The following is a 51857-nucleotide window of genomic DNA, read 5'->3' as shown; positions in this document are numbered from 1 at the left end:
CAAAAAAATAAAGAAATATTATCATAAATGTATGGAATTGTAGCATGATTAGTAGTAATAAATTTATATTGAATTATCGTTGACTACATCTTGAAACGCAAGTTCTACAAAAATTAGTACAATTTTATTCACGCTAAACGCAATTTTCATCAACCATATAATAGAATAAAAATGCTATATTTTATAACTGCTATTCATATTTTTCATTTGAATAGGATAAAATATGTTTTAACTTAATTATTTCAAATAAAGTCAGAAAAATAGTTGCCCATATACAATTGTGGATGGTTACAAATTTTTAATAAGTGGTCGTTACAAATATGCATGCCTGAATTATAAATGCAATAACAGTTTCAAAAAATACTTATAATAGAGGCTTTGAATCCTAATAGGAGATGAATGATTATTACAACCGTAGAGAGTGGATAATTATGACAATTAATTCATAATCAATTTTTATATTTGAAGATAGAAACTGCCGGGTGAATTTCAAATTGTGCTTCCGAAATTTAATGAGTTTCCAAAGTGGAAGATATAATATTTTAAATTGCATTTACATCCATTGCATAAAATGACTATTCAAAACGGCCAAAAACTCGCCTTTTATATTAGTATAGACTAGTATAACGTCTGTGCTATGCACAGATTAATACTATATTTTTAAAATATTAATTTTCAACTTTAAATTAATTAAACAAAATTAGAATCAATTTTAATAAATAACAATATGAGTAATAATTTTAATTATATGCGAATCATAAATTAATAATGAACAATATAACTAACAATTTTAGTTACATGAGAATTAAAAATCTATATAAAAAACTAGAAGCATAATAAATCGCCTTAACAAATTGAATATTTTTAATAAAATTAAAGACAAATTAAATTATATTAAAGTTACCCATAACCCTTACGTTTGACTGAACCTACTTATAGATATGTATATCAAAATTAGCTAATTATAATTTCAACATAAAATTTTTAATATGGATCAACTATAAAGTAATATAAATGAACTAATCATTACTATTAAAAAAAAATTATAATTACTAAAACAAAAAAGAAAGAAAATGAATATAGTAATGGATAAAAATGAACGGAAAGAAACGAAAAATATAACTAAAAAATACCAATAAGTCATATAATATTAAAAATAAATACGATGTTGTATCAAAATTGATATATAAAAACGAATAAGAAAATGTTAAGAAAAGAAAAATATAATTAATAAAATGAAATGGAACGAAAACATAATTAAAAAGAACAAAATTAGTCAATCAAAGAAATTGAGGAAGTCTCGAGCCCACTGAGCATGGTGTGAAATAGTTCCATTGTGTCAAACTTTCCTCCTCCTATGATAACAACAAAAATGGTATACTTGAATTCTATAAGGTAGGTAGGTATGCGTGGATATCTAGACATATTTATAGGCTAAACCCAACGTCGGTTCACTTTTCACACTAAGCAAAAAATGTCAATTCATATGGATTGAGGTGATATTGGTGTGTTGGTGGCCGGGCAAAGAACTCGCCGTGACCAACGAGTACGTTTGGGACCGACTCGGAGTGGTGACCCACGGAGTGGTGGCCGGGCAAAGAATCCGCCGTGACCAACGTGGCCGTGACCAACGAGAACTCGGAGTGGTGGCCCACGGAGTGGTGGCCTGGCAAAGAACCAGCCGTGACCAACGTGGCCGTGACCAACGAGGACGTTGGCCCTTAAAGGAGGGTCGAATGTTACGGACTCAATTCCCACATCGGTTGTGAGAACAACTGGTGTGGGGTATATAAACTAAATGGGCTCTCTCTCCTAACAAGCTAGTATTTTGGGATGAATTCTCCTGTTTGGTCTGTATCAAGGATAGACTTTGCCAGGGCAGTAGAAAGAGATGATCCCAGCAAGAAGTGGAAGAGTGAAGGTGCAACATCCGGTCAGCAGCAATGGCAATGGCAGAGGTTAGTGGAGAATCTGCAGTTAGCTCATCAAGAGCTCTCAGTCGTAAATGATCTCATTAATCCCCTTAATCACCCTTTAATTATACATGATCATTTTTTAACTCCCACACGTACGCGTACTTATAAAGTATACAAAGACATTTTAAAATATTTTCATTGTAACTACCCCACTAATTTTATTTTACAGTTTCTTTTTTAAACCTCCAAGGCTCCCACTAACTCCACTTTCATAATTCCTATAATTTTAGCTACTCTTTAATTATAAGTATATTTTTAATTTAATTTTTCTAAAACTTCCTCAAAACTCTTCTTTTATATATATATATATATATATATATATATAGGGGTGCACTATGGTGCCACCATAGATAGGATAACACCATACCACCAGTCCATTAGATCTCATTTCATGACAAGCACACGATTTGCAGATCCAATGACCTAAACTAGTGTCATAGTGTTACAATAAAGAGGGTTGTCATCTTAATACATCCATATATATATATAGTTAGATATTCCGTTCCTTGAGGATTTATTTATTGAACTCAATTCCATGTTGGATACAATAAACTAAATAAAATACAAGGGTTTGTTTTGAGTCCAAATTAATTAAATTAAATGTTACTCTTTTACCTTGTGCATCACGTGAAGAGAGGAGTAGCCGAGAAGAAACAAAGTCCAGCCCTTTCACTCTTTTGACGCTATGTTTGACTAAAGAGGCAGAGAGTTAGATCGTCTTTTTTCAAGCTACACTCAATTCGATCCTTTGCTTGTCTCGATTGGGTGTATTCTCGTTGAATATTTGTTTATATATTCATTCAAGTGTATTTCATTGTGAGGAGAACACACGCCTAAATAGGCTGAGGATTATTTACATATGGTATGATTTACCCTAGCTATAAATCAGGAAAGAATAATTTACAACTAATTTGAGATCATTCTAATTGATCCCCTAATCTTTGTGTATCTTCCTTGATTTCTTCCAACACTCCCCCTCAAGTTAAACAATGGGATCACCCATTTTTAACTTGCCCAATACTTCATGGAAGCTTCATGAATCCACAGCCTTTGTAAGAATATCCGCTAATTGGTCTTTTGAACGAACAAAGGGAAGGTCTACAATTCTTGCTTCTATATTCTCCTTGATGAAGTGTCGGTCTACTTCAACATGTTTCGTTCGATCGTATTGAACTGGATTTTCAGACATGCTTATTGCTGCTTTGTTGTCACAAAAGAGTTTGCACGGCTCCTTTGACATTAAGTCTAGTTCTGTCATTAACTTCTTCAACCATAGGATCTCTGTCAATCCACTCTTGATCCCACGAAACTCTGCTTCTGCACTTCATAGAGCTAATACCTTTTGTTTTTTACTTCGCCAAGTCACGAGATTTCCACCCACGGAGGTAAAATACCTTGCAGTCGATCTTCGACCATTTGGGTTCCCTGCCCAATCCGCATCTGTGAACCCACGCACCTCCAAGTTCCCATGATTTTCAAACAAAATTCAATGTCCTGGCTCACCCAAGATTCCCCGTTTTCACCAAGAGATCCAAAACATACTTCCATCAAGCCATAAATATCCCATACTGGATCGCATCACTAATGCCCGGAAATACTTCAAGAGACCCAAATCTCATCTCAAATTCAAATATAAGTTCTTCCTTAGGGCCGGCATATCTCCTCCTCATCATCCCCAAGTAGCGGATCATATCATCCACATAAACATAATCAAACATGTTCTTCCCTTCTTTCTTCTCGAGGAACAACAAAGATAATCCGAATTACTCGTTGGTATCCATATTTCTTCATTACTTTAGTGAATTCCCAAACCATGCCTCTACGATTGTTACAAACCATAAAGAGTTTTTTGGTTTACACACCTCTCCCGCCTCAATTCCCCCTCAAATCCCGTGGAGCTTCCATATAGATCGTTTAATGAGTTCACATGCAAGCAATAAGACACGCGAACCGATGTGCTGTGCCCAATTGTTCGTTGGGTAAGAATAGAGAATAAGCATACCTAATAAGACTCATCTGGGCCACCTATGAGGCGTCTGTGATAATCGATCCATAGTTCGAAAGATAACCTTTTGCCACTAACCTCGCTTCTCAGAGCCCAATCAACCGTCCCGGCTTCCTCGATCGTGAACACCTAGCCGACATCCCACTAGTCTAGACCCCCTCCGGTCTCGCACACACTTCCCATGTTTCGCTTTTCATTAAGGTTTTCATTTCTACCAAAGATTTCTCCTCCAACGCTCGGATTTTCACGCTTTCCTCCGCGCTCTAGGATCTCTCCTCTTCATCATAAAGTCATAATGTGGGGTGCCCTCGCCATCTCCGTCGATTTGCTTTAGCCGATTTTCCACTAAATATCTACTTTTCTTCGAGATACGCTCGGGCTATACCTCTCAAGGAACACCCCTTGTGCTCCGATAGCGAGTATCGAGACGCTACGTATCCCCATCAATTACAACACTTCTACCGGTTCGATCCGCGTAGTCACGGGAATATTTGTACTATTAATTCCGCATTCAAAGAATTACCCTATATCATCGGAGAAAGACTACTCCAGTGAAGGCGAATGGCAGTTCTACCGGTGACAAGACAGTTTCGTGCACAAGATTAACTGCCTCTCTGCTGTTTCACAGAAGTTTCTGGTGGCGATACAAACCAACTTAGGGTCCACTCGACCTATCAATAATTCCTAGATGATGGATCAAAGCACCTATAACCCTTTTGATTGATTTTATACCCAAAAAAACACATTTGATAAATGCTAAAAGTTAAAATCTGGGTTCTTTCGGTGTTCGGGAACATGGACATACAAGTAGAACACCCAAAAAATTTAAGTGGTAGGTAAATGTTCGTGTACTTTGGTTGCTGAGGATTTAAAGTTGTAAATGAAGTTTTCACATTTAAAATTTTTTACTGCAGACGGTTCACTAAATAAACCGATAAAGAATGTGGGGCCTTGTGCCGTAGAAATTCCTGAACATTATAATCAAAAACAAGGCACGAGTAATTTTAAGCACGATCCTAATTTCCTTCAAATTTACTCCATTTGTTCTGGGAGCATACGGGCGCAGGTTCGTGAACTAACCCTCTTTATCCACGAAAAATTCACATTTCCCGATCGACAAACTCCCTCCAAATAGCCGACCTAAAAATTTTAATGGTTGTTTGAAATCGAGCTCAACCAATTTGTAAAAGGACAAATTTTTCTCGTAAACTTCGCATTTTGTTTCTTCAAAAATATACCCACGTCATTCTCGCGAACAATCATCCACAAATAACAAAAATATTTAAAACCATGATTCTATGAATAAAATACGAACCCAAACAACAAATACGAACTAAAGAAAAAGACTCTTAACACGAGTTTCAAGAGATTTAAAAGATCGTTTGGCGGCTCTTCGCCAAAACACAAGATTCGCAATCAATATTCTTGAAATGAGAAAAATTAGGAAAAAGCAGTTTAAAATAACCACGGTAATAGCGGGACTGAAACGTCTATGCCACAACCAAGCTTCTCGAGTCGCAGATCCGTGAGCCAACATTGTGCCACTTCCTTGGTGAGCCATCTCGTCAACATAGTAGAGGCCTTGACGCTCTGTGTCACGCCCAATTATCCTTATCGTCCTGATATTCTGTAATACAATGCAATTGCACACAAGCAGGTAAAGCGACCTTCGTCACGTGACTAATAGACATCACCGTGTGTGATAATTTGGGAACACAGACAATTCGAAAATTTTGGTCATTGTGAAATCTCAATTGTTCCACTCCCCCACCGATGTTAATTCCCATCCAGCCTTTATCTCGACTTTTCATGCACTACAAAATCCACAAAATCCCCTCTATCACGAGTTACCATATCAGTCGCCCACAATAAAATCTACCCTTTATCTTTTCTAACACTTATGTCAGATGTGCAAGACATGCAATGTGCAATTTGTGCGTAATTTCAAATCTATTAGACCGACCAACATATTATCACACACATGGGTCAATTTTCATTACTCAAAGTGCACAAGTAAGAAATGGGAGTGTAATGGGTATATTATGTAATTTAAAAATTGGGGGACTGGGCATCAAATTATAGCCGAGTCGGGTTTGCAAAAACCTACCCCATTACCTCTGGCTGAGAATGCGCTCACTGCTCCCCTTTCTCCCCGACGCAGCGGCGAATCAGCCATCGCCTCTATCTCCTCACCTCGCCTCGCCGTCGCTGCGGGTGTCTCACCGCTTAACGCTCCCACTTCCGGGAGGTTGGCCTCTCGGGTTCCACCATTTTCCTCCACTCCGATGGCCGATTTCGCTTCCCTTTGAAGTTTCATCCCACCATTCCTAAATCCGACCACCTGCTTGTGCTCTCGGGTATGCTTGTTCATCCACAAGAAAGACCACAGCCTTGGTTTTATTTGGCTCGGTTCCACCGCGGCGGCCGCAGGCGCTGGCATGGGCTCCGCCGGATTGACGGTGGCTGCCGGTCAAATGCGGAAATCGTTGGTTGATTTATCCTAGCTACAAATTAAGAAAGAATAATTTACAATTAATTTGAGATCATTCTAATTGATCACCTAATCTTTGAGTATCTTCCTTGATTTCTTCCAACAATTCTATTTGAGGAATGAGAGTTTGGTTCTGTGAGAGAAATTGAGAGAGTGAATGAATTGAAGGACTGATTGTTGTACAAACTGTGAAAAAAATAAAACAAAAGAGGGAAAGGGGTATACCACTGGAATTGGGGATTTGTGTCTCTTTCTTTATTTATTCTAATTAGTATTACGGGGCATATGATTTTCAGTTAATGAATACTTCTACAAATTATAAATAATTCAATAGAAATAAAAACTTACTCTCTTTGTCCCATTAGAAATGAAGCGTTTTCCTTTTTCGATCGTCCCATTAAAAATGAAACGTTCTTAAAATGGAAACATCTCTATTTTTTTACTTTATTCTTTCTTCATTAACTTACAAAACAACACTACATAAAAACTCGTGCTGATTCCCAAATATTGCATATTTAATGGGACAGATGGAGTATATCTTATGTACACTTTAAAAAAAATGTACTTCTCCCTTCTCACTCTAAGTGAAATGCATTTTCTATTCGACATAGAATTTTATATTTTTATTTTGTGAGTTGAGTAGATAAGGAATAAAGTAAAACATGGAGTATAACTTAGAAATAATTATGTTTTTTAGTAAATATATTAATTGGAATAAGACATATCTCATTTATATACTAACACTTTATTAAAATCCATATTTATTTTTTAAAAAAATTAGTTATTTCTGATATACATAAGTAATTACTTTCAGTTTATACATAAAATTACAACTAATAAAATAATTACTTTTGTTATATAAAAAAGTAAAAAATTATCATTGAAATATTCAAGTACAGTATGATATACATTAATGTATTAAAAACTAATTGCAAATTATACATTCTATACTTGTGAACCATAAAATTATATAAAAATCAAAAATCAAAAAATATTGTCCCAAATGATTTTTTTCTATTTTATTACTGCAAATAAAATATTTTTATAGATGGAATAAATTTTGATATTTAAATTGAGATAGTTAATCGTGTAAAGTAATACTTTATGTGGACTAAAATGTATTTTTGTAGAATTAATTTTAATTAATAGTACTCGTATTGTTTAATCAAAATTTAGGGTAGATTAGGTAGAAATGATAACTACTTCATGAAATCATGTATTCCCTCCGTTCTGGCTAAGATGACACATTTCTTGATCGCCACGAGATTTTAGGAGTTATTGATTAATAAGTTCAATTGGAAAGAGAAAAGATTGGTGTAAGTATTAAAATAGAGAGAGAGAGAGAAAGATGAATATTTTAATAAGAATCAGGAAAAGTGGTTGGATGTATTAATTGGAAAGAGAAAGTTTCCAAAAGAGGAAATGTGTCATCTTAGATGGGACAAACTAAAATGGAAAACGTATCATCTTAAATGAGATGAGTAATTTCATTCAAGTAATAAGTTTATAGAATGTATATCAATATATATTCATATTAAGTTTATTGAGAAATAAAGGAAAAAAAGAAGTCCATTACCTTCATTTTTCTTCATTAAAACGTCAATATAACAATTTTGTCCTGTACATAAGTAAATAAATAGGCTTTCGTTATTTACTCTTATTTGGGCTTTGTTAGAAACACCAACTAGCCCATAACCGTAGCAAGTATATATACCAAGTTTGAGTTGTAATCAATGGAGAACTTTTAATCTAATTGAGAATTGAGATCTATTTTCAGCCATTCAGTTTTATTAAATGAGTGGTCCTAAATTTGCCACATAAAAAATATTTTTAGATTAATTAAGTAAAAAATGGCAGATTGGTAATTCACATCCCTTTCGTTCATCCTCTGGTTTTCTCCTTTCACTTTCCTTCTTTCTCTTTCTCTTTCTCTCCTCCTCCTTCTCTCATCGCCGCTGCAATTCGCCGCAGTCTCTGCCCGAACCACTGCAGCTTCAGCGCCGGCCATCGCCTGTTTGTTATGGATAATTTCTCCTCCATCAGCCATCTCATCGACGGAGAAATTGCGGCGACAAGAACTCCGACGGTCTGAGTTAACAGAACGAGCTTCGTCGACCATCCGTGGCTCGAATTCGTCGGATCTAGGATGTTGAGATTGAATTCCTTCGCCATTCTGAACTCTGATTCTAGCAAAACCAGAGCAATCATCAATGTCAAAAAATCAGAAGCGGTACAGGTGACTGACCTAGCCAGCACAAAATGGGGATTTCCGGTTTCTGCAATCATCTAGTGTTTTTTGATACATAATCTCAATTTATCAGCTGTAATCGCTCTCTCCGCCTCCAATTCGTCATCTCCGTGTCCATCGCCGTCGGGTGGCGGAGGAGCTTCAGCATCGCCCACTCGATCGTGTTGCTCGTCTTCTCCGATCCGGCGAGGAACACCTCCTGCGGTGAATTGAATCTCAAATTCGATGAATTAGGAATTTAGTTAATCGTTTAATTCGATCAATTACCATGATGATAATGTGTAGTTGATGATCTTCATGATTAGAAGCAATTAAATCCATCTAACAATATCTCAATTTCATCAGCAACAACTGCTCTCAATTTCAGATCTGTCTCGCTGATTTTAATTTTTGAAGGTATCCAATGTTTTCAATTGAATACTTCTACAGTAAAGAGATGTTTTGTTTCAGCATAAATTTCTTAAATCTGAGGCTTCTTTATACGAGTTGTTGACATTTGATAATCTGGCTATTGATATATGAATTATAAGTGTTATTTTTTAGTTGTTGACATTTTAATACGAGTTGTTGACATTTGATATTCTAGCTATTGATAGGTGAATTATAAGTGTTATTTTTTAGTTGTTGACATTTTAATACGAGTTGTTGATATGTGAATTATAAGTGTTGTTTTTTAGTTATTGATATTTTAATACGAGTTGTTGACATTTGATCATCTGGCTATTGATATGTGAATTATAAGTGTTTTTTTTAGTTGTTGACATTTTAATACGAGTTGTTGACATTCGATATTCACGGTTTTGATATGTGAATTATAGGGGTTATTTGTTAGTTGTTGACATTTTAATACGAGTTGTTGATATTCGATATTAACGGTATTGATATGTGAATTATAAGGGTTATTTGTTAGTTGTTGACATTTTAATACGAGTTGTTGACATTCGATATTAACGGTATTGATATGTGAATTATAAGGGTTATTTGTTAGTTGTTGACATTTTAATACGAGTTGTTCACATTCGATATTAACGGTATTGATATGTGAATTATAAGTGTTATTTGTTAGTTGTTGACATTTTAATATGAGTTGTTGACATTCAATATTCATGATATTGATATATTAATTATAAGTGTTATTTGATAGGTATTGACATTTTAATACGAGTTGTTGACATTCGATATTCTCGGTATTGATATGTGAATTATAAGTGTTATTTGTTAGTTGTTGACATTTTAATACGAGTTGTTGACATTCGTTATTCCTGGTATTAATATGTGAATTATAAGTGTTATTTTTTAGGTGTTAACATTTTAATATGAGCTGTTGACATTTGATATTCTAGCTATTGAAATGAAATGACTATAATACCCCTAGTTGACATAATCCACTTACACTTGACATTTGGAAATGAGTGACTGAAAATGATCTTATTTCTCAATTAATCTAAATAATCTCAACTTAACAAGACCCTACCAAACTTTATATATTAAGTTCTTATCAATTCTTACACATTTTTGGTTAAATTTTGCATTCGTCTTTTGTAAAACGAATTTGTAACCCTTCAAACTCTACGCCCAAAGTATATAATTTGTCGTATTACAATGCCCAGAAACATAGAGCTAAAAATTAATTACTTACTTATTGAATTGTTTTTCGTTTAATTAGGATATTATTTTTCATTTTATTGTATTTCATCTATTAGGGATTCGGGATTTCTACTGTATTTATATATTCCCTCCGTCCCGCTTTAGCAGTCCCATTGACTTTTCTGTCCTCTTTTTGTAAAAATGATAAAAAATAGTTAAATAGGAGAAATGGTAAATTAAGAGAGAGAATAATATAGAGAAAAGTCTTATCTACATTATTGTCTCTCTTACTTTACCATTTCTCCACTTTAACTATTTTTTATCATTTTTACAAAAAGATGGCAGAAAAGTCAATGGGACTGCTAAAGCGGGACTGAGGGAGTATTTGGAATCACTATCTACAAAAGAAATTATATTTTTATGGAACTTGGCAACTAATGCCGATTAAAAGTAGATCTATGGAGCCATCTCGATCATAAAATTAATTTTTAAATATACAATATAATTTGATCTGTATATCTATTGATTTTGTTTCATTCAACTCAAATCTTTAACTTATTATTTAGAGTTTCGATCAAGCCTTGCACTATAAATTGTGCTACAATTTTGCAGTGATTAGACTCAATTTTTTTTTTTTTTTCATATTTCTCTTTATTTTCATAGTTTTTTATATAATTTTTATGTTTCTACTGTTTTTTTATCAACAATTTATTTGTGCATGTCACTAAACTGTATATACCACGATTTACACTTCATTCGCAGTCGATCAGGACAAACAAATCTTGTCACTCTCAATAGCTCTTCCCTTTGTTCAAAGTTAAGTTTTTTATTTTATATTGTCATTTAATTTTCATTCAGATATACTGTATAGTTTTTCAATTTGAAAAATTCTTGTTTCATACTTGTTGAAAACTTCTTGTTTCATCCTTGTTCTCTTCCAAATAATCTTTTATTCTTGTGGGGTTATTGGTTTTTGAACTTACCTTACATGATGGATGATTTTATTCTAAAACCTGTCATGGTGGTAATTGTTTTAGCCATTCTTCCCGTTAGGAAAGAATTTCTTTTCATAGAATTGTAGTGGAAATATTCTTCCAGTTGGTAATGAATTTCTTTTCATAGAATTGTAGTGGAAATGAGATTATTATAAATACTCCATTCGTTTCTTAAAACTAGCAACTCTTTTCATTTTAGTATGTTTCTTAAAAATAGTCATTTTTAAATTTTTTATTTTAGAAAATCTTTACACCCCTCTACATCAAGAGAAAAAATTCAGCAGTCAGGTATACCATGTTGGCACGATGACATAGTATGTCCGGCAAACAATATTTTAACAAGTGGAAGTAGATCCATGTCATACACTAACTAATGAGACACAATCTTTGATGGAAAAATAAATAATTTTAATATATGGTAATGGTTAAACTTTCCATATATAATATTGATACATCCATCCATGTATAACTATCTTACATACTAGAGTACTTACTACGCAAGGAGCTACACTATTTTTGAATAACATAATAATAATTCATTTAATAAATGATGAGCAATGATAAAAATAAAACAAGAGCTAATCTATATAATTTACTTTTAATTAATGATGTGCAACGATTAAAATAAAATATAAGAGCTAAACTATATAATTTTCATTTAACTAATGATGCAATGATAAATAAAATAAGAGCTAAATTATATAATTTTTATATATTAATATCAATATGGAATGCTAACAAATTTAAGTTATAATTTTTCTTGGTGAATTTTCTGTACATAAAATATACTTCACTCAAGTAATATAAAAGCAACAAATTTAAACTATGATCATACTTTTTAATTCTCATTTTTCACACATTTATATACTGCATATAATAAGAGAGAAAGCAATTTCATATAATTTTCAAATTAATGGCACAATATAAATACTCCATTTTAGATTATTACAAATCGTCACATATGCGGTTATATTGCATAAATGAATATGTGTGTGTATAAATATAGTATAGGAGGTAAAAAAAAAATGTTTCCATATTAGAAATTTAGAAGTGAATCTACATTTAATACGAATATTTAATTGAAAGTAAATCTTCTACAATTCCATAGGTCAAATTGTCATTAGTGAGACATACCATGTAATCATGCCAACATGGTGTACCTAGACCATTGACTTTTTTCTCCTACATCAATTTATTTAGGGTTATTTGCCTACAAATACATAAACTTTCAATATTTTTTGAAATTTCCTCCAAACTTTATTTTTTGGAATATAAATGCATGAACTATGAATTTTTCTGATTTTTTCCCAAATGATAAAATTGAAGCTGATGTGGCAACTAAAATTTATGCAATGCATTAAAACGACGTAGTTTTGAGTTAACTAATTTTAAAAATTAATAAATAAAACTCCACTTCATCAGTTTTCTACTAAAAACCATTTACCTCATATCTTTCTCCTTTATTTTCTCAACTTAATTGACACTCATTCCGGCAGAGACAGACGACGGCGCACCTCTGTGTGAGCTTCGTTAACCTCTGTCATCCAATTTCGACAAATTGTTATTTAACGCTGCCACTAATGCTAACCACATGTTTGCGATGATTATAGTTATAGTTACTGTTGATTTTCATATGTTGGAAGCAATAGTTTCTGTTGATTTTGATCTTTGAGTTGGATGGAGGAATGATAACGCATGAAGGAGGCTGTTAATTTTTGAAATTCTGACTTTGACCTCATGATCTGAAAATTCGATTTTTTTTAGAGTAAAGGTCAAAATTGGTCATAAACATATATCTATTTTATCATTTTGGTCATAAACTTTATCTTTTGAATTTTCTGGTCTTGTACATTTCAAATTGGATCACAATTGGTCCACCGTTAACAATTCCGTTAATATTTAACAGTCAGCAATTTTAATAACAATTTTGACCAAGTTAAAGCAATTTTAATGGAATTACCAACTCCTAATCATAACCTTAAAGTTGTCATTAAAAGCCCATTTATATCAAACAAAAGCAAACTAAATCTGGGTAAAATTTTTATGCATAATAAACGAAGAACAAAACGGTCTCCCCAGGCAGACGAAGAAAAAACAGAAAAAAAAAGGAAAATTTAAAACCCACTATCAACTTTTTCCCCCGGGACCCAACCTGGGAAGTTAAACCCTTTTTCCGGACCCAAGGCCCAACAAAATTTCCAACCAACAAACACTTCATCACTTGATTCAACAACAACCCCCAACCGCCCCCAATAAACCACGGATCTATCCCCGGGAATTTCCCCATATCAAACACCACAACATCAAAATAAAAGGGAAGATTGACATAATTTTTTGTAAAAATAAATTTCCCGAACGAGATCTTTTAAATAAAATTAAAAATTAACAAAAAAGCAAATCCCCAAAAGCAAAAAGGAAACAGTATCATCAAAAAAAGTGGGTTAAAATTGAAGTTCGACAGAAAAACAAAAGTAAAAAAATTTGAAATTAAGAAAATTGTATCTTCGGCCCACCCCGGGACGGTGTTGAAACCCGAAACTTCAAAAGAAAAGAACCCCTTCGTCCCGACAACCCGGATCTCCCATTCCCAAGTGTGTAATGGGGGACCCAAAGGGAAGAGGAAAAAAGTGATATGAGGGCGTTCTGCTCTTCTTTTAAAGGCGTTGGGGGGGGCCCGGGTATAGATTGACTTTGTTGCCCTCAGCCACCGGCTCCCTCCGCCTTCTTTTCTTTTGAATTCTGTTTTCACTTCCTTCTTCTTAACCTCCCTCCCCCTTTTTCCCTCCATTTTTTTCTTGGACTTCGTCCATTTATACCTTCATCCCCAATTCCCTTTTTTTTTCTCCCTTAAAGCTCTTCCCAAAGATTCGGGGTTTCCTTAACCCCATGGGGGGTTAAAAGGTGAATTTATTTATAGTGGGCTTCACAACAAAAAGTGGGTAGAGGCATCCTCCATCATTCTCCTTTGGGATTAACTAGATTTTTTTTAAAGGGAAAAAAACCAAGTTAAAATGCCCCCTATCTTCAATTCTTTCACTGGGGGAATCAGCCGTATTATATTCAATGGTCATGCGACACAAACAAAATTTGGACCTAAAGATTTTATCATGCTGAAAAGAAAGATTGACTCCTTTCCCTCCCCATTTTCACTAAGCTTGCCCCCAAGCCTCGTCTGGGGGGTAACAAAAATCTGCAAAATAACAAAAGTTACAAAAGAAACTTCTCCCAGACCAAGTTTGGGGCCAATTTTGGGGAGAAAAAAAAAAGAAAACACGAAAAGCCAAAAAAACAAAAATAAAAATTTTAACACTTAGACCAGGGGGCTAAGTTAAAAGACCCAAATAAAAACACCGAGATGGGGGGAAATAAAACTAAAGGAAAAAAAAAATAAAAGTTATTTGGGTCAAGAGATGGTGGTTCACTTCTGGGGCCGGCCCCCTCAAAGGGGCCAAAAAATTGGGCAAAATTGGGGGTGGGTCACTCGATTTTCTTCTTTTTTTGGGTTTGGGCCCCCCAGCTCTTTTTCCCAAAAATGTCCCTTGTTGGGAATCGGTTTCCCCTCCCCATGACTTTGGTTTAGAGGGGCTAAACTTTTTTGGGAAAGGGGGGGGAAAATCCCCTTTGGGAGCAATTGGGGGACCCCCCGGAGGAGGGCCCGCCCCCAAAAATGGGTTGCTTGACCCACCCGGCCCCGGGGAGTTGCCCCTGGGGCAAGGGGCCGTCTGCTGCAACCACTTTAACTTTTTCTTTAAACCTCCACCGCTTCCGTCATTGGGCCATTTTGTTTGGCGCTCTTCCCGGAAATTCCTGCAATTTACCCATCGGGTCTTAACCCCCCCAAAACTCGCCCTTTTGCTCCTTAATCATTTCTCTCTTCTGGGCCTTTTTCCCTTTTCTTCACGTTCGGACTTCCTTGCGTAGCTTTTTCAATCTCTTCACTTGGCATGGCTTCCTCCCCTTCCCCCGCCGCCCTACCTTGTTCCAACGAATAGAAGAGAGTCTTGGTGCCTTGAGTCCGCGGCCCCTTTATTGAAAAAATAATCAACAAAAACCCCCGGGGGTTCGAAATGACTCCCAAAGGGGAAAAGGGTTTTTTGGCAATTTTCATTTCTATTTTTCCGGGAGGTAAGCGGGGGTTGGCGGGGTACGGGACGCCGGGGTTGCTCGTCTTTGGTGGAAACGCCCGGGGGCCAAATATCCTAGGTCCCTTTTCCCCTTTTCGCCATGCCCCAAGTAAGTGAGGCCGGATGGTGAGAGGGGGAATTCGGGGGTACCCATCAAGTTTTTCGAAAAGCCATTAAAAGGGGAAAACCCCGGTTTTCCCGGGGGGGGCCCGGGTATTTGGACAAACGTTCCGGCCGGGTGCGTGATGGGTTTCCCGGGCCCCTGTTTCCCCAAAACCCGGTGTGTTTTTTGGTTCTAACCATCCGATATTCCACCCCCCCTTTTCATCCTCGGCCGGGTACACCCCCCATGGGGAGACCACCCCCCAATGCTCATCTCATACTCATCATTAAAAAGTTTGAACGTGATAGAATCCGCGTCGAGATCGGGGTATTCTTAAAACGAAAAGTGGAAAAAAACCCCCCTTGCTAGATCCCCGGCCCCCTCCCCCCGACGGCCCGTAACAACCACTCGAACCCTTTTATCGTTTGGATACGGCGTGGAATTCCATCCTTGCAATCATCTTAAGCCCCCTCGAGCTGTATTGCTTCCCTAGCTTGGCCATTTTCCCCCGGCACTACATCTTTCCTTGTACCCGCGATCCTCTTTTGGTCGTCAAACTTTTTAAAAATCTCCTCTAAAAACTCTTTAGTCCCCGGACTTGGGGAGCCCGGAATGGGCCCTTTCTTACTTCCTGGGAGTCTAGAGGGTTCGGGGAGGGGTTTCGTTTTACCTCGACGGAGGATTCCTCATTGGGGAAAGGGTTTTCCCGACCCCCTGGAGGGGGAAAACTTTCTTTGGGCCGGGTGGAGAGGTCGCCCCCGCCTTTCCTTTCCTCCCCTTCCCCCTTGGGCCCCAAGGGGTTTTTTCCCCTGCCTTTTTTGGGGGGGAACTAAAGTCATCGATTTTTCCCCCAGGGGGCCCCTCCCCGGTGCCCCCCTTTCCCCGCCCTCTTATCAACCTTTGACACTTCTTCCCCCCGGTCATCAACCAGGTCCGAATCATTTCAGCCCTCCTTGGGCCCCGGTTTACTCCTGGAGTAGACCCGTTTTCCTAAAAGTTTTTCCCGGGGTTTCCCATCTCCCAAACCCAACAGGTTTTTCCTCAATATAAATGGGGTTCCCCCCCCGACATCCCCTGGGTTGCCCCCTTTTTCCTCGAACTGGGGGTCGCCCCCCCGAAATAAACCGGGGTCTCACCCCCCGTTTCCTTTGGGGTTTTCCCCTCGGCAACTTTTTTAAAATGGGGGTTTCCCTCCTCAGCAACTTTCTTTTAACGCGGGGGCTTCCCCCCAAATCACACTATCCACAATAAGGGGTTCCCCCCTCCACAATTTCATCTAACGGGGGGTTTCCCCCCTACCAATTTTTATCAAAGGGGGGTTTCCCCCCCAAATTTTCCCCTGCCCCTAAAGTTTGGGGTTCCCGGCCCTTCCGGGCCTCCACCATGGTCCGTCTTGGGCCGGTTCATCCCCTCCGGCCGTTGATGCGCCCCCTCTTCCTCCGCTTTTGTGAAGCGGTTTCGCATGTTGAGATTGAATCTGGGGCCCCTTTTTCGGAAGATTCCCCGGGTTTTTTGGCCACCCCCGGCCCGAATCGTGGGTTAAAGGGCCGCCCCAAAACGGCTTTCCAGGGGGGCCGGCGAATAGGGCATACACCTCCTTTGCTTTCTGACGTTTCCCCATTTTTCGGGGGCCAATTTTCCCCACCGGGGTCGGGTCGTACCGTTTGGGAATTTCCCGGGCGGGGGTAGAATCCTTTGGGTGCAAAATCTAAAAAATGAAAAAAAAAACTGGTAATTTGGTTGGGGTTTAGTTTTTTAGAAGAGAGCAAAAGTAGAAAAAGGGGAGAGTAAATGGGATTTTGGCGTTTTTTGGGAAATAATTAAAGGGACGACGGTTGTTTTTCCCGATAAAAAGATGGTGCTTCGGGGCAATGTAAGAAACCGTCCCTTTTCCATAATTATGGGCCCGGATTTTGAAATTCAAAATATTTTTCCCCTCCGACTCCTTCCCCCGGCTTCCCTTGACTTCTCCGGGGGTTCTTCCCCGGGCGTTTCCCCCGACCATGCCCAAATAAAAGAAATGAAGGCCCCGGAACCCCTAGGTCAAGGTTAGAGTATAAAATTCGGCCCTTTGGGGTTCCCGGGGTTAAAATATTTTTGGATTTTCCCAAATTTGAAAAGAATTAAACTATTTACACACTTTTTTTTATTCCCGAGATTTTCCGGGGTTTTTGTATTTTCAAAATTGTTAACACCCGTTCGGGAATTCCCTCGGGAAAATCCCTTTTTCTGTTTTTGGGGGATAAAAGGGAGGCCCTGATGGGAAATTTTTCCCCCAACACACCTCGGAATTTTCCCAGACTTTCACTCATGAACATTGACAAGGAAAGGAATGAGTTTTGGAGCACTTCCCCGGATCTCCACTACTTGTTTGCTTTTGGGGCCCATGATGGTATATGGGGCCCATCCATTTAGACTTTGGGTTTTCCCCGGGATTACCAGGGGGCGGAAAAGGAGCACTTTCCTCCCCCGAAGTTCCTTGACCCAAAATTTTTTTCATGCCATAACCCGTTTTTTCTTTTTTCCCCATGGCAAACTCAAATGACTCCAATTTTTGTTCCTCCAATTCTTGCAATTGTAACTTCCCCTTTTTTCTTCGCAAGTTGTCCTTTTATTGTTCATTTTTTTCCCCCGATGCCCGGGGCTCAAAACAAATAAGTGACACACCCAAACCAAACCTTAAAAGGGGACATTTTAATAGGGGTTTTTTAAAACCGGTTCGTAAGCCCCAAAAAGTCTCCGAGCCCCCTTTCTCCGTCCTTCCTTTACAGTTCCTTTTTTTTTCCCAAAATCTCCTTTTATCTCGCGATTGAAATCTCGACGGGCCCTTGGGGCCGAGGATGGTAAAAGTCGACACTCTTAAATTTAACACCATATTTTTTATCAAAGCCTTAAGGGGATTCGAAATGAGTCCCTTGATCCCAGATGATGGGGGGAACTCCATAAATTGTTGAAAATGTTGGCCTTCAAAAATTTTGCTACCTCCTTCGATTCGCATGTTAGGTGGCCTTGGTTATCCCCTTAAACATCCATTTTCCCCAACCAAAATATATGTATTCCCAAAGACGATGGGAACGGTCCCAAAAATCCTTCCCCACACATCAAAAATTTCCCCACGATCAAGGGACTTGAGGCATCTCGCCCCTTCTTGAAATTCCCCCCCTTCCGGGGCACCCTCGAAAAAGCGAAAAACAAAAGCATCCCCCTTTAGCGTCGCCAAAAAAGCTTTTCTAAAAACCCTTCCCTTGTCCCTTGGGCCCAAAATGGCCTCCACTGGGAGCGTGTGGCAATGAATTAACACTTCTTTTTTTTTCCCATTCAAAAAGGCGTCTAATCCCTTTATTTGGAAAACACATTTTCCACAAAGGGTCGTCCCAAAAATAATATTTAGCTTCCTTCTAATCTTCATCCTTAGCCTGGGGAAAACCCCCCGAATTTGGGATCTCCGGGGGACCAAGTAGTTGGCTAGATCGGGAAACCCTTTTCCCCCATTCGTGTTTCGCTTCCCTTTCCCATTCCCCGGGGCCGGGGGCAAATTTCAAAACCCCTTTAGGGGTGGCAACCCTCCAGAAGATACAAAAAGCCGGGAAGGCCCCGGGAGGCCCCTTTGTTTCCCCCCATGTAAATTCCCCCTTTAAATGATCCCTCACCATTTTCCGTTCCTTTCTTGTCTCTTACTTCCCAATCCCAATCTTGCAAAAGGGAACCCCAACCATTAACTTCCTTGACTCTTTTTTAACCGAAAATCTTTTTAAAGCCCCGTGATCCGGGGAAAAATATAACCCTTACCCAAAGGGGATAGGGTTTGGGAAATTTTTTAAAAGCGATACGGCCCCGCTTAAAATTTTTCCCGGGGGTGTCTAATTTTTCCGGGGGCCCCATTCAAATCCCTTTAAAGCAAAAAGATCCCTAGCTTTTTTTTCGATTTTTTCGTCCTGGGGCCCCCTCCCCACAAAATCGCCGATCACACATTATCTCAAAAGGAGGGGTCAGTCCCGGGGCCCCCATTTGGTGGCCCATATTAAATATCTTTAAGCAACCCGGAAGCCCTTTTGATCCCCCGTCGGGGGGCCCCCACATCATTATGTAACAACCAAAGGAAAAAGGGGTTTCGCGATTTTTTTCAAAAACCTTTGATAAACCTCCTATAAAAAAGCATGGCCTAGGAAACCCTCTCACCTCTTTTTGATTTGTAGGGGATGGTAATTTTGATATCAAATCCACCTTTGCTTTTTCCCCCCCAATACCCCCCTCAGAGACCACGTGACCCGGACAATGCCTTTGGCCCTCATGAAGTGGCACTTCTCGAAATTCAACACTAAAGCTTCTCTTTTGGGATCTTCCCTAACACTAGATCAAGGGGGTTTAAAAAAGTATCAAATGAGTTCCCATATACGGGAAATCGTCCATGAATATCTCAATGGGTACTTCCCAACCCAAATCCGAAAATCTCATCATTCCCGTTGGAAAGTTCCCGTTATTGACAATCCAAACGGGATTCTTCGGATGATATGTACCAAAGGGGGACGTGAATGTGGTTTTCCCTTTGGGCCTCTGGATTCGAGATTTTGGGAAATTTGGTATCCCTCGGGAAAAAAAAAATCCTTTTTGCCCGGCCCCCCCACATCCCGATCAATGAAAGGTAAAGGAAAAAGATCCTTCTTTTGGTTTTGTTCAACTTCCCCCCAGCCCCCATCCTCCATCCCTCACTAATCTAGTGGGTACCAACTCATTCCTTTCATTCTTGAACAACCGTATTCCGTTTTTTTGGGACCATAGGGCGGGGCCCCCCCCTTTTGGGGGTCGGTAATGGGGTAGATAATCCCCAGAGCAAAATTTTAACACCTCCTTTAGGGCCTCCTCTCGCATGTTCGGGTTCGGTTTTTTGGCATCTCGATGAGCCTTTTTGCACCCTTTTTTCCCAAACGAATGTGGTGCTACAAAAATCCCGGGCTTATTCCCACCAAATTTGAGAGAGTACATCCTATTGCTTTTTTGTTTCTTTTGATGACTTCCAATAAACCCCCTTCTCTTGCTCCTTGGGCAAGTTGTTGTTACTATTACCAAAAGTCTCATCCTCCTCCCAAATAGGTTTTCTTGAGGCCCGGTGGAAATGTCTTACTCTTTTTTTTTTTTCCTTCGTCTCCCGGGGCAAGGGGTTTTTTTTTCCGTAATTTCTAGTAACGTCTCCTTCCCGGATCCGGAATTTTTTTCCCGACTAGCCACATAAGCCGTCCCCAGATCTACCGACTCGGGGCTTTTTTGGAATTCCATAATGGCCTCCGGGAAATTTTTAAAACTGTTTTAATTCTCTTTTTGTTCATTGCCGCCACCATCCTACAACTTCCCCGTCAATCGAATGGCTCCTCCGAGTTGTCGATTTGTTCCCGTATCAAATTTCCCCTTTCCCAAAATATTTTGGGGCTAAAGGGGTTTAAAAACATCAAAAAAGATAAAAATTCTCAACATCTAAAAGTCTTTTCATCCCCTTTATCTATCTTTAAAAGGGATACTTTTCCCCATTATAGTCCAAACAAATTTTTTCCATCAAAAACATCGATAATGGTCTTAGCGAGCAAAAAAAGTCTCCCTAAAAATTCCCCATTGGGCTCCCAAAAACCATTATCATTCATCTTGGGTCACATAAAAATCAGCGGGGTATAAAAACATGACCTTGACTATAACTTTTCCCAAACCCCCCTTCGGGGAAATGAAGTTCTATTCTAAATGGGTCACTACCTTGGGAGCAACCATTCTCAATTTTGTCAACTTCTTATAGATCGAAAGTGGTAAAAAATTTATTGACGCCCCCCAGATCACACATAGATTCCCAAACCTTTATATCCCCCCAAAAGAGATGGGTAATGTGAAAAATACCGGGTCGGGGCATTTTGAGGGCATCCTTTTCTTTTATCACAGCGGCCCCAGTCTCCCGGGTCCAAACTTCCCATCTTTGGGTTGGGCTTCCCCCAATTTAAAATCCTTGATAAACTTCGGGGAAAGGGGGGCATTTTCAAGGCTTGGAAGAATGGCGGTTGATTTCCAAACTTTAAAAAACTCCATGAGATCCTCTGTATCATCCTTTTTTTTTCGCCTCCCCCCTTTTATAATTTGGGAAAAGGTTTTTCTGGGTTTGGATTTTTGGGGAAATCCCCCTGGTTTCATCAACTCCCCTTTTTTCCTTCCCCATCAAATTCTTCAAGTTCGGGGGCTGGGGGAAAAACGGGGCCCTTGATCGAGGTGGGGGGTCCCCCTTTCCCCCTTAAAAGGGGCTCCCCCCAAAAAGGATTTCCCCATTTAGCCCCCTTCCTCTTGATGTTGCTGACTCCTTTTTCCCCTTTACTAGCCTACATAGGCACTTCCCCATCAATTTCCAACGTCGGCCCTTTATAACCCCGCCAAACCCCAAAAGGGGATTTGGGCTAATGTTTGCCGGGCCGGGGTTTTACGGGTTTTTTTTAACAATTTTGACCAAGTTAAAACATTTTAATGGAATTACCAACTCCTAATCATAACCTTAAAGTTGTCATTAAAAAACCCTTTTTTCGTCTCGCCTTTTGCCCGCCCCAAAAAGCCCCCCCATCTCCCTTTTTTTCCCCACTCCTCCCAAGCTTAATTCATCACCATCAGACTCAAAACGGGGGGCGGGGGGGCGCGCGGAGGAAAATTTTTTGATTTTCGGGGGGCCAGGGAAAATTTGGGGGTTTTTTGCGGCGGCCAAATTTTTCCCCCCGCTTGGTCTTGGAGGAGTTGTTGACAAAGTGGGAGTTCAAGGGGTCTCTTCTACAACCAAATTGCTTAAAAACTCATAAGGAAATCAACATGAACGAAATCAAAACAGAGCAAACTAAATCTCGGTCAAATTTATGCATAATCAACGAAGAACTAAACAGATCTGCAGACGCTAGACGAAGTAAAACAGAAAACAAGAAGAAAACTCAAATCCATCTATCAACTTCCTTTTCTCACTTCGGATCCAACCTCAGACGCTAAATCCACTCCGGATCCAAGCGTCCAACACAAACTCCAACCAACAGAAACACTTCATCACTTCAGATTCGAACAACAACCTCCAATCAGTCAATAAACCACGGATCTATCACCGAGTTCCCATATCAAACACCACAACATCAAAATAAAACAGAGATTGACATAATATTTGTAAAAATAAACTTCCAGCAACGAGATCTACGTAAATCAACTTGAAAATTAACAACTAAACGCAAATCAACCAAAGTGAAAAGGTAACGAGTATCATCAACAACCAAGTCGACTCCCAAAAGTGAAGTTCGACAGCAAAACGAGTAAAACAACTGAAATTAAGAGAGATTGTATCTTCGTCCACACTCGGACGGTGTTGCAACTGCGAAACTTCTAAAGAAAAGTAACCCTTCGTACCCGACTACCCCAGATCTCCCATTCCCAAGTGTTTGTAATGTGTGTGAGCTAAGAAGAGAGTGAAAAAAGTGATATGATGTGCATTGCATGCTCTTCTATATATAGGCGTTGGAGTGGGGCCCAGCGAGGTATAGATAGACTTTGTTGCCCTCAGCCACTGGCTCCCTCCGTCACGCCTTCTTTTCTTTTGAATTCTCGCTCACTTCGCTTCATTCCTTTGCCAGACCATCTCCTTCAGCATTTCCTCGATCTAGCGATATTTTTCACACACCTGGCTTAGGAAACGTGTTAGACCCAGCAAATTATAACGCTTTTCACCATATAACCAATGCATGAAATTAGCCTTATCAGTGGACCTTGCCTTTGTTTCTCATCTTCGTAGTTGAGTTGGAAAGGGGATAATTACCCAAGTCGAAAATTGCTTAATTTAGTCAAAATTGTTATTAAAATTGCTGACGGTTAAATATTAACGGAATTGTTAACGGATGATCAATTGTAATCCAATTTGAAATGTACATGACCAAAAAATTCAAAAGATAAAGTTTATGACCAAAATGATAAAATGGACATATGTTCAGGACCAATTTTGGCCTATACTCTTTTTTTTTATTGTGGTGGATCATTTTTAGTGGGAAACTGATGAAGTGGGTTTTTTTTTAAAAAAAAAAATAGTTAAATCGAAACTACGTCGTTTTAGTGCATTGCCTTAATTTTAGTCGCCACGTCAGCTTCAATTTTATCATTTAAGGAAAAATCAGAAAAATTCAAAGTTCATGCTTACTTTACTAATTTTTCTCATACTCTCTCTTACTTTACCAACTTTTCCTCTCCTTTTCTGTTACTTTACCAAATTATGTATTAAAATCTGTGCCGTTTTAAACCTCCCTATTTTTAAAAAATGGAGGGAGTATATAATTTCAATTCTATTTATTTGAAAATGATCTTTCTTTACCCTTTCAAACTTTATAATGTTATTAAGTTTGGCGGCAAAAGTGAATAGCTAAAACTGTGACTTTATATATTTATAGATTATAAATTATAGATTATGGATAGATTTATAGACAGATGCTAAACTCCTTAGGTGTTTGTTTCGTTATAATAAAAAATGAATGGGAGGGTACGTGTATAGATTTGGGAAAGGGAGTATTTGACTCTCTTGTTTTAAACCCTTTATTATTTATTTTAAAAATGGGATGTAAGGTGTACGTATGATTCTAAAAGAGGAGTAATATATCTAACTTGAATTTTTGGTTATGTAATTTGATCTTGGGCCAAATTTCTTTGGGCCAAATAATTTCTTTGTGTTGATCTTGGGCCAAATTTGATCTTGAATTTTTGGTTATGTAATTTGATCTTGGCCCAAATTTCTTTTGGGCCAGCACTTTTAATTGTTTTGGGGCTGAGAGGTGGTTGTTCTATTTTTTTGTTGGATTAATTTTGTGTTCATTCTTGGGTTCTTATTCGAGTTGAGTTGATTTATTATAATTATTTTTGGGCTGGAATGGAGTTAATTAAATCCGTGTGAACCAAGTATTTTTTTGCAAAAAATTGTTGCGGACATGTGCGGCCGAAATTAATCGAAATAATTTAGTTTCTAATCGGAGAAAATTCGTAATCCAATTGATAAAAATAATCGAAGTCTTAGGACGTATGCATCTTATTTATTTACTTGATTCCTTATATTGATTTATGTATTATTTTAAATTCCAGAGATGATATCTTGCAAGTGAATCGTGATCGCAAGGGAATGAATATATTTCGGATTAAGTTCTCGAGGTGGGCTCTCTTTTAAATAAGGATAATGTCCTAACTAGTTTATCAACGGGAATGAAATGTGAATGTGTTTATCATGCCGTATTCTTGGTTTTAACGTGCCTATCTGAAATGGCTTTGACATTTACTATTTAAATCGAATTCGGGTCCTTGTAGGGCCGCAAACCCTACTTGGATTAGTGTACACCTATGGTAGACCGTGTGCTAGCGTACGGGTTGCCGGTCTAGTGACTTGGTTTGTAGCCACATTCCAAATCATGTATGAGCAGATATGGTAAACGTCTATGGGAAAATGGCTGCGCAGCGGCGATATTTGAATGATGAAATATTTTGGTGCCTCGGGCCTTTCAAAAGCTAAAACCCTGATGGTTACCTGACAATGGCATGATAATAAATATAACTATTTTTTATAATTGTTTTCAGCATGAGTCCACTGAGTACTTTATAGTACTCAGTCCTGCATGTGTTTTCCCTAGGTTGAGCAGCGACGAGCTGGGTGGTGTTGAGCTTGAATTGAAGACTTGTTGGTTTTTATTTGGATTTTGAGTGTCGTCGTGTATGAAGACACGATGGCACTCTTTCTCTTGACTGCTACCGTTGAACCATGACTATTTTTCTAAATTATGTTTCGAGCACCTTTTACTTTTGGATTATTAATGATGATAAGTATCGACTTTGGATTAAATGCCAAGTATCACTCTGATTTTTCCTCTGATATTTGAATATTATATATTTGGTCATACTCTTTTGTTGAAACCCTAGATTGTTTCCCTTTTCTTAAAGTCCCTTTAGTTGCGACCACTTGCATTTATCAACCCTAAAAAGGATGGTAGTTGATACGCTCGGATTTTGCACTATTTTAAGGTCGTTATTTGGTCCATTTTTTATGTCAGACTCTCTGGACTCCAACGCGGCGACCGCCGGCCAAGGTGCGGCGGCCCGCCGGAGAAAGGCGGCGAATCCGAGATGCCCTAGATTTGCTCCAAGATTTACCATATTTTGAAGATCTTTTCCTTCTACAACAAGGATTGACTTTCCCCTATAAATAAGACCTCAAGCTTCATCAAAAAGAGAGAGCTTCTACTTGCAAAATAAATCATAGAGATCAAGAGCTAGAGTACTTCACTTGTGCAAGGAGTTGGAGAAGGATTTCAAGAACATCAAAAACAACAAGGATTCAACCTACGGGTTTTATTTGCTTTAGTTTTATGTTCAAATTGTCTTCCCTTCAATCCATGTGTTTAGCTTATTTCATCATGTGTAACTAAACTCATAGGATTCTAGGGATGTGTTAGTAACGACTTTGATTATATAATTCATTTTTCTATTTAATATCCGTTTTGTTTTTACTTAGTTTCTTCCCTAAGTAGTTTTGATGCTGCATGATTGAGTGACACAATTGTGTATGATTTAATATAGCTTGCTTCATAACTGTGAGAGATTCTAGCGAGTTAGATTCACTTAGTAGACGCTACAGTTAGCTTCCCTTAAAACGGCACTGTTAATTGAGAGTGGGGACTTTTCAAGGGTCTTGGAGCTTTCGGAGTTACGTGTTAGGATTGACAACCCTAATCTTGTAATCAACGTTTGCATCGCATGAGCATAAGCTAGGTGACTCGTCCTATCAAAGTAATAACTGTGCTAGGGTATTGTAGTTTGGAATTTGTATAACCATAACTGTGAACGCACATCCCTGGGATTCCCTTATCTCTATCGATTGTCTCTGTGTTTTACTCGCATTTAGTTGTTAATTGTCTTCTATTGTTTTCTGTTTTCAAAGTTTTCCAAAACCTTCTGTTCTTCCAAATAGTTATTGAGTCCTAGTAGAGGATAGACAATTTGTATTTGCCTTCCCCGTGTTCGATATCCTGGTACTGACCTTTGGCTATACTATATATACTCTGTATACTTGCAGGTTTATTTAGTGCTAAAATATAGTGCATCAGTCGTGACAGTTATACTTCGACAACATGTGATGTTCGGTTTCCTGGATAAAATAGTACCAAAATGGTCTAGGATTGAGTTGTGAGATTATTTTAGTTGCAGGGATTAACTATGACTAATTATCCCATGATTGTCCATCTAGGATTGCGTTGTGGGATTGAATATCATGAACCAAACACACTACATATATAATCCCGGGATAAAATCTTGTAAACCGAACGCCCTCTAAGGGGCTTCTTGGTATGACGGAATGGAATGATGAGAGAATGGAATGGAGATATAATAGAGTGACAATTTCATTCCATTCTTGTGCTTGGTAAGTGCATCAAGGAATACAAAGGGAATGAAATTGTTATTACTTGATTTATTACATTCATATGCTTGGCAACTACAAATGATATAGGAGTGGAATGGAATATGAATAATTTATATGTTGATTCAAAACAAGAGCATGCTTCAAAACAAGATAAACAATGCAAATTTAAGCTATGAATTACTGGATCTAAGCTAACAGACTAAGCGAAAGGACGTACGAACAGAAACAAACCATAATTATGCAGATCCAAAACTAAGAACACCAGATTTGATAAATTATAACACGAAATAGTATGGATCCATGGAATTAAATGTTAAACAAGTTAGATCTACTAGATCCTAATAACTACCAGCTGCGAGAAGCATCTAACAAACCCAAATCACACTCAACATCATTAAATCCACATAGAACTTCGAGAGAAACTTCGATAGCATCATTAATAAAAATAGAGTAGTATATTGAATGAACTTCATTTCTCTTTAATTTATATAATATTTATTTTGTCAACAACGATTGATTTCATTACTCCAAGTTATTTCAATGAAAAAATCAAGTAATAAAAATGCAGTTTTTTACAAATTTTTAATATCGACGGCTATGTAGAGTCGTTCACATGCTAGTTGGTAGAAACATTATCAAATCACGGTTGGACAAGATTTAAGATATTTAATAGTTGTCGTTGGTTAATTATCGTCCAGACACTACAGCAAAAAAATTTGCTAAGGACATTTGTTAGTGCAAGCAAGGACGCTATTTTATATTTCCAAATATACCACCAACACTTCAAAAACGTCCTTTTTATTAGTATCCCAACTAAAATTAGAGAATGCAAATGGAAGCGTCCAAAAAATGTAAAAAATTGAATTAATTTGTCATTCATTTAGTAAAACAAATACTTCTTGCGTCCCAGATTAAGAGTTACACTTTGACCGGGCACGAATTTTAAGAAATATAAAAAAGAGTTGGTGGAAAAAGTTAATGGAATGTGAAATATTTTTTATTTGATTTTATAATAAAATGTGAGTGAATTGAGTTAGTGGAATGTGGGACCTACTTACTATTTATAGTAAAAATGAAATGTGACTCTTAATTGGAGACGGTCTGAAATGAAAAAGTGTGACTCTTAATTAGGGACAGAGAGAGTAATTAGGAGTATTAGTGTAAACTAATATCACACCCGTGCGTTGCACGACTCATATTATTTTTCTTATTGTAACTTTAAGTTATGAATTAATTAATCGAATAGAATGAGAAATAATATGATTACATAGACTCTAAAAATCACAAATACATTAAGATAAAAATAAATAAAATAAAATTAGCATATAATAATAAAATATTCCTAATAGTAGTATTAATTTTGCAAAAACTTCTTTATAATCAACAAAATAAATTAAAAATTTTAAATATTCACTACTCATAATAACTATTTCTAATTGTCCATTTATAATCTAATAGTAGATGAATATGTTTTAAGAAAAATAAAAGTAAATGTATTTGACTTGCACACGCATAAAAGGTCAAAACACGAAGCCCCTAATTTCTAATGGCCCGCTACAATTGGCTGGACAAGAAAATAAAGAAGACCAATTATTGTTTTAGGGTTTCCAACAGAGAAGTTGATAAAAAAAATTAAATTAAATTCTAATTATATTTACTCGTGAAATGGTACCATAAATAAAATAATAGAAAAAAAATTATTCACTATTATATATAACTGAAACTTTGTTTTATTAAATTGATAAATAGTGGCACCAAACTTTCCTCTGCATAAAGTAGAATTTGTGTAAAATACCATCAACAAATAAATGAAATAATGCAAATGTCAAATACAATTTATTAAGAACTAATTCAGTAATAATTATTTGTAAACACAATACATGAATTACCACAAATTTAATGAAAATGTGTGGCTTATTACAATAAATCAGAATTAACCATTGAAATTAATAATTACCACAAATAAAAAAATGTACTCCCTCCGTCCCCCATTACTTGACACGGTTTGACCTGGCACGGGTTTTAAGAAATGTAATGGAAAGTGTGTTGAAAAAGTTGGTGAGATGTGGGTCCTATTTTTAAAGTATTAGTTTTATAATAAATGTGAGTAGGAATGAGTTAATGGAATATGGGGTCCACTACCAAAAATGGAAAAGGTGAAGTGTGTCAAGTAATGGGGGACGGACCAAAATGGCAAACAGTGTCAAGTGGTGGCGGCGGCGGCGGCGGCGGCGGCGGCGGCGGTGGTGGCGGTGGTGGTGGTGGTGGTGGTGGCGGCAGTTGTGGTGGTGGTGGTGGCAGTAGGAGTAGCAGTAGCAGTAGCAGCAGTGGTGGTGGTGGTGGTGGTGGTGCCGGCGGCGGCGCAGGAGTAGCGGCAGTAGCAGCGGCAGTAGCAGTAGTAGTAGTAGTAATAGTAGCAGTAGCAGCAGCAGTAGTAGTAGCAATTACAATTTTTTACCGTTTAATGGAATTTATTATAAATTAAATTAATAATAAATGTGTCATAATTTATTTGGCCTTTAAATATAATAATGGCAAATTTTAGATGTCCATTAATCAATAATTAATTTTCAATCATGGAAAACGATTCATTTCATACCAGTTATTCCTCTCTCTTCCAAAAACGTTCATTAATCAATAAATAATGTTCGGTCATGGAAAATGGCTCAATTTATACCAATTATAAATATACCGAAATTAAATCGGTTAAAAATTCAAAGGCATTTTAATGATTTTAATTATTATATAGAGTAAAGGTCAAAACTGGTCCTGAACATATGACCATTTTACGATTTTGATCCTAAACTTTATTTTTCGGATTTTTTGGTCCTGCATATTTCAAATCGGATCACAATTGGTCATCCGTCAATAGTTCCGTTAATCATATAACAGTCAATGGGTTTAACCCAATTTTGACCAAATTATACTTTTAATTCTGACTTTTAAGTTACTAATTAATTCCCTAATTATTTTAGTAAATATTCGATTAAAATCAGAAATATATAAAAGAATTAGGGTTCTTAGCATCCAGAGATCTTAGCGCATCCCTCCACGGGCGGCTTCATGAGCCACTCTGGTTGGAATTCGTGGAACGAGAGCATCAAGATGGGAGTTCCGATCGCCGCCTGGCCGATGCATTCAGATCAGCCCATCAACGCCGTTCTCGTCACGGAGGTGCTCGCTGCCGGTGGGCGAGGTTGTGACGGCGGAGATGGTGGAGGATGCTGTGAGGAGGCTCTTGCGTCGGAGGAGGGTGACGAGATCAGGAAGAGGGCGGAGGAGATGGCTGCCGTCGTCCGTGGGGCGACGGAGGAAGGCGGCGCGTCGCGGCTTGAGATGGATGTGTTATTGATCATATTAGGCGAACATGAGCTTTAATGAACTTACAAGCTTTCTTGTTTGAATCGATTTTTTAATTGTCTAAGTTGTTTGGATCGATTTTTTCAATTGCTATGTTGTTTGAGTCGATTTCTTTTAATGGTTATGTTGTTTGAGTCGATTTCTTGTGTGAATCCATTTTGTTCTTCTTCTTTTTTTCTTTTTATTTATAATCATTTAACTGTAATGAGTATTTAAACAATTTTTATTGTATGAGATTCTATTATATATTTCTGATTTTAAATGAATATTTACTAAAATAATTAGAGAATTAATTAGTGGTTTAAAAATCAGAATTAAAAGTCTAATTTGGTCAAAATTGGGTTAGACTCGTTGACTGTTATAAAATTAACGGAACTATTGACAGAGGACCAATTGTGATCCGATTTGAAATGTGCAGGACTAAAAAATCCAAAAGATAAAGTTTAGGACCAAAATCATAAAATGGTCATATGTTCAGGACCAGTTTTGGTCTTTACTCTATTCTATAACTAAACGATAATTATAAATAATTTAATTTAACATGTTAAATATGGCCGTTACTAACTTTAAAATTTAATAATTTTTTCAATTCATAAACTAGTTTTTCAAAATGTCCCAAAATTCATCTTTTATATATATAGAGATTTTATAACCAAACGTGCTGAAATCGTTTACATGTACACATTCATGCACACAGCAGAAAATGAAATCAATTGCTCCATTAACGAAATTAATTAAGTAGTACAATAATAATCCATAACAACACTAACGATTTTATTTAACATTCCAACACTTCCACCATAGTACTACTAGTATTTACCATTCATTTTAATTTGGCACCAAATCAAAGCGTGCAACCTCCTCAACAAAACACTGCATATTCATATAAGACGAGCCTCCCTCAGCCACCGCCGCCTCCGCCGCCTTCTTCCACTTAAGCGCATTCACCCTAATCTCCTCCGCCCGGGGCCCACAGACCACTGCCTCCAGCACCCTCGCCACCTCATCCCGGGGAACAATCCTCCCCTCCGCATCCCCTCTACACATCCTCACCCCGACCTTGAAAACATCAACCATAAACTTGGCATTGGTCACTTGATCACCCCACTGCGGGAACGCCGCCACCGGCACCCCACTCGCTAACGCCTCATAGTTGAGTTCCATCCACAATGCGTCATGAAACAGGCCGTGGAGGGGTGGGCCAGCACCTCCTCCTGCGGGCTCCACTGCACGTTCCTCCCCCTCTCCCCTACCTTGTCCAAAAAGCCCTCCGGTAGAACATGCGGCTTCCAGTTCTTCTCCCGTGGCAGCGGCCTCACCACCCACAGAAACGCCCACCTCCGACTCTGCTAGCCGGTTTGCTATCTCGTCCACCTGCTCCTGCAAAGCAATTGGGGACCCACAAATATAATTTTGACTATAGAGCCAGCTTGACTCAAATATTTTATATAGTACTTCCTATGTTCTATAGTAATAGAGTCACTTTGTCATTTTGGTATTATTTGGTACGTTTCATAGTAATAGAGTCATTTTCTTTTTTAGTAAAAGTCAACACATTTTTCCACATCTACTTTACTCTTTCTTACTTTTTTCTCTCTTTCATCTCTAACCTTTTTTTGTTTTCCACTTTATTCTCCCTTTAATTAACTCACCTAACACAATTTTTCTTAATCTTCGTGCCGAAAAGAAACGCCTCTATTACTATATAACGGAGGAAATACTAGATATTTTGTAGTGTTGTTAATGAATGAAAAATAAAGTAAGAGAAAAAAAAATAGAAATATATTGTTTTCATTTTATTAAATATTTCATTCTTAATGACACATTCAAAAAAGGGAACATTTCATTCTTACATAGAGTAATAAGATGTGGTCGAGAGATTAATGAATAATGGTCCATGAGATACCATCACAAAATTAAACTGAAATTTGTTTTTATGTCATTGATTGACTATGTTAATAATAATATTACTTTATACATTATGTTAATAATAATTCCTCCGTCTACCAAAAATATTCTCATTTATGGACCTGATAAGATTTAGTGAAAAATAAGTAGGAGTAGTAAACCAAGATCCATGATTGTCAATCTTAATACTGTATGCAACCCCACCGCGCCTAAAATATTACTAATACTAATAAAAGTTTAATTCCAAAAAAGAAAATTAGAATTTGTAATAGTAGCAGAGTAGTTAAAAAAATGTACCTGCTGCAGGTGCAAGACGTTCCCGAACGATATGTAGACCACCGACCGTGGCGGCTTCGAATCTAGCCACTCGATGCAATCCTCCGCCTTAAAGAAGTCGGCGCGCAACGCCTTAGATTCCGATCCCAATTCCATCTCCTTAAATAGCGGGCCCACAGTTCTAATGGGACGGCCAATAATTCGAGACATGTATTCAATGTTTTCACCTTCCATCTCTTCAAAAGTATCCATCAACACGCAGAAGGGTATCGACAAATTACGGAACTGCCCCAAGATGGTGTCCCGCAGAAAATCGTGCGGACTCCTCGGATGCAAGCTTTCAGGAAACTCATCGTGTCTTAGCAGCGGCATGCGCGGGAGCTGGACGTCCATCTCCGGCTCCTGCGCGGTCGGGAAAGGCACGAGGCCGTTGTGGTAATGGTAGTACTCGGAGAAGCACGCGCACGACTGAGTCCAGAGGACCGCGTTGGGGATGGAGAGGCTCTCCGCCACGTCGGACATCCACGGGATTAATGGGCTGTTGATGAGGCACGAGACCGGACGGCCCGCTTCGGCCTCTTTACGGATCAATTGGGGGAGCTTTACTCTTCCGGCTGCCTCGATCTGGGCGAGGAAGGCTCGGAAGTCGTCGCGGCTGGGACTGTTGAAGTCCCAGCCGTCGTCGAAGAACTGGAAGCGGATGGCGCCGCGGCCGCAGGGGGTGGGGCTGCCGTCGTCGGTGATGTTGTTGGCCTTGCGGATGCTGACGCCGGCGGCTTCAGGGGTGCAGAAGGTGATGAGGGCGCCCAAGGCGGCAGCCGAGGCGGAGGAGGGGGTTGACGTGGCCTTGTCCCGGGAAGGAGACCATGAATGCATGGATGTTTTTCCCGCTATTTGCTGCCATATCTACTTTTTTGTTTTGTTCTTGTTAATAATTTAGCAAGTGCTTGTATGATTTCACAATATGGGGAGAGATTAGGGGAATCATTATCAAGAAAGTTAAAATATTGGTCCACCACCAGCTATAGGGTTTGTGGTGGAGCTGCATGAGTTGGAGGCAACTTAGAGGGAGACAACACCTAAAAGGCTTCTTCGTATGATGAAATGGAATGAAATGAAAATGAGAATAAAATGACAATTAATTCCATTCTTGTGTTTGGTAAGCGCAGCAAGAAATACAAATAGAATGAAATTGTTATTCCTTAATTGATTCTACTAAAATAGATATTTATTCACAAAGACTTTTGCCAAATATTTTGGATCATATTTCTTTTGTACAATACACGTAAATGAGTGTGTGCATATGTGGCGTGTGTGTTATTTTTTACAATTATTAAAAATTTTAATTTTAATTTTATTATAAAACTGAGATGATATTAAATTTAAAATAAGAAAATAAGATAATATGTTTAATTTTGTTAAAATTTAAAATAAGAAGAAAGGAGAATGAAATGGAATGGAATGATTATTCCTTAGCTAATGGAAGGATCAGAATGACTATTCTCATGTGGAATGGAACAATGATTCCTAAGGCCTAAGAGGAAAAAAAATACTACCAAGCATGAGAATGAAATATAGATAGGAATGTCATTTCATTGTCTCATTCAGTATTTTAAAAATCGGATCGGACCGACCGATTCGGCCACAAATCGGTGTACTGTCCGGTCCGATTGAGCATGTTAAACCGGTTCAGCCGGTACATTTAATTTGAATTTGTTGCAATCCGAGTACCTCCAATTTGGGGTCAACCCCCCCGGGAAAGTTCCAAGTATTTCGGGGGCATGATAAACATTTTCGGTAATTTTTTTTATCTATGTACCTTTTTTTTAATGCAATTAATGAATTTTCCCGTATATGTGTCGTAAATTTAATTCCGTAATTTAATCGTAATTTTAATTCCGTAAATATAGTATATTTTGAATTATTTTTATTGCGGCTGGCCTAAATCTGATGTGGCAGGTGGATTTTTAGTGCTGCTGACGTAGCAGGTGGATTTTAAGCCGCCCAGCCTGGTTTGACCGGAAACCGGAAATCGGTTCAGCCAGTACATTTAACTTGAATTTATTGCAATCCTGTCGCAATGCTCTCCCTCATCCCCCTAAGCAAGCTGCTCCAGCCCCAAACTCAATCGCCAGCCCGCCGCTCCAGCACCATCGGTCTGCTTGATCGCCGCTGGAGAATCCCTCCATTTGGCAGCAAAAGAAGCTAGAACGGTGCTTCAGTCGTGAAATGAGTAAAAGAGTAGAGAGATATTGATGTGAATGGGAATTGGAATTACATTAATGTGAAATGACTAAAAGAGTAGACAGAGAGACATTGATATGAATGGTGAATAAAAAGTTTTTGATATCTGTGCACATTTGCATTTTAGTTTTATATTAGGGTTAACTGCTTTTAAAGTCACCAACTTTCCATGAATTCCGGTTTTTCCCACGAACTTTAAAAAGTTCGTGTAATGTCACGAACTTTATTATCGGTTGCTATTTTCCCATGTCAGGTTTTCCGGTCTGATTCAAACTGTTCGTTTCCTATTAAGACAATGTCCAAATTCTTTTATCTTACTATCATTATCTTCGTCTTTGAAATAGCTTCGCGTGGGTACCTTGTACGCCTCAATCGGAACTCAGATGAAGAAGTTATGGCCATTATGATGGTACAAGGTCGCACAAAGGTCGCAGCCTTCATCAAATGGCCATAACTTCTTCATCCGAGTTCCGATTGAGGCGTACAAGGTATCCACGCGAAGCTATTTCAAAGACGAAGATAATGATAGTAAGATAAAAAAATTTGGATATTTTCTTAATAGGAAACGAACAGTTTGAATCAGACCAGAAAACCTGACATGGGAAAATGGCAACCGACAATAAAGTTCGTGACATTACACGAACTTTTTAAAGTTCGTGGGAAAAACCGGAATTCATGGAAAGTTGGTGACTTTAAAAGCAGTTACCCCTTTATATTATAATTTTAGTTTCATATTGTATCTGCAAATTACTCCCTCCGTTCCACTAAAAATGACTCACTTTCTTTTTTAGTTTATCTCATCTAAGATGATCCATTTCTATAAATAGAAATATTTTTATTTCTATTTTATTTCTTCTCTCCACTTAACATACAAAATAAAATTGCTTAAAGCTTCATGTAAACCATAGAAGGGATCATCTTTCTTAGGACAAAGAGAGTACTTGGGTAGTAGTGTATTTTACTTTATAATTCATTTTTTAATATCTGAAATTCTTTCCATATTTGGATTTAGATAATATTTACATTCAATTTTTTAAAAAAATAAATTTTTACCTTATTTAGAAAATTATAATGTTTTTATACTATATATTTAGTTATAAATATATTATATTATACTCCTTCCGTCTTGTGTTACTTGAGGCTATCATTTCGGCACGAAATTTAAGAAAGTTGTGTTTAGCGAGTTAAATAAAGTAAATGAGAGAATAAAATACTCCCTCAGTCCCTTAAATTTTGGCATCATTTGACCCGGCACGAGTTTTAAGAAATGTAATAAAAAATGGGTTGAAAAAGTTGGTGACATATGGGTCCTATTTTTATATATTAGTTTTAAAATAAAATGTGAGTGAGAATGAATTAGTGGAATGTGGGGTCCACTATCAAAAATAGTAAAATTGAAAGGTGACAAATTTTTAGGGACGAACAAAAATGGAAATAGGTGACAAATTTTCAGGGCTGGAGGGAATAATAGAAAGAAGAGAGAGTAAAGTAAAAGAAAGATTAAAGTGGGTGAGATTAAATGTTTTATTTTTAACCATAAAAAGAAATGACTCAAATAACTTGAGACAACCCTAAATTGGAATATGACTCAAGTAACTTGAGACAGAGGGAGTACTATAATAATAGTAATCCGGTCCGACCAATGGTTGAACAGATTGAACCAGTTGGACCGTGAATTGATAGCTTCATCGATTCACTCATCGGTCCGGTTTTTAAAACATTGGTCCTATTTCATTTCAACGTACCAAGTAGCCCCTAATGGATTAGGCATGATACGGAGGAAGTATTGTTCTGTGAGACAACAACAGTTGTACTATATTCATCCATAACAATAAATTTATTTTTCTTTCTTAGTCATCCACAAAAATAAGTTAGTACTTTTTTTTTTCAATAATAACGTGAATTTTATTCTCTAATAACGTTATTTTTAAATATATTTTTTTTTATCTTTTTCATATTTTACCACTTTCATATACTAGAGTACTAACTTTGTATTATCTACTATGAAGAATATTAATAGTGAGACAGATGTGGTAGTACTATATTACAACGAGACAACTCAATATTGATAGTGTACGGATGTAGTGTATTACTGTATTTCAATGAGACAACTCTTGGAAAACGGCTCTACAGAGTTAGATATTTTTCTCGTTCAATATTAAATTAAATTAAATGATCAATGGAGGATCCAGAAATTCATAACCGTGAGGTCGATTTGAACAAAGTCTATAAATATAATCTCTCTGTCCCATAGTAGATGTCACGCTTTCATTTTTAGTTTGTCCCACAAAAGATCTCACATTTCCTCTTCTGGCCAAAGTTCCTTCTCACATTAATTATAAAATTATATTTTCTATCACCACTTAACACACAAAATAACATCTCCTAAAATCTCGTGTCATCTCCCAAGTGTGACATCTACTATGGAATGGAGGGAGTAATATTTAAATAATTAATTTTTCAACAAAAATACATAATATATAAATGTCAATATCTTATACGTGCGAGATAGTTGGCTTCTATGAGTATACATTACATAAAAAAGTCAGTTTACCGACGGAATTAGCAACGAAAAATTTTCGCTACAAATTAGCGACGGGATTACCGATGGTATTCTCCGTTGCAAATTTTTTCCTTTTTAATTACTGTATTTTCCGTCGGTAAAAAATTTATCGATGAGTTTTTTACCGATGGAAATGTCCCTACAATCCGTCGGTAACAACCTCGTCGGTAAAGTTTTTTTACCGACGGAAAATACATTAATTTTAAAAGGGAAAAAAATTTAGCAACGGAAACTTCCGTCGGTAATTTTGTCGCTAATTCGTAGCAAAAAAATTTTGCCACTAATTTCGTCTGTAATCTGACATTTTTTTTTAGTGATACATACTTTGAAACGATTCAAAATTATTTCGTAATACATATTTTCTACAAATACGATCTCAAATGTTTACATCAAAACTATTAATAGACTTTCGTAATTCATGATCGACCTTTATTTCTCTTTCATCAATACCAATGTCGTTGGATTGTTATCAACTCCCACATGATTTTCCAATTATTACTAGTAGAGACTCGAGGATTTTTGGATTTTTTTTTTCATTAATCTAAAAGTGAAATAACATAATCAATACATTAAAATTTTTAAAATAAATCACTTAAATTATAATTTAAAAAAAAATCAAATTCAATTATCATATCTATTTAAATTAAGACAAATAGTAATTACGAAATTACTAAATTTAAAATTTGATCCTTACTATAAAGTGAGAGAAAATAACAACAACAACAACAACAACAACACCAACAACAACAGCAACAACAACAGCAGCACCAGCACCAGCAGCAACAACAACAAGAACAACAACAACAACAACAACAACAACACCACCAGCACCAACACCACCACCACCACCACCACCAACAACAACAACAACAACAACAACAACAACAACAACAACAACAACAACAACAACAACAACAACAACAACAACAACAACAACAACAACAACAACAACAACAACAACAACAACAACAACAACAACAACAACAATAATAATAATAATAATAATACAATTCTTTGATTTCTTATGACATATACTCAGTGGCGCCCGCTAGACTTAAAATTTGATTTTGCATAATTGCATTAACTTAGGTTGGAATTAATAATGGAACAAATGTAATAAAGACTAATTTCATGCATTGGTTATGGGGTTAAATTCTGTAATTTCTTAGGTCTAACACAGTTTGTAAGCCAGGTGTGTAGAGAAAAATGCCAGATCCATGAAGAAAGAAGAAGATTGCCTGGAGAAGGAGTCTGACAGAGAAAGTGAGCAGAAGGAAGAAGAAAATCACCAGACGGAAGAGGATTCTAGACGAACGGCAGAATGGAGAATTCAAGGAAGGATCTAGAAGCTCCACTCCACTCCTATAAACAAGAGCACGCAACAAGCCTGAGAGCATCATCTTTAATCGCTCCATCATCCATTTCGCTCTTAGCTCACTTCTCACACTCTACACACACATTAGGGGTACCAAGTTGGGGTTTCGGAGTTCGTGTTTAGTGTCATCATTGTGCACCACCGTCTCTACGCGAAGCGAAGATACAATTTACCGCTTTTTCTGTTCTTAATTTTCTGCTGTGGTTTTCCCGAGTCTTCGCTGATCGAAGTTCGGCTTTATTTTGTTGAATCTTTGTTGAATTCGTACTATTTAGCTATGGAAATTTTTGTTGTGTTATCGTTTCATGCTTGTGTTGCTTTTCGTTTTACTAGACTGCTTTTCACACTTGATCTGAGTTGTTTGAGCTGAACTGTGTTGGATTGTAATTGATCGGTTGAGTTTGGTTGAATCGGCATAATCGGAGATGGGGATTGCTGTGGGTTGTTGTGGATGGCTTGGATCCGGAGTGGATGAAGCGTCCAAAGCTTAGATCTGTTTAATTCTGCATGAGTTTTGATGTTTAATTTCTGTTTTCTCATTTACCTCGTCCAGTGATAGTAGATCTGTTTTAATTTCTTAGATAATAATGGTTTGAAGGTTTAATTCGATTTGCTCTGTTTCGATTTGTTGTTTACTTGTTTTCTGCATTTTTGTGATCGAGAATTGTTGTTGAAGATGAAGATAGTGGTTAGTTAAATCCTTAGTTAGTTAATTGCAGCTTTTCATCCGAACCTTTACTATTTTTGGAAATAGTCCCCATGGTCTGTTCTTCAACCGTCTAGGCATTTTTAGGAATTTAATTCACTAGGTCTGATAAAGTTCGGAGTCTTGATATGTTTGCATCTTTGTTTTCACCATGCATGCTTTGTTATGTTTTCCTAGATCTAGCTAGTAGAATAGATCATCTAAATTTTCCAAGTCTAGTAGTAAGTTCTCAACCCAAAAATTTGCGTGGCAGCAGTCAAACCCCTTGTCCAAAGTCTCTTGAATACTTTCTTACGCTTCCATATCTGTGGGATTCGATCTTTTCTAGCCTACTTTTATCCCAAATTTTCGACCTTCTCAAATTTCAAAAATTTTCCCTTTGGAACCAATTTTGAGCCTTAAGCATATTCTTTGGAAGCCAACATAATGGAGACAATTCCTTGGGTTAGTTAGTTTTTGCTATCTTATTTTGTAAAGAAATTGGAGAGATAAAGAGAAAGTATAAAAAGTAGTGTGGTTAATGTATAGAAAAGTACAAGTTGTGAAATTGAGAAAAATTCTAAATATTGCTTGAGCTTAGAAAAGAAAGGATGTAGAAGAAAAAAAGAAAAGAAAAAATGTGAAAGGTCGTGAAAAGAAAAGAAAAGAAAATCAAAGAATTGGAAAGTGAGTTGAAGAAGAAAAATAAATAAAGTGTTAAAAGTGTCTTGGGTTTAGAAAAGTGGAGTTATCTTTACTCTACTTGGAATATTTTTATTTTAGTCACTTTTAGCCAAATATTCATCACCTACCAAAGAGCCTACATTACAACAAAGATAAAGACCTTTCGGATTTTTGAAGCTTATAGTCACATTTAGTATAGGAGGGATTAGACTTTGAGCAAGCCTATGGTAAATTTTGCATGATGCATGATTTGAGTGCTTATATACAGTGGCGGAGCCAGAAATTTACCGATAGGGGGCCCAAATTTCTAATTGAAAATTGGCGAGACCCGATGATTAATAGCCACATAAGCAATACGAGATCGTTGAGAGGAACAAATAGATAGTGAAAATAATTAAAACATGGACAATAAAAAATAGTATAGACATATTTGAAGACAAAGTCAATGTGATTTAATTTAGTAAGTATTTTCTTAAATTATAAATATATTAGTGTGTAAAATGCATTACATAAATTTACTTAGTTGTGAGAAAATCAACAAACCCTATAAATGAAAATTAAAGATGCAAGTATTTACATATTTATAGGATAATAAAATATTTTTTATTCATAGATTAAATTTACGAAATGAAAGAATATACGATATGCAATGGCGGAGCCAAATATTTACCGATGGGGGGCCCAAATTTCTAATTGAAAATTGGCGAGACCCGATGAGGAATAGCCACATAAGCAATACGGGATCGTTGAGAGAAACAAATAGATAGTGAAAATAATTAAAACATGGACAATAAAAACTAGTATAGACATATTTGAAGACAAAGTCAATGTGATTTAATTTACTAAGTATTTTCTTAAATTATAAATATATTAGTGTGTAAAATGCATTACATAAATTTACTTAGTTGGGAGAAAATCAAAAAACCCTATAAATGAAAATTAAATATACAAGTATTATATGTATTTAAAAAATCGACAATATTTGCGCCCCTGAGGGGTTTTGAACTAAGCATCTTTCGGATGGTAGACTGGTCTCGAAACCAGATGAGCTAGAAATATAAATGAAATATATTATATACATATATTATATATAAACACAGTTCAAATGGCTGAGGGGCCCAACCGCACAAGGGCCCCCAAATCTTTTCCTTAACCAATAGGGCACGAAATTTACCTTCTCTAAACCCTTTTCAAGTCTATAAATACCCCATAACCTAATCCATATTATTCATCAATCTTAGAGCCTTAATTCCATCCCCTACCCTACACATAAATTCCTCCATCTTCTACAAGGAGCATAGAATTCAAGGGAGATCAAGCAAGAGCAAGATTAATTCTTCCGGGTTTTATCTAGTTTTTGTTAGATTGAACATGTCTTATTTTGCTTATATTTATTTAGATTATCTGTCTATGGATAGCTAAATTTATAGAATCCTAGGGGATGAAAGTAATTGACTCTATGTAGTTCTTTTTATTTTGTTTAATGTTCAGAACTCGTTTTACTTTAATTATTCCTTGGTTTATATTTAACTGCTTGGTTGTTACTTTGATGATTGTTAATCTCTTATCGGTGATGACTTTGAGTGGTTTATATTTTATGTGTCAATGCAATATTTGTGACATGAGTGTTGATATACGATAGGAATAACTCCTAGTAGAGCTTGAGTCGGATGAACATAGAACTAAATAATTAGAATTACTAATGAGTTGATGAAATCACTATCCTAGGATTCCCTTGTCTCAAACCAAGTTAACTGCGAACTGTGAAGTTGTTTCACTGTTCTCATTTAATTGCTTTCTTTACTTGCTATTATTTTCTGTTTTTCTTAATTCAATCAAATCTCAACTGTGTGTCCAAATAGTATTTGAGACTTAGTACGTGGTAGACAGTTTGTAAATTTATTCTCCGTGTTCGATATCCCGGTACTGACCTTTAGCTATACTAGATCTACCTTGTATACTTCCAGGTATTTTTAATGCTAATAAAAAGTGCATCAAGGGTTCTCTGAGTTCCTAGACCTCGTGATCTAACGAATTCTTTGGAGCGGAAAAAACCAACCTTTATTTCGAGTGCATCACTATCTGAACGTAGACCTTTCAAAATGCTCACATACATTTACTAAAAATAGGCTATATCCATGGACTGCGTAGTAAAAAGTATTCTAAGTCAAATAAAAAGGCCCATTTCTAAACCCACCCCCACGAAATAAAATTAAAAGAAATCAAATACTAATATGCTGGAGCAGAAGTTTTTACAGCTTAGAAATCAGCGGCGATAATCAGACGAACCAGCGGCGGAGAGTAGGCGACAAGGCGGGGGTTTGGATGCCATGGGGTCGGTGGCAGCTGGAGGGTATTTTATGGCGGGCCGCCGGGGCCGGCGGTAGGGTCGGCCGACTCCACGTGACCCCACCTATACCCGCTGTTGTAAATGATACTCCTTCCGTCCCATAATAATTGTCACTCTAATTGTGGGCATGGATTTTATGAAATGTAAAGAAAAGTTGGTTGAAAAAGTTAGTCGAATATAAGACTCACTTTTTTATATTAATTTTATAATAAAATGTGAGTGGAGTGAGTTAGTGGATGTGGAAACTTATCATTTATGGTAAAAATAAAGTGTGACAATTATTATGGGATACACTGAAATGGAAAAGAGTGACAATTATCGTGGTACGTTGGAAGTAATAACAATCATTAATTTGGTACTCACTCTATGTTCCATCTATTCTTCGAATACTTTAACTGCAATGGAAGATCATTGAATAGTGAATATGGATGAGAAAGAATAAAATATTATACTTAGTATTCCCTTTGTCTTGTTTTAGCAATCCTATTGACTTTTCTGCTCCTTTTTTATAAAAATGATAAAAAATAGTTAAAGTGGAGAAATTGTAAAGTAAGAGAGACAATAATATAGATAAGACTCTTTTCTATATTATTCTCTCTCTTAATTTATCATTTCTCGTCTTTAACTATTTTTTATCATTTTTACAAAAAGAGAGCAGAAAAGTCAATGGGACTGCTAAAGCGGGATGGAGGGTGTATAATTTTTAATGATAAAAGTAAATAAATATAAAAGAAAGACTTTGTAGTAATTAAAAGAGTAAAGGCCAAAATTGGTCCTGAACATATGACCATTTTACGTTTTTGTCATAAACATTATCTTTTGGATTTTTTGGTCCTGAACATATGGAAATTTGATCATTTTGGTCATCCGTCAACATTTCCGTTAAAAACTAACGGTCAACGGATTTAATCCCGATTTTGACCAAATAAAACTTTTAATTTGATTTTTAACTCCCTAATTAATTTTCTAATTATTTTTATAAATATTCTTTTAAAATTAGAATTAAATAATATGTTTGGGTTCATCTTTTATCTTCTTCCTTCCTCTCATCTTTCATCTTCTTCCTTCCTCTACCTTTCAAACCTTTCAAACCCTAATTATGGAGCGATGACTCTTTCTCATAAAACCAACACTGCCTCCAAAAACCGACTCTCTCTAGAAAACGAAAAAGAGGATTATTTCGAAATGGATTCAATTCCAAATAATGAAACTGACCCCAAAATAATTAAAAAATAGTCCCAATTTCAATTCAGTTTCGCTCTGCGGCAATGAAACTGAATAAACTGAATTAAAAAATAATTACAAAAGGCTCTGCGGAAGCGGAGGTTTCACTTTGCCGGAGGTATTCGGTTCTCGTATGGCGACAAATCGAAGGCGGTGGAGACACTGCTGCTGCTCTCGGAGCTGCCGAGCTGGAAGAAGTAGTCACCGTAGTCGTCGCCGCCGCGCGGCTGCATAATCCCCTTCTTCAGCAGCCATCGCTGCTTCCGCAGAGCCTTCCTGCACAGCCCTGCCGGCACCTTGTTCACCGCCAGCACAGTCAAGTTCAGAACCCCGCACGGGCAGCAGCAGGCCACCGCCGCGCAATCCGCCGTCGCTCCCCCGGCCATCTCCGCCCTCCCCCGCCTCATTCCGCCGCGCGATTAGAAGTTGTTGTCAAGCAGCGGCTGCCGCGACGACGCCGGGGGCAGCCCAAATTGTCTCGTCATTTTTGTTGGAATCAGTATTCGAATTTCTCAATTGAAATCCCCTCTTCAATCTCCTCCTTCCTTCACCAAACCAATCCAATAACTGCACATTCAAATTAGAATTATTTAATTCTAATTTTAAAAGAATATTTATAAAAATAATTAGGAAATTAATTAGGGAGTAAAAAATTATAATTAAAAATTTAATTTGGTCAAAATCGGACGTTGACCGTTAGTTTTTAACGAAACAGTTAGTCCAAGACCAAAATGATCAAATTTCCATCTGTTGAGAACCAAAAAATCCAAAAGATATATGTTCAAGACCAAATAATCCAAAAAATAATGTTTAGGACCAAAAACGTAAAATGACCCTATGTTCAGGACCTATTTTGGCTTTTACTCTAATTCAAATGTTTATTTTTTGGTAAATAATTACAAGGTATGCACTGGCGGTGGCTTGGCTGGAATTTGCAGGGTCGAGACATTAGGGATATGTATAGTCTATGAAATTATGGGATTCAGTTCTACATCCAGTCTTGGAAGAGAAGACATTTTCATGTTTTCAACTACCTTCGGCATAAGTGGAATATTGTCACAGCACGAAACATATTCATACGGACGGAGTTACATTTAATATCATTCATTATAAACTATGGAATATTGGGCTAGCCCAATTCACCTCTATTAGCATATTAATATTAATGATAGCTTGGCCCATATTTCTAGCTCTTATCAAAATCTTAATTCAAATTTGCAAGCCCGATCGAGTTCTTGTGGAATTATATAAACTTAAGAAAATTCCAGATAATATAGACCTATCTTTTAAGGTATCACACATTTAGCTATGTCATGTTTGCTTTGAAGGTTATAAAAAGATTGTTTCAAACGAAGTAATTCGCCTTCCAGAAACAAAGAAATTAAGCAGGGGAAGAAGACTTTTAAATTATTAGTTGAGAAAGTCAGAAATGTTAAGAAGGTTCACAAATTTACTTTGCTACATTGACAATGGGGCATCATTTTAGTTTGGAATTGGTATTTTCAATACCTATTATCTTGATTTCCATTTATTTCTTAAACTTGATCAAACTCTACCCTGTCATATTAAAAATACTAGAAAAGACCGGAGGAAACAAAATAAATAGATACTTATTTTATAAAAAAATGATCAAATAATGCCGTTTTGAACATCACTAATTGAATATTTTGGTACGCGGATGGAACAATTAGAAAAGGAACATTTTGTGATTTAATATTCCGTCTTTAATATTTTAAAACCGATGAGAATACCACCAACTTCATAATTTAAATAAATACAATTATCTGCTTTAATAATATTTCACGTGTTGGATATCAATAATTTTAATATTCTTATATACCTACCTCTTGTTAACAAAAAATTCTCTTATTAATTTAATAGAATGAGTTTCATTTTTGCACTAATAATATCTTAATATTTTTTTTATTAATTTTGTATTAAAATATGTATTGTTTTCTATTAAAATAATATTTCATATATGGATGCAGTAGTATAAAAAAATGATTGGGCTATATGTGACAACGTTTCTATGTAAACATTCAGAGTCAATGAAATTAATGGTCTCTTATTCTTAAAACATCACATTTTTCTAGCCTGTAGGCCAATTTGACTTTATATTCACAAAATAGAAGACAGTATATTATAGGTACGCAAATAATGCTAGTTTGCCATGATTCTCCGGAACATTAGTTGTTTTTCAATCGTATATGAGTTTTGTGACAATATTTTGTTAAATATGTGGTGTATAAATGTCACATTGTAGACTAGCATATTGTACATATTACAAAATTAGACTAAGATTCTAAAATATGATTGACAAACAAAAAAAAAAAAATCCACGCTATACTTGAAATTTGTGATGTTACACATTTTATAAGTAGGACCATATACAATACGGACTGAATCTCCTCATTTTTGTTAAACTATTCATGCACTTCACAATTAAAAAAATTATTTTTTATGTTAGAGCATATTATGTCAAATATGTTGAGCTTCGATTTTCTTACACTAAGCAATACACTCCCTTCATCCTATAATGTTTTGTAATGCATTTTCATTTTTTCATGTTAATGGTTTGGCTGAGCAAACGCAGCTCGCCCAAAACCAAGGCTGGGAATATGACCGTTGGGGCAGCTCAAGCAGATTCAAGATTACATGAGCTAGCCGTTGGGGTTTAGTAACTGACTCGGAGAAGGAAGTTAGTTTGTTATGGATTACTCAGCTGCCCAACACGCATATAAAGTGCTCGAGGAAATGCAACACAACAGATTAGAGATGAGAGAGGGTATTCTTCAGCCAAGTGAAAACAGAGAGATTGAATCGCGTTTTTTCTTAGTCTATTATTCTCAGAGAGTTGAGTGAATCATCTTGTAATCGATAGTGAGCATGAGTGCTTGTATTCACCTTCGTTTCAGATCAGTTTAGAAAAGAGAGTCACAGCGTTTTGCCCGTGGACGTAAGCGTAAGCTGAACCACGTAAAGCTCCTTGTTCTTAGCTTCTGCTTTCTTGTTTTTGGGTCATTCTTGTTCGTGAGATTCACAACGTGGCGCCGTCTGTGGGAATCGACATTTGAGGATGGCGATTTCAAGATTTGAAGCTGAGAAGTTTTCAGGCAAAAATGATTTTGGATTGTGGCGATTGAAGATGAGGGCGATGCTTGTTCAACAAGGCCTCGCTAATGCCTTGAAGGATCAGAAATCGAAGGAGGAAATCACTGATCCGAAGGAGATAGCCAAGAGGGACGAGATCTGCGAGAGGGCTCACAGCGCCATAATCTTGAATCTTGGTGATAAGGTTCTTAGAGAAGTTGCAAAAGAAAAAACTGCTGCGGGCGTTTGGACGAAGCTGGAATCTCTCTACATGATAAAGTCTCTGGCAAATCGCCTCTACATGAAGCAGAGGTTGTACTCATTCAAGGTCAGTGAAGAAAAGAGTATTGATGAGCAGCTTGAGTTGTTTAATAAGGCAATAGATGATCTTGAGAATATAGATGTCAAGATTGAGGATGAGGACAAGGCAATCATATTATTAAATGCCCTGCCTAGATCCTATGAGCAGCTAAAAGATGCAATGCTCTATGGGAGAGAAGCCACCATCTCTCTTGAAGAAGTTCAGTCTGCTCTGAGATGCAAGGAACTGCAGAAGCAAGGGGGAAAGGTGGTTGATCCTGTGGCAGAAAGCTTGAATGTTAAAGGCTTCAAAGGGAAGAAGCAATCCAAGAAGAAGTTTAATGGACCAAAGCAGCCTCAACATCAGAAGGGAGGCCAAGAAACCGAGAAAGAAACAAGATCCTGCCATTATTGCAAGAAACCTGGCCACTTAAAGAAAAATTGTTTCTCATGGAAGAGGAAGCAAGCAGAGGAGGCAGGAACTAAGGTGACTACAGATTGTGTTGAGGAACTTGAGGTTCCTCAAGCTCTAAATGTAGCAGGGGATGGTGAAGAGGGTCCATGGATCATGGATTCTGGATGCAGTTTGCATATGTGTCATGTGAGACACTGGTTTACTGAGCTATCTGAGAGTAAGGGTTCAGTACTGTTAGGAAACAATCAGATCTGTAGCATTGAAGGGATTGGGAGCATTATGTTTAAAATGCATGATGGATCAAGGAGATTGCTCACTGGAGTCAGGTACATTCCAGAGATAAAAAGAAATTTGGTCTCTCTTGGAATATTGGAAGCTAAGGGCTGTTCTTTTGTTTCTGCTTATGGAATAATGAAAGTCATAAAGAATGGAGAAGTAGTTATGATGGCAGAAAGAAAGAGTAGCAGCCTGTACTATCTTGTGGCGGAAGTACTTTCTGGTAGTGCAAATGTTGTGCAGAAAGCTGATCTTAGAAAGTGGCATTTGAGGCTTGGGCATCTTGGTGAAAATGGGATGAAGGAATTGATTAAAAGACAGCTGATTCAACCTGGAGATAAGTCAGGAAAATTGGATATCTGTGAAGAGTGTATCTTGGGCAAGAGCAAGAAGTTAGTATATCCAAAGGGAATTCACACTTCATCAGCTCCACTTGAATACGTTCACAGTGATTTGTGGGGTCCAGCAACGCCACTGACTATTGGAGGAGGTAAGTACTTCCTATCTATTATTGATGACTATTCAAGGAGACTGTGGGTTTTTATTCTGAAAGAAAAGTCAGAAACTTTTTCTAAGTTTAGAGATTGGTGCAAGGAAGTTGAGGTTGAGAAAGGATGTCCAGTGAAGTATTTGAGAACCGATAACGGCCTTGAATTTCTGAGCCAAGAGTTTGATCTGTACTGCAGAGAGAAAGGAATAAGAAGGCATAGGACCGTGCCATGTAATCCACAGCAGAACGGGGTGGCTGAGAGGATGAACCGGACTATCTTGGAGAGGGTAAGGTGCATGCTTTTTAGCTCTGGTTTGCCCAAGAGGTTCTGGGGAGAGGCTGTAGCAATGGCTGCAGTTCTAATTAACAGAAGTCCTTCATCTGCTATAGGTTTTGAAACTCCTGACAGCAAGTGGTATGGGAGAAATGGGGACTACTCAAATTTGAGAGTCTTCGGATGCATGGCCTATGCTCACATCAGGCAAAATAAACTGGAAGCAAGGGCTCTTAGATGTGTTATGGTTGGTTACCAGAAGGGAGTAAAGGGCTATAGGTTGTGGTGTATAGAGCCAAATAAACAGAAAATTATTATCAGCCGAGATGTTCAATTTGAAGAAAATAGGATGCCTTTTCTTGAGGCAGGCTCCAAGCAGAAAGGAAATGAACCAGAAAAGTTGGTTCAGGTGGAGGTGCAGAGTGGGGTCAGAGAGGACTCTGATGAAGTTGTGGTGCCACCTGAGGATGAAGATATTGGAGCAGCTACAGAAAATATTCCTGTGCAAGAAAATTCAGAGAATGATTTAAGTGACTATATGCTAGCAAGAGACAGAGTAAGAAGGAATGTGAAGCCATCATCAAAGTACAGTGATGCTGAGTATGTCTTGTATGCCCTGTGCATTGCAGAGAAGATTGAGTATTCAGAGCCATCAAACTTCAAGGAAGCCATGGCATCCAATGAAAGCAAGCAATGGATGAAAGCCATGGTGGAGGAGATAGAGTCATTAATGAAGAATAAGACATGGATTTTGGTGGATAGACCAGCTACACAAAGGCCGGTCAGCTGCAAATGGGTGTTCAAGAAAAAGGTGGAGGCTGGAAATAAGATCAGGTTTAAGGCTAGACTTGTGGCTAGAGGCTTCACACAAGAAGAGGGCATCGATTACAATGAGGTCTTCTCACCTGTGGTAAAACATGCTTCAATTAGAATCTTGCTTGCAGTGGCTACTCAGAATGATTGGGAGTTGGAACAACTTGATGTAAAGACAGCTTTTTTACATGGAGATCTGGATGAAACCATATATATGGATCAGCCAGAGGGTTTTCTGATGCATGGGAGTGAAAGTAAAGTGTGTTTATTGAAGAAAAGTCTGTATGGTTTGAAGCAGGCTAGTAGACAATGGCACATAAAATTTGATAAGCATATGGAGAAGATAGGCTTCCAAAAGTCTGAGTATGACAATTGTGTATACTTCAGAGGAGGAAATGGAACAGCCATGACATATCTACTACTGTATGTTGATGATATTCTTATTTCTGGACCTGACATGAAAGAGTTGCAGAGAGTAAAAAAGCTGCTGGCAGAAGGTTTTGAAATAAAGGATTTGGGCAAAGCTCAGAGGATATTGGGAATGGATATAGTGAGAGACCGAAGGAATGGAACTCTGTGGTTGTCTCAAGAAAACTACATCAGCAAAGTAATAAAGAAGTTCCAGACAGAAAACAGCAAAAGTGTATCTATTCCTATCTCACAGCAGGTGAAATTGTGCAAAGATCAGAGTCCAAGCAATGAGGCTGAGGAGAAAGAGATGAGTCAGATTCCTTATGCAAATATTGTGGGGAGTATAATGTACACCATGGTCTGCACCAGGCCAGACATTGCCCATGCAATCAGTGTAGTAAGTAGGTACATGGGATGCCCGGGAAAACAGCACTGGTTGGCTCTGAAAGGAATCCTGAAATACTTAAAGGGGCATGGTGATCTTGGGATTTTGTTCAAGGCAAGAAGTGCAGTCAGTGAAGATGCCTTGGTTGGATTCTGTGACTCGGACTACGCAGCGAATCTTGATAATAGAAGGTCACAATTTGGCTATGTCTTTACTTTGTTTGGAGCAGCGGTGAGTTGGAAGTCGGGGATTCAATCCGTAGTAGCCTTGTCGACTACCGAGGCTGAGTATATGGCGCTCACTGAAGCTGTGAAAGAGAGCTTTTGGCTCAAGGGGATCATTGGAGACTTTGGCTTGAAGCAAGGAAGTGTTGCAATCAAGTGTGATAGTAGCAGCGCAATTTGCTTGGCGAAGCATCAAACATTCCATGAGCGTAGCAAGCACATGGATGTGAGACTGCATTTTATACGAGATGAAGTGGAAAAAGGGATGGTAAGGATTGAGAAGGTAAGTACTGATCACAATGCAGCTGATGCTCTCACAAAGGCATTACCAACATCTAAGTTCAGATATTGCTTAGATTTGGTGGGCCTTGTTCGAAAGTTTTAGAGATGGTGTGTGGATGGTGAGGCGTTGGGTGGCTGTAGGCTGGTTTGATCAACCAAGGTGGAGGATTTGTTAATGGTTTGGCTGAGCAAACGCAGCTCGCCCAAAACCAAGGCTGGGAATATGACCGTTGGGGCAGCTCAAGCAGATTCAAGATTACATGAGCTAGCCGTTGGGGTTTAGTAACTGACTCGGAGAAGGAAGTTAGTTTGTTATGGATTACTCAGCTGCCCAACACGCATATAAAGTGCTCGAGGAAATGCAACACAACAGATTAGAGATGAGAGAGGGTATTCTTCAGCCAAGTGAAAACAGAGAGATTGAATCGCGTTTTTTCTTAGTCTATTATTCTCAGAGAGTTGAGTGAATCATCTTGTAATCGATAGTGAGCATGAGTGCTTGTATTCACCTTCGTTTCAGATCAGTTTAGAAAAGAGAGTCACAGCGTTTTGCCCGTGGACGTAAGCGTAAGCTGAACCACGTAAAGCTCCTTGTTCTTAGCTTCTGCTTTCTTGTTTTTGGGTCATTCTTGTTCGTGAGATTCACATGAATGAAAGTAGGTATGAAATTTATAAATCAATGGATATTAGCTAGAAATATGGTGACGACTGACGAGAATAATTGCTTAGCTTAACCTCAACGACATTAACAAGAGAAGAAGTTGATGCTGACATCTAGATGACGTTTCAATTCTACCTACTACCAAATTGCTGTTGTGATTTAACTTTTAACTTATTGTAGCTATTATTAGTGTAATTTTAACTTATAACCTATATTGATTTGTCATCATTGAGTGACGAATTATTACTATCCTCTTCGGCATCAAAGTGGGGCCCATATAAGTCAAATTATTTTTACAAAAATGGAAGTTTAATTAGTGTATAATAATAATACTAGTTGACAATTCTTAATTTAATTTCCGTAACTTGTTACTTTGAAATTCTTCTAAATATTGTATAAGCCATGTGTTTGATGATTATAATTTCAACACCTTACTTAATCCCAAATACTTATAATTTATTCGATTCTTTTTCAGCACTCTAAGTGATAAATATTAAGTATTAATATCCTTTGATTAATATGATTATGACTTCCAATTTCTTGTACAAGTAAAGTAATTATACACACTAACAACAACAAAAAGAAATTGTTTACTTCCATGAAAATA

At 37.4% G+C, this 51857-nt stretch overlaps 1 protein-coding gene across 1 annotated transcript; it reads right to left on the bottom strand.

Moving 5' to 3' along the window:
- Positions 1-30931: 30931 nt before the first annotated feature.
- LOC125220118 (gallate 1-beta-glucosyltransferase-like) lies at positions 30932-33408 on the bottom strand. The gene is given in 5 exon segments (XM_048122254.1): positions 30932-31471; positions 31474-31654; positions 31656-31700; positions 32526-33312; positions 33314-33408. Coding segments are annotated over 5 exon segments (1431 nt in total). The 3' UTR covers positions 30932-31148.
- Between the last annotated feature and the right edge of the window lie 18449 nt (positions 33409-51857).

This window comes from Salvia hispanica, chromosome 4 (assembly GCF_023119035.1).
Source record: "Salvia hispanica cultivar TCC Black 2014 chromosome 4, UniMelb_Shisp_WGS_1.0, whole genome shotgun sequence".
NCBI lineage: Eukaryota > Viridiplantae > Streptophyta > Magnoliopsida > Lamiales > Lamiaceae > Salvia > Salvia hispanica.
Note: the sequence above shows the minus strand (reverse complement) of the source record. Positions and strands in the feature narration are given on the sequence as shown.